This window comes from Odocoileus virginianus, chromosome 11 (genome assembly GCF_023699985.2).
Source record: "Odocoileus virginianus isolate 20LAN1187 ecotype Illinois chromosome 11, Ovbor_1.2, whole genome shotgun sequence".
Taxonomy (NCBI): domain Eukaryota; kingdom Metazoa; phylum Chordata; class Mammalia; order Artiodactyla; family Cervidae; genus Odocoileus; species Odocoileus virginianus.
Genome location: NC_069684.1, coordinates 34,063,209 through 34,124,156, shown reverse-complemented (window position 1 = coordinate 34,124,156; position 60,948 = coordinate 34,063,209). Strand labels below are relative to the sequence as shown.

At 40.1% G+C, this 60,948-nt stretch overlaps 2 long non-coding RNA genes across 2 annotated transcripts; one reads left to right on the top strand and one right to left on the bottom strand.

Annotated features, from left to right (window-relative positions):
- The first annotated feature begins 4,123 nt into the window (after window positions 1–4,123).
- On the top strand, window positions 4,124–16,398 carry LOC139037478 (uncharacterized). The gene is made up of 2 exons (XR_011490331.1): window positions 4,124–4,245; window positions 15,589–16,398. It is a non-coding gene; the product is annotated as an uncharacterized lncRNA (long non-coding RNA).
- Window positions 8,342–15,876, bottom strand: LOC139037479 (uncharacterized). Its single transcript, XR_011490332.1, has 2 exons — window positions 15,648–15,876; window positions 8,342–10,263 (listed from the first exon to the last, which is right to left on the bottom strand). It is a non-coding gene; the product is annotated as an uncharacterized lncRNA (long non-coding RNA).
- Window positions 16,399–60,948: the final 44,550 nt, after the last annotated feature.

Below are 60,948 nucleotides of genomic sequence, written 5' to 3'. Positions count from 1 at the left end.
TGATTGATAATTTTTTAAATTGGGTACAATATATAGGCTTTGTTTGTACTTTTGCCCAGGCCCCACAAAGGTTAGGGCAGGCCTACCCTCCACAACATGCCACTCCAGACTCCTTTTATATTTATGTTCTACCATCCTTAGCATGTCACTTTTGGCTTTGTGGATTCTTACCTCCTGGTTCAAGGTGGCTGCTCCAGCTCCAGTTTCATGGCCATATTCCAAGGAGGAAGATGAAAACAAAGAGGAAGAGGATAAGGCAGTTGTGTATCACAAAAACAAAGTATTTAGATTGCAAAGATAACTGTGGTTTCAGGCAGTGAATTTTAAATCATTAAAACTTGGTTCAAACATCTTTATTAATCAAAATAGGAATGATTATTATCAACACATTTTTGCCAAAGAGAAATAAGTTTGCTTATTCCTGTGGTGTAAAGATCCATGCTTCGGGATTCAACGAACTGTTGGAAAGCATTTTCTCCATCCTGCTGGTTGTGAAGGGTTTTCCCTGAAAAAAGTTGTTGAGATGCTTGAAGAAGTGGTAGTCAGTTAGTGAGAAGTAAGGTGAATATGGAGGATGAGGCAAAACTTCGTAGTCTAATTTGTTCAACTTTTAAAGTGATGATTGTGCAATGTGCAGTCAGGTGTTCTCATGGAGAAGAATCGGGCCCTTTTTGTTGACCGTTGCTGCCTGCAGGCATTACAGTTTTTGGTACATCTAATTGGTTTGTGAATTAGAATCAAGAGACATCACTTTGCTGATAAAGGTCCATCTGGTCAAAGCTGTGGTTTTTCCAGTAGTCATGTATGGATGTGAGAGTTGGACCATAAAGAAGACTGAGCACCGAAGAATTGATGCTTTTGAACTGTGGTGCTGGAGAAGACTCTTGAGAGTCCCTTGAACAGCAAGGAGATCAAACTAGTCAATTCTAAAGGAAATAAGTCCTGAATATTCATTGGAAGAACTGATGCTGAAGCTGAAGCTCCAATACTTTAGCCACCGGATGCCAAGAGCTGACTCATTGGAAAAGACACTGATGCTGGGAAAGATTGAAGGCTGGAGGAGAAGGGGACAACAGAGTATGAGATGATTGGATGGCCTCATGCACTCAATGGACATGAATTTGAGCAAGCTTCAGAAGGTGCTGAAGGACAAGGAAGCCTGGTGTGCTGCAGTCCATGGGGTCACAAAGAGTCAGACATGACTGAGCAACTGAACAACAGCAACAAAAACAACAACATTGATTTGCTGAGCATACTTCTCAGATGTAATGGTTTCGCTGGGATTTAGAAAGCTATAATGGATCAGACAGACAGCAAACCACCAAATAGTGACCATGACCTTTCCTGGTGCAAGTTTGGCTTTGGGAAGTGCTTTGGAGCTTCTTCTCTGTCCAGCCACTGAGCTGGTCATCACTGGTTTTCATATAAAATCCACTTTTCATCACACATCACAATCCAATTGATAAATGGTTCGTTGTTGTTGTGTAGAATAAGAGAAGAAAACACTTCAAAATGATATTTTTAAAAAATTTGTGGTCAGCTCATGAGGCACCCACTTTTTCACCTTTCCAGTTTGCTTCAAATGGGGAACAGCCCTAGAATGGTCAACACTGAGTTCTTTGACAAAGACTGGTGTGGGGAAAGGTAAAGGCAAAAGGAGAAGGGGAATGCAAAGGATGAGATAAGGTTAGATAGCATCACTGACTCAATGGACATGAATTTGAGCAAACTCCGAGAGGTAGTGAATGACAAGGAAGCCTGGCATGCTGCAGTTCATGGGGTCTCAAAGAGTCAGACATGACTTAGTGGCTGAATAACAACAGCAATTTGAGATAAGGAGATAATGATTATTAAATAGGCAAGTAACAGTGTCTGCCACATGCAAGGGCCAAGAGCAATAACTCCTAGGGATGCCTGGTCCCAGGATTCATGAGTCATGTGAAGTGCCTAATCACACCTGAGTGACTGTCCACACCAGATGCTACTGACCGGTCAAGGTTCTGATGGACCTGAATGTGGAACCTGGGGTAGAGCTGAGATCACAGACAAGGGTCCATCGGGGAGCCCAGTGTGGAGCAGATATGGAAGGAAGGAGCACATGGACCAATGCACAAGTTTTCCAAATTTGTTCTAGAAGGCCACCTGGCAACTCATCTCAAAAGCTTTGAGAAAATGGGAACTTGCACTTTTTGAGGAGGCTGATTATAGCTCAGCTCAGATTATAGCTCCACCCAGGTTCTGGAGTTATTCTGAGCCCAGGTGACTCAGACTGTTTGCCTATTTCTCGAACTCCCTCAGGACAACCTCTGGACATGAGTTTGAGCAAACTCTGGGAATTAATGGAGGACAGGGGAGCCTGGCATGCTGCAGTCCATGGGGTTGCAAAGAGTCAGACACGACTTAGCGAATGAACAACAGGACCACCTGTGCCTTTGTGCCTCCATCAGCCAGAGCTGGTTTGAGTGGCAGACTCAGATCTTCCATGTGAAGGGCCTCAGGGGGCAGCATTTTGGCAGACAGTGAGATGAAGAGACACAGCAAAGTTACCAGACAGGATTTGCGTAGCAGGATGCTAGCATTTGCAGATTATTTTTTATTTAGGTTGCTGGAATGGTAGTGGGGGATTAATGGTAAATTTCAAACACAATCACCGAATCTCAACATATTAAAAACGTTTATTTGAACTTTATCACATTTAAGGAAAGATATTTTCTTTAGAGTTAGTCATGTCCTACTCTTTGGGACCTCATGGACTGTAGCCCACCAGACTCCTCTGTCCAGGGAATTTCCCAGGCAAGAATACTGGAGTGGGTTGCCATTCCCTTCTCCAGGGGGATCTTCCCAACCCAGGGATCGAACCCAGGTCTCCTGCATTAACAGGCAGATTCTTTATGGTTTCAGTCACCAGAGAATGCCACACAAGAAGTTAAGTTTCAACTGAGAGTCCCAGGGGTTGAACCTGGAGCCTCATGCTTAATTTATGCTAAATGATTTCCTTTAGGAAAAGTATAATTGATCAGCAAATTTTAAAGCAATATATTTTGTGACAAATGTAGATTCAAAGTTAAGTATGTATTGATGGCATGAAAAAAAGAACTGATTTTATGGATTATTTGGAAATTTTTGCATTTTTAAAACTGGATTTTAATAACTGAGGTTTTTATTTATAGATAAATCACACTATTTTTGCTTCTAAATGACAAATGGGAAGGTTCCAGACTGCCAGTTGAGAGCATCCCTCAGCAAAAGCACGACCTGGGTGTGCATAATCTTTATTCCTAACAAATGACAAGCAAGATTGGACGTCATTGTCCTATATTTTTAGCTTTTAATTTTGGAAGATTTTAATTTGGCTCTGATGAAAACAACTAAGAAAGCTGGGAAACCATATTATAGCCAGTCTGTGGAAATTTTATCATTCTGGTGTTGCAGCAGTAAAGAACACACCTGCCAGTGCAGGGGACACAAGAGAGGTAGGTTCACTCCCTGAGTCTGGAAGAGCCTCTAGAGAAGGGCATACAGGCTACCCACTCCTGTATTCTTGCCTGGAAAACTGCATGGACAGAAGAGGCTGGCAGACCACAGTCCACGGGGTCGCAAAGAGTCAGACTCAACTGAGCACATACACGCGCACGCACACACACATCTTGCCATTTAGCCTTTATTTTTCACCATCAGTGTTCCTTGAGCTTTCTTTAATCTGAGAAGCATTATGGATAGAAATTTAAAAACGGGGACTTCCTTGATGGTCCAGTGGCTAGGAGCTTCCACTGTGGAGGCACGTGTTCTATCCTTGCTCGGGGAACTAAGATCCTGCATACCATGTGGCACAGGCCAAAAAATAAAGTAGAATAAAATCTGCTCTAAAAAAAGAAATTTAAAAAGGAAAATGATTTCTGTGTACCAGACTGAGGGCCCAAGGTGTTGATACCACTCAGGGCTCAGAGAAAACCAACCAAAGGTTAAGTTTAGTCATTGTTTTACTTTTAAAAATAGAAATGGAAGCATGTCACTTTGTTGTCTTTAAGGATGTAAACCTTTGGGTCCACCATGACAAACTTCACTTCCTCCCGAATCTCTTGCTGGTATCGCAGATCCTCAAACTCAGGGCCCATCTTTCCAGCCCACTGACTGCTCCTCTGTCTAACTCTGCTCAGATGTCCTGTAATTTCTGTGACCAGAGAAGACACTCAGCCGTGCTGTCCCTCGGCCAAGATGAACTAAGCCTGCGCCCCCAGAGAGCTGGTAAGACAGCAGCTGTAGAAACATACAGTTCTGGGTTTCAACATGCAAACGACCACATTTCCTTGACCCCGGGTGTCCTCGGAAACATTCCCCACCAATGAGTACAAATTTTGCTCTTGGAATGTGGTAAATTGAGAAATTCAACACAAACACCCCAATCTGACAGCCTTCCTTCTGGCCTTTCATGGAATTGTTTATGGAGCTAGATTTTCGCAAATGCATTCCTTTAGGTTCAAGGTTTTAGACATTTTTTTTTCTTTTTTCCCTTAAGCCCAGAAACTAAATTTTTTCCTAAGAGGAAGCTGGTCGTGATTCTCTTGCTTTACGGAACGAGCAAGTGGACTGGGTTAGGTTTCAATTACCCTGTAATCATCCTGCCATCCTGGTGGCTGACGAACTTCCTTTTATGGAATTGCTTCTTCCCCTTCAGGGCAACCTGATGGGACTGAAAACCCTAGCTCAGGCCTCCTACTGAGGGTATGAAGGGATGTGCTCCCAGGACTCCCAGAACCACGACCGGAACTGCATCATTTCCATTCCAAACCAGGGGCCCACACCACACATCCCTTCTAAGGGCCAGTGTGGCCCTTCTAATGCATCCCCTTTTGCTTAAACTCAATTCTAACCAGTGCTACTGCTGTGTGCGCGCTCGGTCATGTCTGGCTTTTAACCACCCTATGGACTGTAGCCTGCCAGGCTCCTCTCCTTGGGATTCTTCAGGCAAGAATACGGGAATGGGTTGCCATGCCCTCCCCCAGGGGATCTTCCTGACCTGGGGATCAAATCTATGTCTCTTATGCCTCCTTCATTGGCAGGTGGGTTCTTTACCAGCTGAGCCACTTCTACCAAGTGACCCCATTATAAACCACAGGAGCCATCCCTGTCTGCTCCAGTCAGAATTCTGGGCAGAAATTAGCTTTAGCTCAAATATTGATATATATTGGAGTAGGAAATGGCAACCCACTCCAGTACTGTTGCCCGAAAAATCCCATGGACAGAGGAACCTGGTGGACTACAGTCCTTAGGGTCGAAAAAAGTCAGACACAACTGATTGACTGAGCGTGCATTGATATATATTCTCTATCAGAAAGCCTGTGGACCTGTTAGGTACTGATGAGATGTTCTCAAACCTCCTCGAAGTCTGTCCCAGAGATGCATCCTCACACAGCCACAGTTGTTTTTACTAAAGTATTTTAATTATTTTCTTTTCCATGAAAATCTTCAAAGGATTAATACAATCTTCTTACAATGGGATTATGGGCCTCACACCAAACTCTGCATGAAACATTCATTTTAAGGAGCCTTCATCCAAAGTCCTGGGGTCAGTGCTGGGAAACAAAGTATCCAGAACATTGGGCATCTGGAACCAGAGCTAGAGTTCACAGAAACCCAGCCACCAGCTTCAATTTCTCTTACCCAGTGAGGACATGACCTGAAACTGAGTTTGGTTCAAGAAACAAGAGGGTCCAATGTTGATAAGCACTTTCTTGAATACCACCATGATTGCTGGAGGAAGCTCTTCTTCAATGAGGATAATGAGCCCAGGGTATGAAAAGTTCAAGGACACAGAAAAAAACATGGACTGCATTGATGGGCCCCTTTGTGTCCACAGCTTTCCCTGATTACACAGTTGGTAAAGAATCCGCCTGCAATGCAGGAGACCCTGTTTTGATTCTTGGGTTGGGAAGATCCCCTGGAGAAGGGAAAGACTACCCACTCCAGTATTCTGGCCTGGAGAAGTCCATGGACTGTACAGTCCATAGGGTTGCAAAGAGCTAGACCTGATTCAGCGGCTTTCACTTTCACTTTGGGTCCATGGAGGCGTCCACTTTGGTCCCTGGGAAGATACTCTGAGTTGTATCTCAGAATACAGTATGTCCCCTACATACGAACTTTCAAATTTTGAACTTCCAAAGGTATCAACATGCGTTCCGTCAGTGTCAGGTGTGACTGACATTGCAGCTTGTCCTCCATCTCTTACTGCTGATGCTCCTTCAGCTCTGCCATCTCCCACCTCCTATCCCTCCCCAGACCGTAACTCTTCTTGCCTCTTCACTCGATGGCAGCCCCTGTGTGCCAGCTGTTGGACTATACTATTATACTTTTCAAGATACTGTACTTTTGTATGTTTCCTTTGTATGTAAATGTTTCCTTTATTTTTTGTGCTTTTTATATATTATTTGTGTGAAAAGTATTATAAACCTATTACAGTATAGTACCATATAGCTGCTGCTTGCTCCTTGGAAGGAAAGCTATGACAAACCTAGACCGTATATTAAAAAGCAAAGACATCACTTTGCCAACAAAGGTCCATACAGTCAAAGCTATGATTTTTCCAGTAGTCATGTATGGCTATGAGAGTTGGACCATAAAGAAGGCTGAGTGCCAAAGAAATGATGCTTTTGAATTGTGGTGTTGGAGAAGACTTTTGAGAGTCTCTTGGACAGCAAGGAAATCAAGCCAGTCCATCCCAAAAGAAATCAGTCCTGAATATTCATTGGAAGGACTGATGCTGAAGCTGAAGCTCCAATACTTTGGCCATCTGATGCAAAGAATGGACTCAGTGGAAAAGACCCTGATGCAGGGAAAGATTGAAGACAGGAAGAAGAGGGGATGACAGAGGACAAGATGGTTGGATGGCATCACTGACTCAATGGACGTGGGTTTGAGCAAACTCCAGGAGGTAGTGAAGGATAGGGAAGGCTGGCATGCTTCAGGCAACAACTATATAGCTGATAGTGTTAGTTGAGTATCTAAGCTAATTTGTTGGACCTACAAAAGTACTCCCAAAATGGAGCTCATTCATATGTTAGGGTCTTACTGTAAATCTGCTTCCACCCTTGGGAAGGAAAGGCTGCCCCACTTCCTATGAGCTTCAATAGCTTTTGTTAAAAAAATAGGGACTTTAACCTAATCTTAAAGAGAAGGCATTTGTGTGGGCTCTTCCCACTAGATGCTAATCCAACCAACATACTAAGATGGTATAAAAAATGAAATTGGCATCATGATTCTTACAATATTCAGCCAGTTGAAAGAAGAACCAGTGAACTAACTACTGCCAAGACAGAAACAGATGAGCCCATGGTATGAGGCCAAGGGTGGTTGAAAGAATTATACCTGTAGAATTTACCCAGTTCCCTAGAGGAGACCATTCATGATCAGTGATGACTCAAAGGAAGCTGACCTAGGGTAGGGTAGCCCACTGACTGCTTCCTGGCTTTCCCAACCATATCAGTCTGGAATGTGGGACAGCTCTGGATCTCAGAGGGAGTAAAAAACCTAAGGAACCTCAGGTCATTTTGCCAAAACAAAAGAACAATAAGAACAAAATCCAGAACCCTCTCAAGCTTCTAGATCTCACTACCATGATCACAGGAGGACGGGATCAACCAGATTCCAAATGTGGGGACTTTATTTTTCCCCCAAAACTTTTAACTGTTTGTTTTGTATTGGGGTAGAACTAATGAACAATGTTGTGGTAGCTTCAGGGAAACAGTGAAGGGACTCAGCCATACGTATACATATATCCATTCTCCCCTGAACCCTCCTCCCATCCAGGCTGCCATGTAATACTGAGCAGAGTTCCATGTGCTATATAATAGGTCCTTGCTGGTTATCCATTTTATTTATTTATTTTTAATTTTGAAGCTTCAGTATATTTTTAATCAGTTAATTATATTCAGTTTTGTTCAGTTCAGTTACTCAGTCGTGTTGACTCTTTGCAACCCCATGGACAGCAGCACACCAGGCTTCCCTGTCCATCACCAACTCCCAGAGCTTGCTCAAACTCATGTCCACCAAGTCGATGATGCCATCCAACCATCTCATCCTCTGTTGCCCCCTTCTCTTCCTACCTTCAATCTTTCCCGGCATCAAGGACTTTAATTAGATTGGCCATTGTTTTACTGTAATATCATTCATTTTTTTTTATGATGCAGTCTTTTTTTTTTAACACCAAAAACATTTTGTGTTGGGGTATAGCTGATTAATAATGTTGTGGTAGTTTCAAGTGAACAGCAGAACCATACATATACATGTATCCATTCTCCCCCCAAAACCCTCTCCCACTCCCACTGGCACATAACACTGAGCAGAGTTCCATGTGCTATATAGTACATTTTTGTTGGTTATCCATTTTAAATATAGTAGTGTGTACATGACCTTCCCAAAGTCCCAAACTATTCCCTCCCCCCAGCAACCTTACTTTGCTTCTCTAAGCCTGTGAATCTCTTTCTGTGTTGTAAGTTCATTTGTATCAATTCCTTTTTAGATTCTACATATAAGGAATATCATATGATATTTTTCCTTCTCTGACTTACTTCATTCAGTGTGACAATCTCTAGTTCCATTCATGTTGTTGGAAATGGCATTATTTCATTCATTTGATGGCTAAGTAATATTCCATTGTATATCTGTACCACCTCTTCTTTGTCCATTCCTCTGTCGATGGACATTTAGGTTGCTTCCATGTCTTGGCCATTGTAAACAGTGCTGCAATGCACAGTGGGTTGTGTGTATCCTTTTGGATCATGTTTTTTCTTCAGATGCATGCCCAGGAGTGGGATTGTAGGATCACAAGGTAGCTCTATTTTTAGTTTTTCAAGAAGCCTCCGTAAAATGTGGGGACTTTCTACAGGACAGACAACCCACGTTCTCCAACAAACAAACATGGGGAAAAAGGAGGAAGGGGTTATTTCAGCTTGAAAGAAGCATAAGAGATCTAACAGTCAAATGCAATATGTGGATATTGTTTGGATTCAATTTTGAACAAATAAACTGTAAAACCCTGAGGGTTTTACAATTGAGGCCCTGGGGGAAATTTGAAGTCAGCTGGGTATCAGGTGATTGCAGCAGTTTGTACTGTGTCATGCTGGCCAAGCTGGAGCTATATTTCTGTAGATCCCTTTCTTGAAGTAGTTCTGGGTTAGTAGAAGCCAAAAGAGGAATTCTCACCAGACTTGGGAGACAGAGACTCTCCAAGGTTGTGATGACACCAGCAGGACAGAGGCACAGAGGAATCAGAGGATTCCAGCTTGTCTTCCTCTGTCCCCACCCAACACTTCTCCCAGTCCACCAACTCTGCTGGCCTATGGTGGTCCTGATCCCATCCCCAGATGCTTGGCTGTGGTTCACTCTTACCCAAGCAGTTACTATTTTACAATTCATTTCAGTCGCTCAGTCATGTCTGACTCTCTGTGACCCCATGGACTGCATCACGCCAGGCCTCCCTGTCCATCACCAACTCCCAGAGTTTACGCAAACTCATGTCCATTGAGTTGGTGATGCCATCCAGCCATTGCATCCTCTGTCATCCTCTTCTCCTCCTGCCTTCAATCTTTCCCAGCATCAGGGTCTTTTCCAGTGAGTCAGCTCTTCGCATCAGGTGGCCAAAGTATTGGAGTTTCAGCTTCAGCATCAGTCCCTCCAAAGAATGTTCAGGACTGATTTCCTTTAAGAGGACTGGTTTGATCTCCTTGCAGTCCAAGGGACCCTCAAGAGTCTTGCCAACACCACAGTTCAAAAGCGTCAATTCTTTGGTACTCAGCTTTCTTTATGGTCCAACTCTCACATCCATACATGACTACTGGAAAAACCATAGCTTTGACTAGACAGACCTTTGTTGGCAAAGTAATGTCTCTGCTTTTTAATATGCTGTCTAGGTTTGTCATAGCTTTTCTTCCAAGGAACAAGTGTCTTTTAATTTCATGGCTGCAGTCACCATTTGCAGTGATTTTGGAGCCCAAAAACATGAAGTCTGTCACTGTTTGCACTGTCTCTCATCTGTTTGCCACGAAGTGATGGGACCAGATGCCATGATCTTAGTTTTCTGAATGTTGAGTTTTAAGCCAGGTTTTTCACTCTCCTCTTTCACTTTCATCAAGAGGCTCTTTAGTTCTTCGCTTTCTGCCATAAGGGTGGTGTCATCTGCATATCTGAGGTTATTGATATTTCTCCCGGCAATCTTGATTCCAGCTTGTGCTTCATCCAGCCCAGCGTTTCTCATGAGGTACTCTGCATCTAAGTTAAATAAACAGGGTAACAATATACAGCCTTGATGTACTCCTTTCCCTATTTGGAACCAGTCTGTTGTTCCATGTCCAGTTCTAACTTGCTTTCTGACCTGCATACAGATTTCTCAAGAGGTAGGTCAAGTGGTCTGGTATTCCCATGTCTAAGAATTTTCCAGAGTTTGTTGTGGTCCACACAGTCAAAGTCTTTGGCATAGTCAGTAAAGCAGAAGTAGATGTTTTTCTGGAACTCTCTTGCTATTTACTATTTTACAGGTATTCTGTTGTGTTGGGTTGATAATGATGTTGCCCTCAGAAAGACTGAGCACAGAAGAACTGATGCTTTTGAATTGTGATGCTGGAGAAGACTCTTGAGAGTCCCCTGGACAGCAAGGAGATCAAACCAGTCAATCCTAAAGGAAATCGACCCTGAATATTCATTGGAAGGACTGATGCTGAAAACTGAAGCTCCAATACTTTGGCCACCTGATGCAAAGAGCCAACTCACTGGAAAACATCCTGTTGCTGGGAAAGATTGAAGGCAGGAGGAGAAGGGGGTGGCAGAGGACAAGATGGTTGGTTAGCGTCACTGACACAATGGATATGAATTTAAGCAAACTCTAAGAGACAGGGAAGCCAAGCATGATGTAGTCCGTGGGGGTCACAAAGAATCGGACACAATTTAGGGACTAAACAAACACCACAGAAAAAAGAAAAAGTCTTCTTCTGCCCCAGGCACATACTGAAGTGTTAATGGGTAAAATTATGTCCTGTGTGCAGGATGATGAAACAGCACTGAGAAACAGTGATGATTAATAAGCTGGATGGGGGACCTGAATATTCATTGGAAGGACTGATGCTGAAGCTGAAGCTCCAATACTTTGGCCACCTGATGCAAAGAACTGACTCATTGGAAAAGACCCTAATGCTGGGAAAGATTGAAGGCAGGAGGAGAAGGGGACAACAGAAGATGAGATGGCTGGATGTCATCACCTTCTCAATGGATGTGAATTTGAGCAAGCTTGGGGAGTTGGTGACAGACAGGGAAGTCTAGCATGCTGCAGTCCTTGTGGTCGCAGAGTCAGACATGACTGAGCAACTGAACTGAATTGACTGGGCTTTGCTTTATTCACCGTGTGTCTAGTTTGTTTGAAAGTGCTCATGATACAATTTGGGGTGGAAGGGGGAGTTAAGGAAATGGAAAAGACCCTGAAAACCCTCCCAAAGACCCCCCTTCCCAGACTATGAAAGTATAAAATGGGGTGGTGGGCAGGGTGGGGTAAGAGCTGGCCAATTCTTCAATTCTTCTTAAGGATTAAAAAGAAAGAAAAAAACTAAGAGGGGCAGGAATCTGAGGAACATACTCACATCCCAGAAAAGCAAAGAAAACCACTTAAGTCTTCCTATTCCTTTTAAACTGTGAGTAATACATTTTAACATGTGTGAGCTGGTCTGGCTGTTCTTACAAAGTTTAAGAAATCTGTGGCCTTGGAATTCTGAGACGTGTGTCAGATATTGAATCTTTTTTAATGGTGATCAGAGGACTGTGTTTCAGACATCAGTATGTACTTTTTCAAAGGTACATTCTATATTGAATTCTTAAATATTTGAGATATAGAATTTTTTTTTTTTAGGGAAAAAATGTAAAAATCCGCATCATCTTAGGCATTGTTTTGGTTAGAAGGGAAGATGACAGGACTGCAGCCAACCAAAGCAGAAAGGCGGAGGATGGCAAGGGGCCTGCGGTTTTGTTCACAAACGCTCTTCTCCAAGGCTGAACTTCTTGGAAAGGGGTTTATTTTGTTTCACGCTGACCCAGCTCCACTTCTAGGTCAATTTAGGATCTCAGTTGGTGGCCACGGCTTTTGAGGTTTTTGAGCCAAGCTCCTTCTTTAAAAAAAGGGGGAAGGGGATATTATTTAAGTATGAGGATGTTATATGGACAATATTAAACAGAAGAAAATAGATTTTTTTTTCTTGGAAAACTAAATTCTCAGTATTTGTAAAGTGCATCAAGTCAGTGAACTCAGACACAATGTGCATCTGACAGAAACAACGTCAAGAGGGAAAATACTGCACAATGTTTTTAAAGTGATAAAAGCCATTCCTGGAGCCTCAGCTCAGGATATGAGAGCAGAGAGAGGAAGCTGGAAAGTCAGACAAAACAGGGTGCCCCAGGCAAGACAGAGGGAGCAGGATGCAGACTCAGAGACACAGACAAGGAGATAGTCAAGATGCAAAATGCCAACCCCAGAGGAGGCACCTGCTCTGTCCTCGAGGCTGGCATGAGGCTCCTGTAATCTGTCCCACGATCAAGTGATAAAAACATGAGTGGGGAGCCGAGGCACAGAGTCTTCTAAAAGGTTCAGTTCCTGGTGGGAAGGAGATCAGAATTCACCACCCCAAAATCTTCCTCTTTGGCGTAAGAATTATTTTGAGTTGAAAGCAATTGAGAATCAGCAACTGCAGGAGAAGCTCTCTGCTCTCCCCCTAACTGCCTAACAGCAGGGCACACATTCGCAAGTGTGAAAGTGTCCTCTGCCCCCACTCCCACTCCCAAAATCCCACGGTGCCACCCCACCCCTGTACCAGAAGAGGAGAGAACTCTGACCGAGATGAAGAGTGCCACCAAGACAGGGTGGCATAAATACCTGACTGGGTGCTGCCCCAGCAGTCCAGTGCCTAAGACTGTGCTCCCAGTGCAGGAGGCATGAGTTTGATACCTGGTCAGGGAACCCCACATGCTGAAACTAAGACCTGGGGTGTGTGTGTGCGTGTGCACATGCGTGTGCATGGGCTCAGTCATATCCGACTCTGCAAGCCCATGGACTGTAGCTGCCAGGCTCCTTTGTCCATGGGATTTTCCAGGCAAGAATACTGGAGTAGGTTGCCATTTCCTCCTCCAGGGGATCTTCCCAACCCAGGGATCGAACCAGAATCTTTTGTGCCTCCTGAATTGGCGGGAGGATTCTTTACCAGCTGCGCCACCTAGAAAGACCTGGTACAGCCAAATAAATAAATCAATATTTAAACAAACATCAATACCTTAAACAAAGGTATAAGAACCTTTATCTTCCATTAGTTCCCCATATGCTTTCTACTTTCTTTCCCAGGATTTATCATCTCTTGAAGCCCAACCTCTCCTTCCTTGGTTAAAAATTATATCTTTTATGATATCCCCAATTCTACTGATTCTTTGAGTTCCACTTTGTTCCTGTGAACTCTCATCTATGTAAATGTTTTTTAAACTTGCATATTCCGCCCCCCTTAAACTATCTTTTTTCATTTAATTCTAAGTCCCTCAGCACAGAACCTAAGAAGGTGGAGGAAACATTTTTTTTCTTCTCCGACACCTGCATGCAAGGACTAATCAAAATTAAAAAACAAATCAGAGCCTTCTGCTTAATTCCCAGCCCCCATGAAAAAAACTCACTGAAGGCAGTTAAAATTGTGAGGCCACCATGACCTGGCAAAAGCATTTATTTCTATAATAAATCACTGGCCCAGACCCTTCCCAGGTTCAAACAGAAAGCCAAATATCAGGTTGACCTGTTCAGATTTTGACACAGCTAGCAATGGTAGTGCAGGTTTCTACCATTACTGTGTACAATATTTTTTAAAGAGTTTTATTAAGACATAAGGGCTTCCCAGGTGGTGCTGGTAAAGAACCCACCTCCCAACGCAGGAGATGTAAGAAACTTGGGTTCAGTCCCTTGGTTGGGAAGATCCCCTGGAGGAGGAAATGACAACCCACTCCAGTATTTTTGTCTGGAGAATCCCATGGACAGAGGAGACTGGTGGGCTATAGACCATAGGGTCACAAAGAGTTGGACACGACTGAAATGACTTAGAACACACATTTTAAGGCATAAAGTAAAACAGACAAAAGATAAAAGACACATTAGAAAGTATACAATTAGGGACTTCCCAGATGATTCAGTAGCTAAGACTCCATGCTCCCAATACAGGGGGCTCAGGTTCCATCCCTGATCAGGGAACTAGATCCCACATGCCTCAACTAAAGATACCACATACCTCAACAAAGACTGAAGAGCCAAGATCCCACAGGCTGCAACTAAGACCCCAAACAGCCAAACTAAAAATTTTTGTAAATGTGTGCAATTAGAAAAGCTTTGCGTGTTCATACATCTATGAAACCATCATTCTAATCAAAATAGTGAGCAGTACCATTACTTTCCTAAAGTCTCCTCACTCCATTTTGATGTTATAGTATTTTTAGGTACTGAATTATGTTTGTGAATGTAACATCATTGCATTTTAGACTTTTTTTTGGCAATTAGCTTAGCCTTTTGGCTCTTCAACACTTCTCCTCTGAGCCCCTCCTGATGGCCACCCAATCTGGACATCTTTACTCCAAGCTCTCTCAATCCTCATCACCACTTATCACCTGCACCTCCCCACCAAGTCCTCTTGCCGCCATCTTAAGATAAATTCCCCCACCTCAGGGACAGTGGTTAGGGTCTGTGATCTGTGAGCTCACGGGGCTCCAGTGGCTCCTGGGGAGGGGTGTAGATGTGAAGGAGGTGCAAAGCCTGGACAAACCAGACTCCAAGAGATGGAATGCTTATGGAGGTTCAGGTTTCATCTCCAGTTACACCATCTAATGAATTTGAAAAGCTTTAAATAGAATTCTGATGTTATTTTTAAAATGGCATTTCATATTACTTGAAATAAATACTAAAATTACAGCATTGTTGTTTTCCTGTGACATTGACAAAAGCATATCTCACTGGACTGAGTCACCAGATTACCCTAAATAAGATAATTTTTATCTTTGAGGTGTTTGAACTGTGAGGTGCTCATATAATCCATGCATGAGAATCGTTTATATTAGATTGGACATTTATATTAGAACTTTCTGTAGTCGTCCTGGTCTTACTTCTATTTTAAAAATCCCTAAGATGTACCACTTCTCAAGGCAGATGCAATGTAAAATTAAATTTTCAACTGAAGTATGTTATAGCTCGAGTTATTCTGAAGATTTTTTGTTTGTTTGTTTGCTTTATTAATTAATTTTAATGGAAGCAGATATTAAATCTTGATTAATTAAAGAAGTTTTAATTGAATCTTCTTCTTGAAATGTTAGACTTAAATTTAAGGAGTACCTTTAGACTTTCAAATTCTTAGTGTTAACTGAGTTGTATTTTTCTGACTTTCTTAATTAGCTTTAGGAAAGTTGAACTGAGCAATACTGAGGTATTGAAAACCTATTTAAATGACAAAATTATCTGAATAACAAACAATGGTGCTAACTCGAATTTTAACAAGTGAACAAAACCTTAAAGGATATATTTATCTGCCTTTTCCCTTTCAGAGATATGATCTCATAATTGCATGGAATTACACCTGAGATATCAGATGTCCTGTGCTTACCTTCTACGTGCTCTGCTTGAGGGAAGCTAAGATCCTTCATTCTTTTCAGACAACTGGTTCTTCAAAGACGCTGACAAACCAGACAGTCCAGAACTGCACACTCTAGAGCTAATTCCACGAGCAGCTGAGACCAGGATAAATGGATTCTTGGATACAGATAGGGAAGTAGAGAGAGGAATGGAGAGGCTGCTGAACCAGGAGCACTTGTACAAAGTAAACATGAATTCTGATGTGATGATAGATAACACAGTACTTTAAAGGTGCAACCAAGGAAACGGAAGCTAAAAGCTTGCAAGTGGCCCTTCCTGACCTCCTTCACATGTCTCCCCTTTCCTTTCCTTTTTTTTTTCTTCCCTTTTTCCTTCCCTTAGCATCTTGTCCCTTTCTCTATAATTAAGTCTGTAAATCATGAAGGTCGATAGAGCAAAGGAGGTGTGTGTGAGGAGAGGTGGCCCACAGAGGGGACTCAGAGCTCAGGATTCTATGCATATTCTAGATCCAGATGGGGTGTCAGAGCCGATAGAGGGAGGAAATCCACATGGAGGAGGAGGGGTGGAGACATTCTATACAGGGCGTGGATCAAGTAAGTAAGTATACTTAGAAAAATAGGATCTAGATTTCTCACTGTAAGAGAAAGGAATTGCAAATATGGAAAGAGAGGAAAATGAGAAAGAGCCCTGTGATATTGGGTTGAAATTGAAGGTGTTGGTGTGAACTCAAGGGTGTCAATAAAAATACACATAGAAATGAATGTGTGTGTGTTGACATATTCATGTATTTTCTAGCTCTGTCTACCAAGTGCAGCAATAGCTCTGTCTATGATGCAGCAATAGCTCCATAGCCATGAGCACACCTAGTGCCGAGGTTTTGGTTTCTAAGTACCATTCTCCACTAAGAGCTCCTTGGAGAAGCAGCTGGTTCTAGGGCTAGGACAGGGTATGTAGAAGTTGAACCTAGAATATCTGTCTGTGTCAGAAGAAAATATGGAAATGCTCAAAGGATGACAGGGAAATGTCATAAAGACACAGAAGACAGCTTAAGGGGCTCAAATATAACACAAGTTGAGCATAAATAGAATTGTAACAGATTACAACCCATTGAGGTCTTCCCAGGTTTCACTAGGGGTGAAGAATCTACCTGCCAATGCAGGAGATGCAAGAGACTCAGGTATGATCCCTGGGCAACCCACTCCAGTATTCTTGCCTGGAAAACCACATGGACAGAGGAGCCCGGTAGGCTACAGTCCACGGGGCCATAGAAGGTCAGACACGACTGAGTGACTGAGCACATACATAATCCATTGAATAAAACAGAAAATCATGAATCCATACTGAAATAAGGACTTTATGAGAAATGGGATGTTTTTCAGTTCCTCCCTCAAAATACATATTGAGACATCCTTAGTGGTCCAGTGGCTGGGACTCCAAGCTCCCAGCAAGGGGGTGCAGGGGCCTGGATTCCATCCCTGGTTCCATCCCTGGTCAGAGAACTGGATTCACAAGCTGCAACTGGGAGTTTTCATGCTGCAGCTTCAAAGTAGGGCCTGGCACAGCCAAATAAATAAATAAATATAATTTTTAAAAATACATATTAATCGCAGAGAGCAAAAGAGTGACTTCATGGTGAAGAAGCCTAGCAAATACCATTTTATCTAATGATGGAACAATTCAAAATCCTGCACCACACGTGATGATGCCATAAAAACACAACCTCACCTCTGAGATGTTTCTGCTAAAGATGCACAGTTTAAATCTAACCATGAGGAAATATCAGGCTTTCTGGGTGGTGCTGTGGTAAAGAATCCTCCTGCTAATGCAAGCAATGTTAAGAGATATGGGTTCAATCCCTGGGTCGTGAAGATCCCCTGAAGAAGGGAATGACAACCCACTCCAGTATTCATGCCTGAAAAAATCCTGTGGGCAGAAGAGCCTGGCGGATTACAATCCCTGGGGTTGCAAAGAGTCAGACACAGCTGAGCACAAACACACAGATGAATGAGGAAACATCAGACAAATGAAAATGGAGGAACACTCTACAAAACAACTGTCCCATTCTCTTCAAAAATAACAAGGTCAAAAAGGTCAAGGAAACAGTGAGGAAGGGTATATGACACAATTAGTACATGACCATGAACTGGATCCTTTCACCATAAAGGCCATTCTTGGGACAACTGACCAAACTCAAGTGGTGTCTGAGGGTACGGTGATGCTGGTGAGTCACAGCTAATTTCCTGATGCTATGGTTGCATGGCAGTTATGGAGGAGGATGTCCTTGTTTGTAGAAATACCCGCTGACGTATTTGGTTTTGATGGGTCATCAGATTGGCAACTTACTCTTAAATAGCTCAGGAAAAAAGTTTTTTTCTACTGTATTTGCAACTTTTTCAGTAGATCTGTATGGTTAGTAAAAATATATCAAAAATATAAATAAATAAGGCATCATATTATTTTCTCTTAAATATATGTCTTAAAGGAGGTCATTTACCACCTCAAAGAAGTCAGTCTAGAAGGAAACAGACAGTAAGAGAGAGACCTTCCCTGGTCTGGATGAATCATTCCTTCTTTTTGCCTTTCCCAACCAAAACCCTAGAACAGAAACTATGCTTGGGAATTTTTGCATGGCCCTCAACTTGACCCATCGCTGTTGTTGTTCAGTCACTAAGTTGTGTCCGACTCTTCGTGACCCCATGAACTGCAGCACTCCAGGCGTCCCTGTCCTTCACTATCTCCTGGAGTTTGCCCATCAAAGTATTTATCAAACAGTAATTGTTACTGCCCATTTTCTTATAAATTCTATGAGACTGAGCACATTGTCTGACTTGGTCACTACTATATGTCCAGTTGTAGTTTTTAGTTGCTAAGTCATGTCCAACTCTCTTCAACTCCATGGACTACAGCACACCAGGCAACTCTGTTCTCTACTATCTACTGGAGTTTGCTCAAATTTACGCCCACTGAGTCAGTGATGCTACCTAACCATCTCATCCTCTGCCACCCTCTTTTCCTTTTGCCTTCAATCTTTCCTAGCATCAGGGTCTTTTCTAATGAGTTGGCTTTTTGCATCTGGTGGCCAGATTATTGGAGCTTCAGCAATAGTGAGTGCATGCCTAGAGATTAGGACAATTCCAGGTTGTTTAGGAAAAACACACTGTTTCCCCCTACTCTGTTTTCCCCTACTCTCAATTCTTCACTTCTGACACCAGATGTGCGTGGGTTTTCCCACACCAGACAATAGTCCAGCCCTCCTGCAGACACCAACTGCATGTTCTATGATTCAACTCAGCTCTATTCTGTCCCAAAGGGCAAAGACTCAGTCCCAAAAGACATCCCCCACTCCAGACGCCAGCTGCAAATCCAGGTTGCCATCTGTGCTCCTGACTGGCTGGTTATGAATCAGGATTCCTACACACCCCTTCTTGGATTCGAGCAGATGCGAGAATGAGCCACAGATCTTAAGAAAACACTAATATTTACTGGTTTGTTATACAAAAAACCATAATGCATACAAGTGAAGAAGTATACAAGGTCCCAAGGGTCCCCAGCCCAGGAGCCTACTGTGCCCATGGAGTTGGGGTGCGTGTGTCACCGTTCTGGTCTGGGGATGTGTTCACCAACAGGAAGCTCTCTGAACCCTGTACTTTGGGGCTTTTTATGGAGACTTCATCATGGCAGCACGATGGATCCTTAAGTCATTTTCCAGCTCCTTTCTCTTCTCCAGAGAATGGGAGGCGAGGCTGAAAATGCCAAGCTTCTAATCATGGCTTGGTCTACTGGTGACTGACCCCTATACTGGAGCCATCCAGGAGCCACCACTTAAGAACAAAAGGTGCTTCTCTCACTCAGAAAATTACAAAGGTTTTTAGGAGCTCTGTGTCAAGAACCAAAGTCAAAGATAAAATGATAGAACCTGGGGCAGAAACACACACACACACACACACACACACACACGTACACGGTAATTCCTGAGTAAGCATTTGCTGAATGAACAAAAAAATAGTTCACCCTGACCCGAAAGAAGTCTTTCCCTGTAGTTATGGAACTCTTTTTTTTTTTTTTTTTGAAGTTAAGTGTGTAGTCGCTCAGTCATGTCTGACTCTTTGTGACGCTATGGATTATAGCCCATCAGACTCCTCTGTCCATGGGGTTCTCCAGGCAATAATACTGGAGTTAGTAACCATTCCTTTCTCCAGGGGATGTTCCAACCCAGGAATTGAACTCAGTTCTCCTGCAGCTGCAGGCAGATTCTTTAACTCAGATTCTCTGAGCCACCAAGGAAATTTTTTTTTAACTTTTATTTATTTGGGGGGACAGGTGTACCATGCCACACTGCATGTCAGATCTTAGTTCTCAGACCAGGGATCAAATCCATGTCCTGTGCACTGGAAGTGAGGAGTCTTAAACACTGGACCACCAGGGAAGTCCCTATGGAATTCTTTCAGTCAAATAATTAAAAAATAAAGACCAAGGGACACTACTGAATTGGTTCTGCTGGAGCCCTTTGCCCTCCATCACGGAACCATCCTGAGATTTTGCAAAAAGACTCTTGTGTTTGGCCAAGGAGCCTGGAGAGGCCTGGCGTGAGTCACTGCCATAGATCACCATGACCTTGTTCTGTGAAGGGCTCGCAGTAGGGAAACCTAAAAAGGAAGAAAGTCAGAGAGCTGCCAAGGGCTTCTGAGCAAGGGGTCTCAGATTACAGCACGGTCACCCAAGTTTCAGGCTCTCAGTAATGAGGTTATTGAGTGATGCGGATCTTTGTAGAAGGATGCCAGGCCTGAAGCACTTGGAAGGACTTACTTTAAAGACAACTGTTCTATGTGACTCAAGGACGCTGCAGCCCAACCCCTTCAAAGTCTACACACTTCCCACAAAGCAAATCTCCCTGGATTTTCTCCTTTCGAATCTGGGCAACCTTGAGGGCCCGTGGCAGAGCTGACTTCTTTGGTTCAGCGTTTCCACTAGGAAGAGTTTGTGTAAAAAAGAAACCAGTATTCCTTCCACAATGGGAACAATTGTTCCCAGTTACCACATCCCCTTAAATGTTTACCTTTTTTGTTTCACAATCTCACAGGAAATGAGAGGGTCAAGGGTGTTTGAGTCCCCTCTTCCCTTCTGCTCAAGACTTAAGGAGATCACTGTTTTCGCAGTTGCTCAAAAAGGAAATGGTAACAGGTAAGAAATGAACACTTCACCCAAGTCCCCGGATGACAACTATGAGTTTCAACCTAATTCCCCAGCAACTGCGTGAAATGTTTCACTGGAATGACAGAGGGATGAACCTTGGTTGAACTTTTCCTGCTTTTGATGTGCTTCTGGGACATTAGCAAATGGGGCTGAACAATTTAACCATTTCTGTTGATCCATTGTATGCCATTGCAGGATGAAAAGCTGACCAGAGAGATGAGGTTCCTTACTCACCAAATGCACATGGGGTGGTGATACAATGCTGTTAAGAATTGGAAAGGAGGCCTGGGGACTTCACAACACTCCCCTCTTCTGTTTCAGACTCATTCCTCATGATCAGACTGCTACTAGTTTGGTTTGTTGGTGAAGTCAGTACTTGGCGTGAAGATCCATCCCTAGGATGGTCCGGCTGGTATAGAAATGGGAATGCATCTCTACCACAGAAAAGTAGGGGAAAACCTCTGTGGGCTAGAGTCTCTTAATACACCAGTTCAAGGACTTCCCTGGTGGCCAGTGGCTAAGACTCTGAGTTCCCAGCGCAGGGAGCCTAGGTTTGATCTCTGGTCAGGGAACTAGATCCCACATGCTGCAACTAAGAGTTCACATGTTGCAACTAGAGATCCCACATGCTGCAACTAAGACAAGGAGCAGCTAAATAAACAAATACATATTTTTTTTTTTTAAATATGTGAGTTCAAGTTATAGAGTTGAATACCTTTAAGGACATTTGTAGCTTTTTCATTGCCTTGAAAAACAGCACAAAATTATTTCCAAAACTTAGAAATTTATAATTCAGTTGTAAACATGATCATCATAACTAAACAGAATCAAAGGTTTTCAATACAAAAAGAGCTCTATCTCTGAACTTATAAACTTGTGTGCAAACCTCTTTGCCACTAACTAGCTGCGTGATCTCAGGGTTAACTGCTTAATCATTCTGTGCCTCACCTGTTAAATGGGGGAAGTGACAATATCTGTTTCATAGACTTCCATGAGGGTGAAAAGAGTTAATACAAATAGAGTAGCACCTGGTACACAGTAAACACTCAGTAAACGCCCACACTCGTCATGGTTGTGTTGCTCCAGCACTTTCAGAAAGTATTTTGTGTTTGGGAAAGAAACTGAATGTTAAAAAAGAGAGAAGAGAAGCAACAAAAAAATTTTAAAGCCACCAAAACCCTAAAATGGGCAAATCCTCACAGAGACCAAAATGTGCACTTTCAAGTTTGAAATAATTTTTTTTAATGAAGATTAAAGTCTGACCTGCATTTTCAGGTCACAAGGAGGAGTCCACTGTGGCTTTTCTAGTGGTACTTTCAAGACTCTTCCCATTGTCAGTGATGCAAACTGCATTCAAACTAGCTTAGTAAGAGGATGTCTGGGCAGCCCCAGGTAAGCACACTGCAGAAGGCAAGGATGGAGTTTGTCTTAAGAGGCAGACAGGATCCTTGGCTTCTGATGCCCCATGAATGTCCCCTCACTCTCACCTACCGAGCCATCAGTCAGACCACCTGGCTTTGAAGCTGCTTAAATCTTATCTCTCTACTGATCCTCTCTCTCCATGTAGCTGGAGCTCTGGTTGCCAGCAGCTTCCAGTCCCATATCCTAGTAACTCCAAAAGCGTGGAGGAAAATTGATTTTCTCTCTCAGATCCACCCAGCTTGGAAAATCTTGAGGAGGAAGTAAGGTTGATGGACTTTGGGTCACCTGCTCCTACATGCATAGCTGCTCAGCCTCTCAGTTGCGTCCAGCTCCGTTTCAGCTCCACGGACTGTAGCCTCCCAGGCTCCACTGTCCATGGGATTTCCCAGGCAAAAATACTGAAGCAGGCTGCAGTTTCCTACTCCTGGGGATCTTCCCCACCCAGGGATTGAACCCATGTCTCCTGTGTTTCCTGCATTGGCAGGCAGATTCCTTACCACTAGTGCCACCTGAGAAGCCCATCTAACCCTACACCAAGTCTTAAAACCTGGCTCTGAGAGAGAAGAGGATGGGAAGAGGACAGAGACTGATCAGAATAATGAGAGAAAAGGAGAGGAAGGAAAGCATCAGGTGTCCACAGTGACCTCAACGACTCTTGGAGGACCAGTCCCACTTTTATAAGTGCTTTATGAGTCAGAGTCGGAGAAGGCAATGGCAACCCACTCCAGTACTCTTGCCTGGAAAATCCCATGGGTGGAAGAGCCTGGTAGGCTGCAGTCCGTGGGTCGGACACGACTGAATGACTTCACTTTCACTTTTCACTTTCATGCATTGGAGAAGAAAATGGCAACCTACTCCAGCGTTCTTGTCTGGAGAATCCCAGGGACAGAGGAACCTAGTGGGCTGCCGTCTATGGGGTCACACAGAGTCGGACACGACTGAAATTACTTAGCAGCAGCAGCAGCAGCAGCGTGAGTCAGAGCGCCTTTGAATTAAAATGATCTTAAATAATAAGTTCATTTGTATAACTTTTTAGACTCCACAAATAAGTAATATATGATATTATCTTCCTCTGTCTTGACTTACTTTACTTCATATGATAATCTAAACCCATCCATGTTACTGCAAATGACATTATTTCATTCTTTTTTATGCCCAAGTAATATTACATCATATGTATATATACCACATCTTCTTTATTCATTCATCTGTTGATGGACACTTAGGTTTTTTCCACAGACACAGAAAATAATCTTGGTTACCAAAGGGGAAAGAGGAAGGAGGGGTAAATTAGGAGTTTGGGATTAATATATATACACTACTATATATAAAATAGATAAACAGCAAAGACCTACTCTATAGCACAGGGGACTATATTTAAAATCTTATAATAACATTAACTTATGGAGCTGGAGAAGACTCTTGAGAGTCCCTTAGACAGCAAGGAGATCAAACCAGTCCATCCTAAAGGAAATCAGCTCTGAATATTCATTGGAAGAACTGGCGCTGAAGCTGAAGTTCCAATACTTTGGCCACCTGATGTGAGGAGCCAACCCGTTGGAAAAGACCCTGATGCTGGGAAAGATTGAAGGCAAAAGGAGAGGGGGGTGGCAGAGGATGAGATGATTGGTTAGCACCACTGACACAACGTACATGAGTCTGAGCAAACTCTGGGAGATAGTGAAGGACAGGGGAGCCTGGCGTGCTGCGGTCCACAGAGTTGCAGAGTCAGACGCGAGTTAGCAACTGAACAACAACTATAACTTATCATGGGAAAGAATCTGATAAAGAATAGGTATATATGTATAACTGGATCACTTTGCTATACACCTGAAACTAACACAATATTGTAAGTCAACCATACTTCAATTTTAAAAAAATTTAAGGATTTTATAGCAAGAAATCATGTTCATGATCAACAGCCTGTATTAGGCTGTCCTGGGGACAGACTTGTTCATGACCATCCATCCCTTCATCATTCTCAAGAGGCCCACTGGATGTAAAGTTTTGTTTATCCAACAACCAAGGGTGCTGCCCTCCTACCAGGCCCAGGGCAGGCACTGGGTGTAAAAGACAAGCTGCCAAGTCGCGGTGGAGGGAGGAGAGTCTCAAAAGACAGAGACCCGCAGAGAGGGGACAGCTGGCCTGGTCCTCAAGGAATGACTTCATTACTGAGCTAGAAATTGATGAAAACAAGCATTTCAAAATCCACTTCAAACCCTTGGATTTCAGTGACTTTGTAAAATTTCCACTATCTAACGCAGTTGTAAAGTTGGGTTAAATGTGTTTTTTTGGTCTAGCTCCATCCTCTGACTTCCTCACACTTTCAAGTTTGTTTCTAGTCCCTCAGGTCTGTCTGGAAGTTCTAAGAAAGATCTTTTTTATACATTTTGCTCAACGATTCAGAGGAACGGTTTGTTAGGATTTGTCATGAACTGACACAGGCCCACCTCCAGGTCTCTGGGGAACCGTATGAGGCATTTTCCAGAGTTATTTCCAGAATAAACAAGGCTGGAAGGAAAGGCCGGCCTCGCTTCACCACGGCCGCAGCTTCACGTCTCCACTCAGGGCTAGGGGAAAGAACTCCTTGACCTTCTGTAAATATTTCAACACAGTCAGTTCTCTGAGGAATTCGGATTTGTTTTTTTTTTTTTTTCTTTTAGTCCACTCTGAAACATCCATGAAAAAGTCACCTTTTTTTTTTTTTTCTACTGCTATGAGCTCTTTAGTGATGTTGAAAATTTCCACCGTGATATTTTTACAGCTATTAACAAAGGAATTCAACAGCCAAAAGTCTCGAGCAGAACACTCACAAAAGAAGTATGAAAGTCATTGTTATCCCGAGTGGCAATGGGAAGAGCTCAGAAACATTCTATGTGACTGAGAAATATTTCCGGCCACTGGTGCCACCTGCTAAGTTAGAAACACCCAACACCCTGAACCTGAAACTTAAAAAATGAAAACACAGTGATGGTAAGAAGACAGAATGTTACCTACATATTATAAGTATTTATACTACAGTCTGTCATTGATGTGTATACCAGGGGAAATATGGTGGCCTGTGTTCCAAAAGGGATTCCTAGGACTTCCACAGGCCCCGTCCCTGTCTGCACACATGAGGGGGAAAAAAATCTTTAAACTCACTATTATGGGAAAGGGACTCCAAAGGTATTTTGAGACTAGCTGTGTTGCCAAAAGTGGGAGCTTGAACTTATCTTTCCCTTAGTCGCTCCTCTGTTTCAGGAACACTTAATGAACCCAGAGTTGTTCAAACAGAAAACCCAGGTGTAGATGGTGCTAATCTCCTGGGGTCAGGAAGGCTATGGGACAGGGAGGGGACAATGATAAACTGGAGAGGACAGGTCTGCCTCCAAAGACAGCTCTGTTTACCTCCAGACAACTGGTGCCGATGCACTGGTATCATGGTCCCTTCTCATGTTTTAAGAGAAAGCCAAAGTCTCCAAATTTTAAATATTGAAAACTAATTAAGGACTTCCTTGGTGGCTCAGCGATAAAGAATTCGCCTGCCCAAGCAGGAGACATGAGTTCAACCCCTGCAATGTGTGCACTACCAGGAAGGACCCTGAGTCAGAATGATTGGCCAGAGACAGCCCGGAAACTAATCCCATCACCAAAAAACCAGGGCCTGTGAGCCACTTGGCAGAGCAGTTCTCCTGGATTCCCTTACCCTACTGTTCTCCGTCCGGGCACTCTTTTCTAATAAAGTCTCTTTCTTTGTCAGCATGTGTGTCCCCTCGGACAATTCATTTCTGAGTGTTAGACAAGAACCCACTCTTGGGCTCTGGAAGGGGTCCCCCTTCCTGCAACAATATGAAATATATTTGGTCTTTGCCCCCTGTTTCTGCCACTAAGATCCTAAAACCCTTGTACTTTCCTGAGCCATGGGAGTGTCTTTTGCCATTCATTAACAAAAGGTGTGAGCTCCTTTTGATGGCACTTGAGTTTTTGTTAAAAGGGACTCTGGGTGGGGGCCCTAGATTGCCTCTGATGGAGCTGGTCACCAGAGGACCAAATGGTGTGTGCATAGTGGGGAAAGGAGGGAGGTGAAGATTAAACTCTATAAAAACTCTTGAACAACAAGTTTTGATGGTGAGAGTCTTAGTTGGTGAATACAGGGGAAAACTGTGAGAGTTGTGTGCACAGAGAAGGCAGTAGCAGCTCCCAGCAACCACCCCTCACTCACTATTCCCTCAGGTCTTGCCTTGGGCATCTCTTCCATTCATCATTCCTGAGTTTGTCCCTTATAATAAACTGATAAGCATAGGAAAAATGCCTTCTTGGGTTCTAGCAAACAATCAAAATTTAGGAGGGAGTGGTGGTGAGACAGGAAGGGAGCAGGTACAGTTTTAAGAAAAATGACGCTGCTGTTGAGATGACATAAACTGGTTAGAACTAACTAGGTCCAAGATCAAACCAGTCAATCCTAAAGGAAATCAACCCTGAATATTCACTGAAGGTCTGATGCTGAAACTGAAGCTCCAATACTTTGGCCAGATGATGCAAAGAGCTGACTCACTGGAAAAGACCCTGATGCTGGGAAAGATTGAGGGCAGGAGAAAAGGGGCCACAGAGGATGAGATGGTTGGATGGCATCATAGACTCAATGGACATGAATTTGAGTGAACTCTGGGAGATGGTGAAGGACAGGGAAGCCTGATGTGCTGCAGTCCATGGAATGGCAGAGTCAGACCTGATTTAGTGATTGAACACATGCATAGGTCCAAGATGGTGCCTGAGTCAACTACTTGGCCTGGGGCGGCAAAGAGTCAGACATGACTTAGTGACTGAGCACGTATGCTCAGTATGTGCCCATTGTCATATATCACCAAGCTAAATAACACACCCACAGGCACCATGACAGGCCAACCATAAAAGGTCAAAAAGTGGGTGGTGGCCTAATTCTTTGGAATCCCCATCCCTTTCCCAGAATAGTTGGAATAATCCTCCTACTCATTAGCCTATGAAATTACCCACTCCTATAAAAACTGAACACTGTACCTTGGTGTCTCTCACCTTCTGAGATGGCCCACACTCTGTCTGTGGAGTGTGCATCTCCCTGAATAAACCTGCTTTCACTTTACTATGGTTTGCTCTTGAATTCTTTCCAAGAATTCAAAACCAAGAACCCACTTTCAGCAACCAATCCCAGGGCTAGCCTAAGCCCTGAGACATGACTGATCTCTCATGCCCCACTTTCTCTCCTGCAACTGTGGGGTCAGTTGGTCAGAAGTACCGGTGGCCCAGGACTGGCACTTGGCTTCTAATGTGGGAACCATCCTGTAACACTGAGCCCTTAAGTTGTGGGGTCTGCATTAACTTCAGGCAGTTAGTGTCTGAACTGAATTGAATTGCAGGGCTCGCAGTTGGTGTTGGAGAGTTAAAGAAAGTATGATTGACACCAGGACACTCTAGAGCACCCAAATCTCGAGACTTGGGCCTCATGATTTATGAGTCAATATATCTGGCATCCAGTTTTAAGTTCCCTGGTATCATCTTCTGTTACATCAAAATTTTGACAAAATTTCTTTGAAAGGAATAGCCCAGTCTTTGCAGGAAGGGTGTGAAAAGTGATGGAGGTGCCCAGAAGGAATGTTAACAGGTGAAGCCTGGAATCATAGCCTGATGGCTGACTCAAACGGATTTATTTGTACACAAGTTACAATCTTGTGGAGAGGAATGTGGTGACAAACAGGTCAAACAGAACTTCCTGCGGTCAGGCACGTAACATTACCAAACTCAGGTTTGGCTGCTTGTGGCTTAAAAGTCAATATTTGAGAGGCAAGTATTGGTTGGTAAGGAAATGACAGTTGCTCAGTCTTGTCGGACTCTGTCATCCCATAGACTGTAGCCTGCCAGTCTCCTCTGTCCATGGAATTCTCCAAGCAAGAATACTCAAGTGGGTAGCCATTCCCTTCTCCAGGGGACCTTTCCAATCCAGGGATCAAACCCAGGTCTCCTGCATTACAGGCAGATACTTTACCATCTCAGCTACCAGGGAAGCTTTTGGAAATTTTCCTTTATTTAGAAAAATAACATGGGGAGAAGGTAGACTTGTGTCCAAAAACCAACTCTGAAGATTCTGTTCAACTATGAGCTTTTTTAAGGAAGAATCATTTGGGGAGAGGCTCAGAATTTCGCATCTTCCTCTATGTGTGGACTTTCCCCTGATTATTTAGTGGTGAGGTAACAGTGCGGTGCTTCAGGGATCTTGTGCTCAGCCTGAAGTTACCATCCTCCACCTGGATGGGGGCCTTAGTTCTTACTGAAGAACTCAAAGACACTGTTACGTCTATTCCTTTAGGAGAAACAAGGACCCTGCCCCCTGTTTAAATTTTATTTAATTTTTAAAATATTTAAATAATAAAACACTGTGTTCCATAAACATAAGGATAGTTTAACATCAGAAAATCCACCAATGTAATTCACTATAATTCTGGTATAGTAGAGAAAATAATACTATCATTTTAATAGATACAGAGAAAGCATTTGATAATGTTCAACAATTTTATTATTTAAAAATGATTTACTGGTAAGGTTGTATACTAAGGACATAAAACAAATATTATGCCTAATAAAGAATTTGAAATCCAACAAGTCAATGTCAAGCAATTGTAAAATATATAAATACACACACACACACACACACACACACATATTTGCAATCTCACTGTGGTTGGCAGAATTCTAAGATGCAATCTCCCACCTAAATTCCAGGCTCCTGGTACATACATACCTTCTTCCAGTTATTCAATCAAATACTGGGTATTGCCAGGGAGAGGGTTTGCAGATGCAATTAAGGTACCAAACTAGCTGGCCTCAAAATAGGGAAAATATTCAGGTAGGCCTGACCTAATCACATGAGCTCTTTAAAAGTAGGGTTTTCTCTGACTGGTCACAGAAAAGGAAGTCAGAGATTTGAAGCACGGAGGGTTCACCTCTGTGAACCAGCACCATTGCTGGTTTGAAGATGGGGTGAGTTCCATGGCAAGGAACGTGCACAACTTGTAAGTATTGAGAATAGCTCACAGTTGACAGCAAGGAAGCAGCACTTCAGTCCTACAACCCCAAGGAGTTGGAAAAAAAAACTGCCAACAAGAAACAGCTTATGTCTGTAAGCAGATGTTTCTGCTGAGCTTCCAAACAAGAACTAAATCCAGTCCATATCTTGATTTTAGCCTTGTAATACCCTGTGCAGGAAACTCAGCCACACCATGCCAGACTTATGACTTACAGACCCTTGAGTTAATAAATAGGTGCTGTTTTACACTGCTAGATACACAGTGATAGAAAAATAAATACTCTCTCCACCCAAAATTTTTCTAGACCACTTATGCATGCAGTGAATGTGCATGTTTTCCTTTTACAAAATGAAATCTTATTGTGTGTACTATTTTACAACCAGCAAAATGTTCAGTTTGCCAATTCTACCTAATCAAACACCTTGTTGAAATTTTCATTGGAATAACATTAAATCTATAAGTCACTTGGGGAGAATTGATATGTTTAACAGGTTATGGAAATAAGTCAGACAGAAGAAGACAAATATGGTATGATATCACTTCTATGTGGAATCTTAAAAAAACAAACTTGTGGATACAGAGAGTAGAATGATGGTTACCAGGGATTGGAGGAGTGGGGAAGATGTTGTTTCAAAAGTACGAACTTTCAGTTAGAAAATGAATAAGATCCGGCCATCTAATGTACAGCATTGCAATGACAGATAACAATGCTGACTATATACTTGAAAGTTGCTAAGAGACTAGATCTTAAATGTGCTCACCACAAAAAAGAAAAAACAACTATATGACATGATGGAGATGTTGGCTAACACTTTGGTGGTAACCTCCAAATTGCAGTATATACGTGCATCAAATCAACATGTTAAGTTACTCTACATTCTATGTCAATTATAAAGCTCAATAAAGCTGGGGGAGAAAAACAGGGAGGTTATGTCTCCATAAGCATGCTATAATTCTTCATTTGTTTAAGTCTTTAATATCTGCTAGGCAAATTTTATAACATTCTCTACAAAAGTCTTGCTCATTTTTATTATGTTTATTCCCAAGTACTACTGCAAATGGTATTGTTTTATTACCTGGTTGTCACTGTTGTTGGTGGTGTGGCAACATTGTAGGAATGATCTTTGGATTTTGATTATGTAGCCACATTTCTAAAATCCTTTATTAATGTATCTGCATATTCCTTAGGATTTTCTGAGAAGACAGTCAAATATATCTAGAATGATTTATTTCTTCTTTTAAAAATCTAATTGATCTATTGTGTTTAATTTCTGCTAGATAGCAAAGTGACCAAGTTACACAAATATATATTATTTTTATACTCTTTTCTATTATGATTTGTCACAGGATATTGAATATTGTTCCCTGTGCTATACAGTAGGACTTTGTTGTCCATCCAGAATGGTTTCTGTTTTACTTCTGCCTTTTCAATTCTATAATGTTTCTTTCCTTTATTGTCTTATTGCACTGACTAGACTTGGTGTCTTTCAGTTGTTCCAAATCTTAAAAAGAATGTTTTTAGTGTTTTACCACTAAGTTTGAGTTTTGCTGTAGTTTTGCTTGCTTGTTTTAAATAAACTATCTTTATTCAATTAAGAATATTCTTTTCTACTCAGTTTGTTTTTTTTTAATTACAGATGAATATTAAATTTTACAATTTGTTTTCTTCATTGATTGGGGCAATCACATCACTTTTTCCCCTTAATCAACTGATGGGAAAAATTACAATAGATTTTCCAGAATAAACTCTTTCTCATATAATCCTTGATTGTATTTGCTAATACTTGCTTTTAACAGCTATATTCATCAGTGAAATTGATTAGAAATTCTCCTTTCTTGTACCATTTTTTTTTCTTTTCCATCCTATTTTCTTTAAATCATATTTAAATCTATTTACTTAGTGATTTTGGTAGTATATTCTTAAATTGTAACTAACTTTTTTTAATTAATTAATTTTTTGTTGAAGAATAATTGGTTTACAGAACTTTGCTGTTTGCTGTCAAACCTCAACATGAATCAGCCATAGGTACAAAATTAACCTCTCCCTTTTAAACCTCCCTCCCATCTCCCACCCCATCCCACCCTTCTGGGTTGATACAGAGCTCCTGTGAGTTTCCTGAGCCATACAGCAAATTCCCATTGGCTATCTATTTTACATATGGTAATTAAGTTTCCACATTACTCTTTCCATATATCTCACCCTTTCCTCCCCTCTCCCCATGTCCATAAGTCTATTCTCTATGTCTGTTTCTCCATTTCTGCCCTGTAAATAAATTCTTCAGTACCATTTTTATAGATTCCATATACATATGCATTAGGATACAATATTTATCTTTCTTTTTCTGACTCACTTCACTCTGTGTAATCGGTTCTGGGTTTATTCACCTCATCAGAACCAACTTAAATGCATTTATTTTTATGGCTGAGTAATATTCCATTGTGTATATGTACCACAACTTCTCTATCCATTCATCTGTTGATAGGTATCTAAGTTGCTTCCATGTTCCAGCTATTGTAAATACTGCTGCAATGAACAATGGGATACATGTGTCTTTTTCGATTTTAGTTTTCTCAGGGTATATGCCTAGGGGTGGGATTCCTGGGTCATATGGTGGTTTTATTTCTAGTTTTTTAAGGAATCTCCATGCAGTCTTCCATAGTGGCAGTATCAACTATATTCCCACCAACAGTGCAAGAGTGTTCCCCTTTCTCCACACCCTCTCCAGCATTTATTGTTTGTAGACTTTTTGATGGTGGCCATTCTGACTGGTATGAGGTGATATCTCATTGTAGTTTTGACTTGCATTTCTCTAGTAATGAGTGATGTTGAGCATCTTTTCATGTGTTTGTTAGCTATCTGTATGCTTTCTTTGGAGAAATGTCTAATTAGGTCTTTTCCCCACTTTTTGATTGGGTTATTTTTCTGGCATTGAGTTGTATGAGCTATTTGTATATTTTGGAAATTAATCCTGTGTCAGGTGTTTCATTTGCTATTATTTTGTCCCATTCTGAGGGTTGTCTTTTCACCTTGCTTATAGATTCCTTTGCTGTGCAAAAGCTTTTATGTTTAATCAGGTTCCACTTGTTTACTTTTGTTTTTATTTCCATTACTCTAGGAGGTGGGTCAGTTTAATTTATGTCAGCGAGTGTTCTACCTATGTTTTCCTCTAAGAGTTTTATAGTTTGGGGTCTTACATTTACATCTTCAATCCACTTTGAATTCATTTTTGTGTGTGGTGTTGGGAAGTGTTCTAATTTCATTCTTTTACATGTAGCTGTCCAGTTTTCCCAGCACCATTTTTTGAAGAGGCTGTCTTTGCCCCATTGTATATTCTTGTCTTCTTTGTCAAAATTAAGGTACCCATAGGTGCATGGGTTTATTTCTGTGCTTTCTATCTTGTTCCATTGGTCTATATTTCTGTTTTTGTGCCAGTACCGTACTGTCTTGATGATTGCAGCTTGGTAATATAATCTGAAGTCAGGAAGGCTGATTCCTCCAGCTCCATTCTTCTCTCTCAAGGCTGCTTTGGCCATTTGGGGTCTTTTGTGTTTCCATATGAATTGTGAAATTTTTTGTTCTAGTGATAAACACCACTGGAAATTTTATAGGGATCACATTGAATCTGTAGATTGGTGGTATAGTCATTTTCACAATATTGATTCTTCCTATGCAGGAACATGGAATATCTCTTCATGTTTATGTCTCTCTGTTTATATCATCTTTGATTTCTTTCATTGGTGTCATAATTTTCTGTGTACAGTTCTTTTGTTTCCTCAAGTAAGTTTATTTCTAGATATTTAATTCTTTTTGTTGCAATGGTGAATGGGATTGATTCCTTAATTTCTATTTCTGATTTGTCATTGTTAGTACATAGAAATGAAAGTGATTTCTGTGTATTGATTTTGTGTCCTGTAATTTTGCTAAATTCACTGATTAGCTCTAGTAATTTTCAGATACTACCTTTAGGGCTTTCTATGTACAGTATCATGTCATCTGCAAACAGTGAGAGCTTTACTTCTTCTTTTCTCATCTGGATTCCTTTTATTTCTATTTCTTCTCTGATTGCTGTAGCTAAGACTTTCAGAACTATGTTGAATAATACTGGTGAAAGTGGACACCCTTGTCTTATTCCTGATCTTAGGGGGAAAGCTTTCAGTTTCTTACCATTGAGAATAATGTTTGCTGTAGGCTTATCATATAAGACTTTTCCTATGTTGAGGTAGGTTCCTTCTATGCCCATTTTTTTAAGAGTTTTAATCATAAATGAATACTGAATTTTGTCAAAAGTTTTTCTGCATCTATTGAGATTATCATATGGTTTTCATCTTTCAATTTGTTATTATGGTGTATCACATTGATTGATTTGTGTATATTGAAGAATTCTTGCATTGTTGGAATAAACCCAACTTGATCATAGTCCATGAACTTTTTGATGTGTTGCTGAATTCTGTTCACTGGAATTTTCTTGAGGATTTTTGCATTTATGTTCATCAGTGATATTGGCCTGCAGTTTCCTTTTTTTGTGTTGTCTTTGTTTCTGGTTTTGGTATCAGGGTGATGGTGGCCTTGCAGAATGAGTTTGGAAGTGCTCCTTCCTCTGCAATTTTTTGAAAGAGTTTTAGAAGAATAGGCACCAGCTCCTCTCTCAATGTTTGATAGATTTCTCCTGTGAAGCCATCTGATCCTGGACTTTTGTTTTTTGGGAGATTTTTTATCACAGCTTCAATTTCAATGCTTGTAATTGGGTTGTTCATAATTTCTATTTCTTCCTGGTTAAGTCTTGGAAGGTTGAACTTTTCTAAGGACCTGCCCATTTCTTCCAGGTTATACATTTTTTGCCATATAGTTGTTCATAATGGTTTCTTATAATCCTTTGTATTTCTGCATTGTCTGTTGTAACCTCTCCTTTTTCATTTCTAATTTTTTTGACTTGATTCTTCTCTCTTTTTGCCTTGATGAGTCTGGCTAAAGGTTTGTTAATTTTGTTTATCTTCTCAAAGAACCAACTGTTAGCTTTATTCATCTTTACTATTGTTTCTTTCATTTCTTTTTCATTTATTTCTACTTGAATCTTTATGATTTCTTTCCTTCTACTAATTTTGGGGTTTTTTTGTTCTTCTGTTTCCAGTTGTTTTAGGTATAAAATTAGGTTGTCTATTTTCTTGTTTCTTGAGGTAGGATTGTATTGCTTCCTTCTTAGAACTGCTTTTGCTGCATCCCATAGGTTTTGAGTTGTCGTGTTTTCATTGTCATTTGTTTCTAGAAATTTTTTTATTTCCCTTTTGATTTCTTCAGTAACCTTCTGGTTATTTAGAAATGTGTTGTTTAATTTCCATGTGTTGTGTTTCTTACAGTTTTTTTTCTTGTAATTGATATCTAGTTTCATAGTGTTGTGGTCAGAGAAGATGCTTGATATGATTTCGATTTTCTTAAATTTACTGAGGTCTGATTTGTGACCCAAGATGTAGTCTATCCTGGAGAATGTTCCATGTGCACTTGAGAAGAAGGTATATTCTTCTGCATTTGGATGGAATGTCCTGAAGATATCAATGAGATCCATCTCATCTAATGTATCATTTAAGACTTGTGTTTCCTTATTAATTTTCTGTTTTAATGATCTCTCCGTTGGTGTGAGTGGGGTGTTAAAGTCTCCTATTATTATTGAGTTACTGTTGATTTCTCCTTCTATGTCTGTTAGTGTTTGTCTTATGTATTGAGGTGCTCCTATGTTGGGTGCATAGATATTCACAATTGTTATCTTCCTCTTGTATTGATCCCTTGATCATTATGTAGTGTCCTTCCTTATCTCTTGTAATATTTATTTTAAGGTCTATTTGGTCTGATATGAGGATTACTACTCCAGGTTTCTTTTGCTTCCCATTTGCATAGAATATATTTTTCCATCCTCTCACTTTCAGTCTGTATGTGTCTTTAGGTCTGAAGTGGGTTTCTTATAGACAGCATATATATGGGTCTTCTTTTTTGTATCCATTCAGCCAGTCTGTGTCTTTTGGTTGGAGCATGTAATCCATTTATATTTATAGTAATTATTGATATATATGTTCCTATTGCCATTATCTTAATTGTTTGGGGTTAATTTTGTGGATCTTTTTTCTTCTCTTGTATTTCTTGATTGTATAAGTCCCTTTAACATTTGTTGTAAAGCTGGCTTGGTGGTACTGAATTCTCTTAAATTTTACTTGTCTGAAAAGTTTTTTATTTCTCCATCAGTTTTGAATGAGATCCTTGCCAGGTACAGTAATCTTGGTTATAGATCTTTCCCTTTCAGTACTTTAAATATATCCTGCCATTCCCTTCTGGCCAGGAGAGTTTCTCCTGAAAGATCAGCTGTTAAGCATATGGCATTTCCCTTGTATGTTACTTGTTGCTTCTCCCTTGCTCTTTTAATATTCTTTCTTTGTGTGTAGTCTTTGTTAGTTTGGTTAGTATGTGTCTTGGCATGTTTCTCCTTGGGTTTATCCTGTATGGGACTCTTTGTGCCTCTTGGACTTGGCAGACTATTTCCTTTTCCATGCTGGGGAAATTTTCAACTATAGTCTCTTCAAAAATTTTCTCATACCCTTTCTTTTTCTCTTCTTCTGGGACCCCTATAATTCGAATGTTGGTGCATTTGATAATGTTCCAGAGGTCTCTGAGACTATCCTCAGTTCTTTTCCTTTTTTTTACACTATTCTGCTCTTCAGAAGTTATTTCCACCATTTTATCTTCCAGCTAACTGATTTGCTCTTCTCTTTCAGATATTCTGTTATTGATTCCTTCTAGAGTATTTTTAATTTCTGTAATTGTGCTGTTTGTGTTTATTCTTTAATTCTCCTAGGTCTTTGTTAACTGATTCTTGCATTTTCTCCATTTTTTTTAAGGTTTTTGATCATCTTAACTATCATTATTCTGAATTCTTTTTCAGGTAGTTTGCCTATTTCCTCTTCATGTATTTGGACTTTTGTGTTTCTAGTTTGTTCCTTCATTTGTGTAGTATTTCTCTGCCTTTTCATTATTTTTTTTCAACTTATTGCATTTGAGGTCTCCTTTTCCCAGGCTTCAGGGTTGAATTCTTTGTTCCTTTTGGTTTCTGCCCTCCTAAGCTTGGTCCAGTGGTTTGTGTAAGCTTTGTATCAGGTGGGATTTGTGCTGGGTTTTTGTTTGTTTGCTTGCTTTTCCTCTGATGGGCAAAGCTGAATGAGGTGGTAATCCTGTCTGCTGATGATTGGGTTTGTATTTTTGTTTTGTTTGTTGTTTAGGTGAGGCATCCTGCGCAGGGTGCTACTGGCGGTTGGGTGATGGCGGGAGTTGTACTCAGGGGGTTTCCTTTGTGAGAGTTCTCACTATTTGATACTCTCTAGAGTTAGTTCTCTGGTAATCTGGGTCTTGGAGTCAGTGCTCCCCCTCCAAAGGCTGTGTTTGATCTATTCTCCATTGCTTTTCACAGACCTCTGTCAGGGACTCATGGTCTCTCCACAAGGATTTGGCTAGCCTTTGGTGATTCGCTAGGACACACACTATTCTAAACCAGGGGGTGTCAAATTTCCTTTTTCTCCTTTGTGTTTAGTCTAGTTTGACTTGCTCACAGAGTGCCCCACATAGAGAACTTTAATCTGGCACTTAAGACCTGAGTTCCTGGAGAGAAATGACTGTGGCAACTACACCTCAGTTCTCCCAGCTGTGGGAAGAAGCTCCACCAAGGACACTCTTCTTGTGCCATTTTTGTCTGGTTTTGCTATCACGACTCTACAAATCTATTCGAATTTCAATAAATCAGTTAAGGCATGTTCACTTCATCTCTCTTAGAAGAGTTTGTGCAAAGTTGGAATTATTTCTTCTGTGAACGTCTGGTAAAAGTTATCAGCAGAATCACCTGGACTTGACATTCTCTCAAAGGAAAATTTTGTTTTGTGTTTCAGTTTCTTTAAAGAGTTTAGAACCAGTCAGGTTTACTTTTTCTTCCTGAGTCACTGTTGTTAAGTTATATTTTTCTAGGAATTTATCAATTTGTGATCCTAAAGATGTTTTTAATGTTCTCTGCCATTTTAAGCTCTGTGTATCTTTATTTATCTGCTCTATCTGTATTTATGTGCCCCAGTTCAGTCTTAGTACTGTTGCTTTGCACCTTCTGTCTTCCCACCTTGATCAATTTTATTGGGGTGTGTGTTTGGCGCATGGCATACACAGTATTTATAAAGAATAATAAATGATTCTCCTATAGCAGCACACCTGTAGTTTTCATGTGCTTATTATAGTTATATACATATGGTTAGCTATATTATACACAATATGGCTAAAGTATTATTATATTTTGTACCAGCCATTAAATGTCTTATTTTAAGCTATACTGCTGTTTGAGTGGAAGATGTAAGGTAGGTACTATCTGTGTCTCACTGGTTACGGTTAGAGATCAATACCCTAAGCTCCAAGGGTCTGTATCAATGATGTAGAGCTCACAGACCAATTCTTGCCATTACACAGGACAAGATCTAATTTTTAGATGAAAGATTAGAAGAAAAATTTTCATTTTATTGCATAGCAACTTTGCCCAGATCTTTACAACACAGCTCCATTTTCACAAGGGCAACTGATGACTGAATCAAGAAGATAATCTAGGCTTCCCAGTGGCTCAGTGGTAAAGAATCTTCCTGCCAATGCAGCAGACGTGAGTTCGACCCCTGGTCTGGGAAGATCCCACATGCCATGAGGCAACTGGGCCCATGTGCCATAGCTATTAAGCCTGTGCTCTAGAACCTGGGAGGGGCAACTACTGAGTCCATGTCCCATAGCTACTGAAGCTCACACAGCTTCTAGAGCCTGTGCACCAGAACAACAGAAGCCTCTGCAATGAGAAACCTGCTTGCCACAATTAGAGATAAGTTCATGCAGCAACACAGACCCAGCAGAGCCAAAAAATTAATTAATTAAAATTTTAAAAAAGAAGATAATCTAAATTTTGAAAGTCTACATATATTCCATGAGGTTCAAAGTCTTCTCTTATTTAAATGGAGGAAAATATCCCCCCACCTCCAAGTTTTCATTTTTCTTGACTTGACCTCATGCAAAAAATGTTATCACCACTGGACCAGATAATTCATTTATTAATCAATCATGTCCTAGAAATGAAATTAAGAAGATAGACTACATGGTCTGAGGGTCTTGGTTCAGGGAAAAAGAAAAGATATCCATTTTAAATAGAAAGGGTGATTTTTTTAAATCTGACATGAGGGCCAGGAAGACAAGTAATTAGCTAAACATGTTTATTCACTCACTCACCATGTATTCATGTAATATAAATAATGACAATATAATGTGTCTGTCTCCAGTATCCCTCCAGAGGACTCAAAGCAATCTATTTGACTTGGTTACTATGATTTATACATTTTGTCTCTCGAATATAATCGACATCTTATCTACTTCTTCTTCCTAAAAAGAGTTTAGATTATATTTCTTTAAATATATGTACCATACACTTAAGGTCCTCCCTGGTGTTTCAGTGGTAAAGAATCCACCTCCAGTGAAAGAGATTGGGGTTTGATCCCTGGGTAAGGAAGTTCCCCTGAAGAAGGAAGTGGTTATACACTGCGGTATTCTTGCCTGGGAAATTCCACGGACAGAGAAGCCTGGCAGGCTACAGTCGCTGGGGTTGCAAAGAGTTGGGTATGACTGAAACGACTAACACTTTCACACTTTCACCCTGTACTTATCCACATGGTACTCACCTACTAATTGTCCAGTCACACAGACTGCCCTTGCAACTGGTCCCTTTCAGCTTGAAACTTCAAGGTATCAAGGCCACATTGCTTCCCTGTGCTGCTCCTTTATTTGGTAATCATAACAAATGCTTAGCACATTAGGGTCCTAGATAAACATTGAAGTAACCACAGATTCTATCCTTGATAACCACCAACTTCAAAAAATCAACTTCAAAAATCAGCTGCCTTTGTACCTCAAAATAGGCAATACAAACCATAATTATTTGCTGCTATGACATCTACCTAGGGCTTCCCTGGTGGCTCAGTGGTAAAGAATCTCTTGCCAAGCAGGAAACTTGGGTTTGAATACTGGTCTGGAATGATCCTCTGGAAAAGGAAGTGGCAACCCACTCCAATATTTTTTTTTTTTTTTTTTTACAAATCCACACTTTTTCTTTCAGCCATCTTGGACCCTGTGGAGGCCTGCTGGGAACGGGACTTCTAAAACACTCCAATATTCTTGACTGGAAAATTCCATGGACAGAGGAGCCTAGTGGGCTACAGTCCATGGGGTAACAAAGAGCTAGACCCCACTTAGCTACTGAACAACAGCAATAGCAATGACATCTATCTGCAGCACATGCGTCTTAACTGCACATCAAGCTGTGAATTCAGGCCAGTCAAGGAGTGTTGGGAAAGGCAGATCAACTGGACACAGGGAGTTGGGGGGGTCACTGTGCTCTTGAGGGCCTCAGGCATTGTCCTAGGCTCATTCCTACTGACTTTCTCCTCCCTTAGTGAAAGGACTTCTACCCCCTCCCTTTCGTTTAATAGGAATTATCTTTACCTAATATGTTCTTACTTCTCAGTCTGTGGGTTTCATTATTTTGCAGCCAGTTTCAAACTCTGGGGCGGGGGGGCAGGGAAGGAAACATCCCCACTGCAAGATAGCCATGGTAGAACAAGGGTAGAGAGGGTGATACCAAGAAATGACAGGAGTGACAGCTAGGACCACAAAGAGTACTGCCTGCATCTGTCTGCATTGAGTGCTGTCTACAAGACATCTGCAGACACAGATCCATGTGGCAAAGAGGAGGTTCCATGAGCTTTTAGGAACTCATTATAATGGCCCCTCACAATTATGTTTGAATGGATGACACTTGAGGACATTGAGCTAAGGGAGATAAACTAGCTACAAAAAGACAAACACTGTACGATTTCACTTCTAGGAGGTACTTGAGTGATCCAGTTCATAGAGACAGAAAGTAGAATGGTGGTTGCCGGGAGTGGGGGAGGGGAAATGAGGAGCTGTTTAAGGGCATATAGTTTCAGTTTTGCAAGATGAATAGGGTTCTGGAGATGTAAATGCAACTTTACTGAGGTAATTGTTGTCGCTGTTCAGTCACTAAGTTGTGTCCGACTCAGTGTGACCCCATGGACTGCAGCATGCCCGGCTTCCCTGTTCTTCACTATCTCCCAGAGTTTGCTCAGGTTCCTGTCCATTGAGTCAGTGATGCTATCTAACCATCTCATGCTCTGCCAGCCCCTTCTTCTTTTGCCTTCAATCTTTCCTAGCATCAGGGTCTTTTCCAATGAGTCAGCTTTTGGCATCAGGTGGCCAGAGTTCTGGAGCTTCAGCTTCAACATCAGTCCTTGAGCTTCACCATCAGAATTGTGGTGCTAGAGAAGACACTTGAGAGTCCCTTAGACTGCAAGGAGATCAAACCAGTCAAAAAATCAACTATGAATTTTATTGAGATAGAATTTATACAAAATAAAATAGATATACTTTAAATGTACAATTTGATGACTTTTGACAAATATATATTAATAATATATCCATGTAACTACAATCACAATGAAGATATAGAACTCTATCAGGAGATTTCACTTGCAGTGCAGTGGTTAAGACTTCACCTTCTAATGCAGGAGATACAGATTTGATACTTGACCAGGGAGCTAAGGTCTCACTTGCCTCTCTGCCAAAAAACCGAAATGTAAAACAGAAGCAATATTGTAACAAACCCAATAAAGACTTTAAAAATGGTCCATATCAAAAAAACTCATTAAAAAAAAGGTATAGAGCATTTATATCACTTCAGACTTCTCTTGTGTTCTACCCCAGTGAATCTGGAGCAAACACACTTGACTCAAGGCAATCAGAGATCTGCTTTCTAGGCTCAAGTTGTCCTTCCTAAAGTGTCACATGAATAGAATGATACAGTAGATACTCTTTGTACCTGGCTTCCTTTACCTAGCACATTTTTTTTAGAAAGTCATTTATGTGAATCATTAATTTGTTTCTTTGTATTGAGTAATAATGTTTGCACGGATATATCACAATTTATTTATCCAGTCACCCGTGGATGGACAGTCTGGTTGTTTCTAGTTCTTTGGCAATTATTATGAATAAGATGCTATAAACATTTGTGCACAAGTCTTTCTATAGACTTACATTTAATTTATCTTGGATGAGTAACTAGGAGTGGAATTGAATCATATACATAAACTTATAAGAAACTGCCAAGCTGCTTTCCAAAGTGATTGGACCAGCAATATGTGACAGCTCCAATTTTTCCACTGTCTCATCAATGCTGATATTACCATACTCTCAAATTTTAGCCATTCCAATGAGTGTGTGTAGTTTTTCTTCGTGTTTCCCTGATGCCTAGTGATGTTGAGCATTTCACCCGCTTTTTGTATTGTAAATACCGTCTCCAAGTCTGTGACTTACTTTTTAATTTTCTTAACAGTATTGTGGCAAGAGAAAAAGCTTTAAAGTTGATGGAGTTCATTTTTAAAAATTTTATTTTATTTTCTTTAATTTTTTTAATTGAAAGATAATTGCCTTACAGAATTTTGTGGTTTTCTGTCATACATCAACAGGAAACAGCCATAGGTACACCCATGTCCCCTTCCTCCTGGACCTCCTCCCATCTCCCTCCCCCTCCCACACCCTTCAGCCTTCGCAGAGCCCCTGTTTGAGCTCCCTGAGTCATCAGTGCCCATTGGCTATCTATTTCACACATGGTATTGTAAATTTCTGTGTTACTCTCTCCATCCATCTCACCTTCTCCCTCCTCTCCTCCCGCTGTGTCCATAGGTCTGTTCTCTATGTCTGTTTCGATGGAGTTCATTTTAAAATTATTTTATGGTTCATGTTTTTGTGTCTTAGTTAAGGAATTTTTGCCTATCCCAAGAGTTCAAAGGTTTTTCTCTATATATTCATCTACAAGTTTTGTGCTAAGAGACATGATCCATTTCAATCATATCTCTTAACTGTGTGCAGGATGTAAGGTAAACATCAAGGCTCCTATTTTCCATGCTGATATCTGGTTTTTCCTGAACAATTTGTTGAAAAGACTCTCTTTTCTCCCAAATGAGTTATCTTGCCCACTTTGTCAAAAGTCAGTTGATTAAATATATGTGGGTTTATTTTTAGTACTCTATACTATTCCGTTGACCTATGTGTCTGTCTTTATACCAGTACCACAGTCTGATTATTGTAGCTAAATATTATATCCTAAAATCAAATAATGTGAGTCTTCCAACTTTGCTCCTTGCTTTCAAAATCTTTTTGGCTTTTCTAGATTCTTTCCATTTCCAAATAAATTTTAGAATCAGCTTGCCAATTTCCACAAAAAGTCTTCTGGAATTTTAGCTAGGATTGCAACAAATCTATAAATCAATTTGGAGACAATCGACATCTTTTTTTTTTAAATTGAGTCTTCCCACCCATGCACATGGTCTACCTATTTATTTATATCTTTTAGAATTTCTCATAGCAAAAGATTATCCCTGGATGCTTCATGATTTTACTAGCTATTACAAATAGCTTCTAAATAGCTATTGTAAACAGTAACATTTGAATTTTCAATTGTATATTGTTAATATATAGAAATCCAGTTGATTTTTCTAAATATATTGGCCTTGAATCCTGTAACCTTTGTCATCATGCTCAGTCAGTTAGTCATATCTGACTCTTTGCAACCCCATGGACTGTAACCTGCCAGACTTCTCTATCCATGGGATTTTCCAGGCAAGAATACTGGAGTGGGTAGCTGTTTCCTACTTCAAGGAATCTTCTGACCCATGGATCAAACCCAAGTCTCTTGCATTGGCAAGCGGATTCTTTACCACTGTGCCACCTGGGAAGCTCTCCTAACACCTTACTAACCTCAATTACATCTAATAACATTTTTTTGGTAGATTTCTTGGGATTTCCTACATAAAAAATTTTATTGTTCATGAATAAAGCTAATTTTACATCTTTCTAATATGTATACTTTTAAATTCCTTTTCTTGCTTTATTGCACAGATCAGGATCTCTAGTAGAGTACTGAATAGGAAAGGTTGGAGTGGACAGCCCTGTCCTTTTCCCAATCTCTGGGAAAAAGCATTCTGTGTTTCATCATGAAGGATATAGCTAGCACTAGGTTTGTTTTTTTTTAAAATAGATATCCTTTATTACATTGATGCAATTCCTTTCTATTCCCCATTTTCCATCAGCTATGAATAGGTACTAAGTTTTGTACAAAGATTTTTTGGCAATGTATGACATTCATTTGGGGAATGCATCCGTGGAGATATCACATAGAAAAGAGTTAACATGGCAGTCCTGAAACTGCTGTACTTTGAAAGGTTTGTTTGTAAGATTGCCCTTTGACTGTCAGCTGGGACATAGGTTTTGGGAGGTTTCCCACCATTCCCAGAACTGAGGAGTGGTTCACTGTGCCTAAACTGTTTTTATAAGCAATGTGGTTTATGTCGAACACCTCCTTTTGTTCTAGAAGTCTGGAATTTTTGTATGTGCCAAGAAGAATGCCTAGCTTGTGGCTAGCCCCCAAGAAAAACCCTGGGCAGAGTCTCCCCTGAGCTTCTCCAGTAAAGAGTATTTTATTGCGTGTTGTGACAACACACTGCTTTAGGAATTAAGCACATGAGTATGACTATATGCTGAACCCTGACTTCTCAAGAATTATTGAAACTGAAGGTAGTTTGGGGACCACCAACAGAGCATAGTTTTGTCCTTTATTCTATGAGTCATATTTGTTGATTTTGAAAAATTAAACCAACCTTGAATTTCTGGAATTTTGATATATATCCTCCTTATGTATTATCTTCTCTGCCTCTCTCTTCCTCTCAAGATATATTTATATATATTGAAAGAGAGATTGTTAATGTATTATTAATGGGGAATATTGGCCTATGGTTTTCCTTATTGATAATAATTTTGTCTGGTTTAAGTATCAGTGTAATCCTAGCCTTGTAAATGAGTTGGAAATGCTACCTCTCTTGTTTTCTAAAAATTTGTGTAGGATAGGAATTATTTCTTTCTTAAATATTTGATAGAATTTTCCAATGAAGTCATCTGGAAAGAGCATCGTTTTTTGTCAGGGTTTTTAAATCACAAATTTAATTTCTTTAATAGATGCAAGATTTTTCTATTCTTGAATCAATTTCAATAACTTGTATCTTTCAAAGAATGTGCTTCATTTTAGTTTTTAAATGTACTGGCATCAATTGTTCAAAATATTCCCTGATAGTCCTTTTATTATCTGTAGGATCCATGGTGATACCATTCCTGATATTGGTAATTTGTGTTCCCCCTCTTTTTTTATCTTTTTTTTTAAATTGGGGTATAGCTGCTTTACAATGTTGTGCAACAAAGTGAATTAGCTATATGTATACATATATCCCCTCTGTCTTGGCTCTTCCTACTGATCATTCTTTCTAGCGGTTTATCAATTTAATTAATCTTTTCAAAGAACCAGCTATTAGCCTCATTGATTTTTCTCTATTGTTTTTACCATTTTCTATTTCATTGAACTTCTACTCTTCTCTTTACTTATGCTTATGTTTGGTTTAATTTGCTCTTTTTTCTAGTCTCTTATGGTAGAAGCTTAGATATTTAATTTTAGACATTTTTTTCTGATATATGTATTAAATGCTATAAGCACCTCTCTAAGCAGTGCTTCAGTTCCATGACACAAATTTTGATATATTGCATTTTAACTTTATTTAGTTCACAATGTATTCTAATTCCTGCTATGATTTCTTCTGTGACTTATGGTTATTTAGAAATGTTTGTAATTAAGAAATATTAGACTGAGTAATATTCCATTGTATACATGCATCACAACTTCTTTATTCATTCGTCAATAGACATCTAGGTTGCTTTCATATCTGAGCTATTGCAAATAGTGCTACAACAAACATTGGGGTATATATATCTCAATCATGTTCCTCTCAGGATATATGCCCAAGAGTGGAATTGTTGGATCATATGGTAGTTCTATTCTTAGTTTTTTAGGCATTCTCCATACTGTTCTCTACAATACCTGTTATCAGTTCCAGCCATGAAAAAGAACATGAGCTGGATGAACCTAGAGCCTATTATACAGAGTGAAGTAAGTCAGAAAGAGAAAAACAAATAACATATATTCACACACACACACACACACACACACACACACACATATATATATAGAATCTAGAAAGATGGTTCTGATGAACCTATTTGCAGGGCAGGAATAGAGATCCAGACATGAGAACAGACTTGTGGACACAGTAGGGCAAGGAAAGGATGGGATAAATTCAGAGAGTGTCATTGAAACGTATGCATTACCACATGTGAAATAGATAGCCAGTAGGAATTTGCTGAATGACACAGGGAGCTCAACCCAGGGCTCTGTGACAACCTAGAGGGGTTGGATAGGGTGGAGGCAGGAGGGAGGTTCAAGAGGGAGTGGACACATGTATACTTATGGCTGATTCATGTTGATGTATGGCAGAGACCAACATAATATTGTAAAGCAATTATCCTCCAATTAAAAATAAATTAATTAAAAAAAGAAATACTAGAAATTTTATCTTCCTAATATCTAGAGATTCTTCAGAGATTTTCTGTCTTATGTTATTATTGTTTGATTACTTAATTTTAGCTAAGTTCCAGAGGCAGGGAATTGGTAAAAGTTGGTATGATACCTTGGCTATTAAACTATTTAATTTACTTAGTCAACAGATTTTTTTTTTTCATGGCTGCTGCAAAGGTAAATTTCAGACCCATATTCTGAATTAATGAAATCTTAATGTGAATGCTGACACTTAACATTTAACATTATATGCTTTAAGCTAAAATATTAATGATTTTTAACAACCATTACACTTAAACACTCAGGTTCTTGTGCTTTTTAAAACTTTTGAATTTTAGCTATTTGGATCATTAAATTTCCAACAAACAAAAAAATCTCTAAATAGGTGGAATATAAAGGTTTTTAGAGCAGCAAAACTACTCTATGTGCTTTGGTTGATACTTACCCTTATATACATTTGTCCAACGCCAAGAGTGAACTCTAATGTAAAATATGGACTTTGGGTGACTATGATGGGTCAATAACGGGTTCACTGATTGTAACAAAGGTACCACTCCAGAGGGGGATGCTAATGGTGGTAGCGGCTGTGCATGGTGGGGGTGGGGAGGGTGGGGGCATATGACCTTTCTCTACTTCCTGCTCAGTTTTGCTGTGAACTTAAAACTGCGGTAACAAATCAAGTCTATTTTTAAAAAGTAATAAGATCTGGTGACACTCCAAATGCTAGATTAATGTTCCATACTATTTTTGCATCTTTTTTTATGTTACTAAATCATTTCAGTTTCTCTAATCCCATATGGTTTCCAATGTGACTTAAAAAATTCCCCCTTAAACTTCAATAAGCTTTGCCAAGAGTGACAGCAAAATTACTTAGATTAAGCCCATAATATTTCAGAAATGAAGCATTTTAAGAGCTCAATCAAGTCCCCAGGATGTGAATCAGCTATTAAATTAACATCTTAAGGAAAAAGTCCCCCCTTCCCTCGTCACTCACTACTTTCCCTACTCAGAGTATAAAATCAGCATTTCATGTGTTGTCCAGCTGTCTCTCCTAGGAGTTCACTGGAGCTTGGTAAATAATATCAGAACTGAGTCATTTATGGTTGAATGACACAGAATGAAGAATAAATGCCTTGCAACGAGTTCCTGTTGCCTAATATGGACTGAGAAATTGACACTTTAACTAAAGTGCCCCACCTGTGACCAAGTGAACCTTTCCCTACAAGGGTGTTGATCTGATTTCCTGATCAAAAAGGAATCCAAAAATACTTTAGATGATCTGTCTGGACCTGAAAGCAGGCCTATTTTCTTTGCTCAAGGGCCTTGTCAACACGAGTCTACTGGGTTTATTCCTTGACTAACTGAAGGTATTTTGCCTTTTTTTTGTTGTTGAAGACTTTCAGTTAAAGCTACTCTTTCATCCTAACAAAAGGTCATATGGCCCAGTGGTCCTACAGGTGAATAGAATTTATTGCATGGGAAGCAGAAACAAGATAACTGAAAACAGAGAACTCATATTTAGAACTTGCAGGGGGGAAATGGCAGTGGTATTTTAATAGGTTTTTTGTGTTTCTTTCCCAAAACAACTATCCATTCTGCTGTGACTTATAAACTCCCAAACAGCAATATTTCAGATAATTTACATCACTAGTCTCTAGGCCTCCTTACCCACTAACAAGGAAATTTCTTCAAGAAGTAGGACAAATGAGGGTAGGATGACAGCTTTCAGATAACTGAACTAAACTTTAAAAAGTCACAAGGAAAGGCAGTCCTTTTCCTAGGAAATGACAACAGATTAGTAAACCAGATGACTCATAAACTGCTTTCAAATTGCAAAACTGATAATGAATCACTGAAGAAAAACTTAAAATCTCTGCAAATCTGAGTTCCCTTAAAAATTAACAAACTCAGCCTCTGCTGTTCATTAACATATGCTCATTCACCGACCTGAAATAACCTTTGGGTGATCTTTAAATAGATCAGTTTCTGCAAAACAGTGCTTGGAAATACATGTTTGAAAACCTGATTTGGGTTCTAGATTTCTTTTGAATGACTCATAAGAGTCTGGATGATAAAAAGAATTATGTTTAGAAAAAGGTATTAAAACAGGCATTGGATAAAAGAATATTGGAAATTTCTTTTAGCAGAAATCTGTGTGTTTCTGAATCTTTCTTCAGAAGGCAGTTCCCCTGAACTAAGATGCTAGTTGAAGAGCAACATGGTAAAGAGGAAGTGACCTTGACTGTCACAGCTACCGATTAACAGGAGGAAGTATTAAAAGTAGAGATGGACAAGGTGGTTCATTAAGTAAAAAGCCATTAAGAATAGATACATGTATATGTATAACTGAATCACTTTACTGAAACTAATCACCTGAAACTAACACAACATTGGTAATCACCTATTCGTCAATGTAAACTAAAAAGGTCTTTAAAAAATTAGGCATGGGAGGGATTCTCAAGACATCAGAATTTCTATCACACTGTTTAAGAATCTACACTATCACAGGATATTGAAGAATCTACAGTATGCTCTTTCAGAACTGGAAACTAACGGATGACCCAAGAAGGCTCCCAAGACGTGGTGAATAATGTCCACATGGAGATGATTTTAATTATTAACTTCAGAGTAACCTTAGACTTTTGTCCAACTACAGGACCAAATGAGGAAGGACAGTAGTAGCAAAGATGGCATATTATTTAATTGCCAGAAAAGTTTGAAGGCAGATAAAAATAATATTGAGTGCTGGGAACTTTTTTCATGTTTACGTAAGGACAGTTTTACTACCAGTAGTTAGGAAACTGAAATATAAATAAACAATAAAAATTTATCTAGACCATGTAAACATTATGGGTTTTACAATTTGACCTGAATATCTCCTAAGATTTGCTTGCTGGATATCCAAGAGATAACCTCTTTGGATTTTAAACCCCCCAAAGGGAAGGGTGGATAAGAAAGGATCCTGAAACCAAATGGTCCTCAGCTCCAAAGTCTATATGCCAAGAGGATTTTAAATTCTCTTTACTTTAGGGTAGAGGTAAGGTAGATGTAAATATTTTTCAATCAACCTAAAGGTTAGTCTGTTTTTTCTCATGGGACAATTGCAGAGCATTTACACCCTGAAAACCCAGGTTTCAGCCCCTAATCTGCCACTTACTAGTAGAAGGCTCAGAAAGTTATGCAACCTCTCTGGGCCTCAGTTTCCATCTCTATAATGGGAGCAATAGGAACTTCCCTGGCAGTCTAGTGATTAGGACTCCAAGCCTCCACTGCCAGGGGCCCAGATTCAATTCCTGGTTGGGAAATTAAGATCCCTCAAGCTGAGCAGCCCAGCCAAAAAAGAAAAAAAAAAAAAAGTGAAGGCAATTAAAACATCTCACATCCCTGAATAGTGTAAAATATGTGAAAATCCCATGTGGGCATACCATGAATGTTGAGCCGATGTGAATCTTAAAGCATACATATAGTTTTTTCTCTTAATAATCATGATTTTTAAAAATCTTTTAAAATTTTTAAGAGAAAAAACTATACTTTCAAAGTCATTACCAAAGATATTAGTTTCAAAGATTGTATCTGTAAGACAGCATTTATTGTTGTTTAGTCACTAAGTCGTGTCTGACTCTTTTGGGAGCTATGGACTGTAGCCTGCCCGGCTCTTCTGTCCATGGGATTTCCCAAGCAAGAATATCAGAGTGGGTTGCCATTTTCTTCTCCGGGACAGGTTCCTGACACAGTGATCAAACCCGCTTCTCCTGAGTCTCTTGCATTCGCAGGTGGATTCTTTACTACTGAAACACCAGGGAAGCCCAAAGACAGCATTGTACAGCCATAAAAGATTCTAAATACTCATCTGCAAACCCTTGTAATTACCTTAGCAACTGTGATGGGTAAATAAATAGGTTTTATTATATGGAGAGAGCAGAAACTGTGTCTCTGTGTTGATCACAGTCTTCTGACTGTAGTAAATACAAGTACACATGGAGACAAGTGTTTACAAGGAACTCGAAGGGTTTCTGATGTTTTCCAGCCTCCCCCACTTCAGCTCACTCCCCTGTGGAAAATGTCGCTTTTACTGACCACGGGTGAGCTGCCAGCCCCTTTTGATTTATGGCCTTTTCCTGTGAACTGCCTCTCTCAGCGCTAAAAGCAGGATGTTATGTTCATATTTGTTTTACCTCTCCACTCTCACCAGGAGTTTAAATCTACTTAGATTAAGAAACCAAAATCTCTACTATGCTGTTTGATATTTTGTTGAAGTTCAATGTGTCAACCTACTCACCACCTAAGGACCCTTTGCCCTTCTCCTCACCTACAGGGATGGTGTGGAAATCACTGGATCTCAGAGAGAAACACCAAATCAGCTCGTGTTTGGGGAGCGGATGTGTCTCCCTATGAGTCATTGGGGGCTCTCATGAGAGTGTGGCATTCAAACATTTAGATTACCTTCAAAAAAAAAAAAAATATATATATATATCATTAAATCTCTCCCAAGATTTAAAAAGTGAAGTAAATGGAGTGACTTCATATTTGAATGAAAGAGGCAGTTCATTGGGTGGAGTTAATAAGGGCAGAGGTGAGTCATGGAGTCCCGGGTTGTGAATATAATTACAGCCCATTTAGAAATGAGCACGTATATACATGACCTTTATTCTCCACTAAAGCTGCACAAACGTTCATTTCAACCCGACATAGACAACCCATGGAAATACATCCAAAAGACAGGAGCCAGACATCTGATATGTTCCCAGAGATTAGACGGTTCTGAGCAGATGAGGAGTTGAGAAACACCACGCTCCCATTAATCACACACCTAGAGGGCGCGAGGGACCCAACCGCCAGCAAGCTGCTCTCCGCAATTCAGGCAGTGTGAGTGGATGATAACTCCCCACGTTGAGATGACATCTCTCAGCTTCCCTTATTCGTGATGTCACCATTTTCCAGCTTCACATTGACTCAGCCCTTTGGAGAAATCGTTACCTCTTCTTTCTCTTCAATAACTCCTGCTATTTGGAGGTTTTTTCATGGTGCATAGACCCCTGAGTTGTGTTAATTTTCTTCTTTGACATCTCATCTCCACCCATCTCTCCCATTATGTTCTGTCCTCACTGATCCTCTCTCTTCACCTCTGATATTATTTTGATAAGGTTCCCCATTTGGCTTTGTTTCACTCTTGACTTTATCCTTTACATGGCTGCCAGCTTAGCATCCCCAAAATGCTCTTGGCAAATGTCACGGCTCAGCTCAGAGATTACTAGTACCCTCCATTGTCTGCAAACTCCTTGACCTGATTTTCAAAGACAAAATCCAGCCCACATCTACTTGGCCAGATTTTTCTCCTGAAACTCATTCGCTCCAGGATAACTGAAGGCTGCCTCTCCATAACATACCCACTGAGTTTCAGGCCTGGCTCTTGGCCTGTAAAGTCTCCTCTGTACCCTTCCCAGAGCACCCTCTCTGAGCAGCCTTACCCAACCATCACTTGTCTTCTTTATCCTTTCAGCTTGAGCGCACTGTCGGCCACACACTCAGACACCAGCTCTTCCACAAAGCAGCCCTGATCCTCTGAGCCAGAGGGACTGTCCCCACCCCTAACTGCTCATGACCGCTTGTGACATACACATATCACCAACCGCCTGATCTGAGAGTTATTTCCCTGTTAGATTATAAGCTCATTGGCGATAGGGCCCACGCCTTACTCATCTTTTTATGCCCTGCAGTGCCAAGGCAGTATATGATTGAAAAACTATCTGTTGAAGGAGTAAACACAGCAGATAAGGGGCCCTGCCAGAGCAACAGACATCTTGACCCCAATTCATAGAACTCCTTGGTGCCCTCCATAGAGCCAAGGCCACACTGGTTATCCTTTGACTTTGAGAAAGAGCCACCATTTCACAGAAACAGTCTAGACAAAATCAGTTGGAAACAGTAGAGGTAATTTCTTAGATTCTTTGGACAGATAATCTTGCTTTGAAAGGTAGCAAAACAGAAAAGTTTAAAGTTTTCTTTATTATTTTTGTAATAATAATACTATAATTTACATATAATAAATTTATTTATAATAAATGATTATCAAAATAAATTATAATTTATTATAAATTAAAATGATTGATAACAAAATATTATAATTTTATAATAAATTATTATTAAATTTATAATAAGTTATGCTATTTATTGTTTTCTATAGTAAAAAGTTTTCTGAATTAAAAAAGAAAGGAGGAAAAGAAGGAAGGAAGAAAAGGAAGGAGAGAGAGAGAGAAAGAAAGGAAGCAGGAAAGCAGGAGGATAAACCAGAGTTCATCTCATTATTCATCAGAAGTTGTGGCCAATTATATGAGATTTCACAATTTTGTTTGAGAAATTAATGTGTAATAAAGAAAATAAATATCACACATCAGCACATACATGTTAGAGGTCAACCGCTAGTGTTTGAACACGCTGCTCAAAAATATAAGTTATCTTAGCAGTATGGAGGCTCTTTAAAAAACTAAAACTAGAACTACCATACAATCCAGCAATCCCCCCTCCTGGGCATACATCTGGAGAAAATACTAATTTTAAAAGATACATGTGCTCCAATGATCATTGCAGCACCCCAGTGATCGTTTACAATAGCCAAGACATAGAAGCAACCTAAGTATCTTTTGACAGATGAATGGGTAAAGAAGATGTGATACATATATACAATGGAATGTTACCCAGCCATAAAAAAGAATGAAATAATGGTCATTTGCAGCAATATGGATGGACCTAGATATTATCATACTAAGTTAAGTAAGTCAGACAAAGACAAATATATGATATCACTTGATGTGAAATTAAAAAAGAAATTATACAAATGAACTTAACTTAGGAAAGAGAAACAGACTTATAGGCTTAGAAAACAAACTTATGGTTACCAAAAGGGAATGGTGGGGGAGAGAGATAAATTAGGAGTTTGGGATTAACATATACACACTACTATATATAAAATAGATAATTGACAAGGGAACTCTGCTCAATATTCTGTATTAACCTATATGGGAAAAGAATCTGAAAAATAATTGATGTATATATAACTGAATCACTTTGCTGTACACCTAAAACTAACACAGCATTATAAATCAGTTATACTCCAATATAGAAGTCTTTTAAACTTTTAAAAATACAAGCTATCCTAGTCAGATATAACAATGGAGTATTAATAAGGGAGAAGGTGTCACATGTACTGAGTACCATATCCTAGCACCAGGAAGTGACATACTTCAACTCACATGCTCTCTTTTTCCTTCATCCTCCTAAAATGTCCATCCCTTTATAAGTAACATTGCAAAATCTCTGGTCAAATACATCAAAATGTCCTGAAATTAAATGTCATCTCCCCCTTACCACTCATCTCTTTCCAAGTTCACACCAGTCTTCTCCCAGTCGCCCACAGTTTTTCCTGTCCATGAACATTTTGGTGCTAAAACACCATGTGTTTCTTGTAATAACGACACTAATTGGTCCCCACCACAGTTCTATGTCATGTGGATTTCAAAGACACTCAGAGTTACTTTATGACCATCAGATTATTAATGTGTTATTAATTGACATGGTAATTCCATAAAGTAATTAACAATGATGCTCTCCACTGAGCAAACTAAAGCTTGGAGAGATTACATCATCATCCCTAGGATACTACAAGGTCAAAATAAGACCATAACTGGAAAACAGCGTCTTTTAATTCAGTGCTATACTTGGAAGATGATGCTTCCTTATCTTTGCTCATGGTGTGCTCTGAAAGATACAACAGGAAACCAGGAGCAGGACATTTTTAAAAAATAATGCTATTTTCTAAAAATAGCATCACACATTTAATCCCTAAGTATTCGGTTATCTGAAAAATTACTATGCTGTTTTTTCTTGTCTGGGGAGACCTGACCTGTCTCCAGAACTTGGAGATTCTTTTTCTTCTTCAGAGGAGTTTGTGTGCTTCCTTCTCTGGCTCAATAGAGCTTAACAGCTCTCTCTACTTCGGGTGCTAAGAAACAATTCAAATCATGTCACTTCTTAGCTCAAACACCTCCAGTGGCATCTTCCATCACTACGAGTGAAAGCCAAAGTCTTTGCTGTGAGGCATTTTATGATGTGGCCCCAGATCCATCTCTAGCCCCATTCCCAACTACTATCCCCATAAGTCAGTATGTTCCAGCTATGCCCTTATGTTCCTCGGGCAAAATCCTGCCCCAGGGCTTTAGCATATATTCTTCCCTTTGTCTGGAATGTTCTTCCCCAGACGTCCATATGACTCACATACTACAAATATCTTGACTCAAACGTCACCTCTTCCATGATGCCTTCCCTGACCACTTGATATATCATTTCAACTGCCTCCGTGCCTCCACCCTGGAACGCTTAAGATCCTGTCCTTGCCTATTTTTTTTCCCCCAGCACTTAACACTATCCACCACATTGTACTGATTTCTCTTATGTGTTGTCATGACCCAGTACATCCGACCAGTGAGCACAGTGGAATAGAAACACACATCTCTTTGTGGGGGTCACTATGTGCAAATGTGACTAATGCTATCATAAATTGTGCTCTATCCCTTTTATACTACTCTTAAGCGCTATTACAAAGTCACTTGTGGTTGGAACTACTTTAAAACTCAGAATACTATTAGTTTCCGGTGAATAATTCCAAGAAACATGGTGCTTGGGGGAGAATTAAAATGTTTTCAGAGTAGCACAAAAAGCTGCCTGCTTTGGATCCAGGGGGAAAAGGCTATGCTGCTGAAGTCATTTTCCTGTTTAGGAAACCACAGTATGCAGCTCAGTAGATATTTGGAGATTTACTGTACTCTGATTCATTCAGAATGAGATTCCACATGATAATATGTTTCTTTAAAGTGTTTTAGAAGAAAGTCATTTCCATTTCAGCTCATATTTTTTTGTTTAAAGAAACGTACTATTTCCAAGTTTAGTAGTTACTGTATTCTACCAAAAAGATTTTTATAAGTTACTCAAAAAGATTTTTAAAAGAGAAGGATCTTGAGAGTAGAGTGATGAGGTGATGGCTGGGGTGTGGGATGGAGAAGAGGTTTAAATTCAACTATTCAACTAAATTCAGCATCCATTGAGTGCTTTCCATGGTGTGTCCCCAAGCAAATTATTTAGCCACACTTTTGCCTTATTTTTTGCATCTATAAGAGTTGAAGTGGGGATTTCCCTGGCGTTCAGTGGTTGAAACTTTGCCTTCCAATGCAGGAGGGTATGGATTCATTCCCTGGTTGGGGAGCTAATATCCCACATGCCTCAGAGACAAGAAACAAAAACATCAAACATAAGCAATATTGTAACAAATTCAATAAAGACTTTAAAAAATGGTCCACATTTTAAAAAATCTTTTAAAAAAAGTGTTGAAGGGGTCTGTCACTTATACAGATGCTGACTGTGTATACCCCTCTGCCCCATGAAATTAAGGTGGGTACAGCACTTGACTGCCAGTTTAGCCCTAACTCTGCTCCTATCTTCATCTTAGCAGCTGCCTCCAGAGACGAGATTTGGCACCAGTGGACTAAATCCTTCCCAGTGCCATCTTCTGTTTGGCAGTACAGCTCTGGGCCCTGTGTCGGTTTCCATTTTGTTCTTACTTGTTCCCTGTTCCTGCTGATCCCAGTCCAAAACCCTCAGCTTTCATGACAGCTACAAAAACCAACGCACAGTGTTACCCATCAGAACTATTGGATTTGAAGATCACTGCATATCTCATGAGATTTGGAGGAAGCAAATGAGATGATGATTGAGAGTCTTCATGGAAAATTCTCTCCAGTGGCATCCTCATATATCTTGAGTGCCCTAAAATACATACCAAACCACCCTCTGTTTTCTTCATGCCTGTGTTTCCAAATGCCTAACACAGTAACTTACAAATAATACATGTTCACTGAACCAGGTTTTTGTTAGATGAATTTTTCAACATTGAATATCTGAAGGGATATTTATCTGTCTATATAAAGAGAGCCTAATCATCTTTCAACACTGAGCTTTTTGAAAGAAAAGCACTATGCATTTATGCAAAAGGCAGTGTGATAAAGTTGAATTATTTAAAATAATTTAAAATGCATAAACCATGGCCATTGCAACACCAGAGGAGTCTGAAGCACCAGATGAAAAAAGGCTAACTTCACAGCCACAAGAAACCTTCACTTTTTATCCCTGTATTCCAAACATTGATTACCAATAAAATGTGGTATGTAAACAATGGAACTCTACAGGCAATAACAGCGATAAATATTACAACATGGATATATTTCAAAAACCCTGTGCTGAGTGAAAGAGGCTTTACACAAAAGAGTTCAATTAGATGTTTCCATTTTTATGAAGTTCCATAACAGGCCAAACCAATAGACAGTGGAAAAAAATTAGAATAGCAATTGTCACGAGGCTGAAGCAGGAGGTAATTGGATAAGAGTCAGAGGATATTGTGAGGTTATGGTAAATGTTCTACATTTTGCTAGGGACTTGCATTAAATAAGTGCATGCATTGTCAAAACTTACCCAGTGGTACACTTAGGATTAATGCATTTTATTGTATGTGGAGTCTTACCTTAAAAGTCAAGGTTATTAAAGACAAAGACTGGTGAACTGTCATAATTGGGGGAGTCTAAGGAGACACAGCAACTAAATGCAATGTGGGTTGCTAAATGCAGTTTGCACCAGCACAGGGCTTTAGTGGGGAAATGGATGAAATTCAAATAAGATCTGTAGATTCATGAATAATATTATATTAATGTTTTATTATCTGGCTTCAATCGTTGTATTATGTTTTACAAGACATGCTAACATTAGGGGAAGCTGGTAAAGGGTATTTGAGGTCTCTCTGTATTATTTTTGAAACATTTTTCCAAGTCTAACATTATTTCAAAATGAAAAGTTGAAAAAAATAAGACAGCTTGATGGATAAATAGGTAGTTACATGACAAATAAATATATAATATTAAAATGCTAATTGCAGAATCTAAGTGATAAGTACAAATGTGTTCAGTTTGTACAGTTTTCTCAACTTTTCTGTAAATTTGAAACTTGTAAAAATAAAGCAATGGAAACATTCAATTTTTAACAAACTGAATTTAACTTTGATTAAAATTTAAATGTATCTGGTCTTAACTGAACATAAAGACCTTTGTCATAGTAAATTTGACCTGAGTAAAGTGGAATAAACTGACTTGCTGATCAAGACGACACAGAGAAGCAATCTGATCTCAGGACTTCCCTGAAAGTCCAGTGATTAAGAATCTGCCTTGAAATGGTGAGATAGCATCACCAATTCAATGGGCATGAATTTGAGCTAACTCCAGGAGATCATGAAGGACAGAGAAGCCTAGCGCACTGCAGTCCATTGGGTCACCAAGAGTCAGACACGACTTAGCAACTGAACAACAACAGCAGGGAACTAAGATCTCACATACTGCAGGACAACAAAGCCCATGCGCCACTAACTAGAAAAGCCTGTGCGCTACAGTGAAGATCCAGCACAGTCAAAAACAACAAAAGCAAACAAACAAAGAAATCTAATCTCAACAACAAAGAATCGAGTAAACAAGAGCAAGAGGAGAACATCCAAAATCCTGTACGTAAAAAGGGGGGAATCATTGCCTATATTTTTAGGTTCATGAAAAGGATTGCCTATATTTTTAGGTTCACAGAATCCTCTGGTTCTAGATGTCACTTTAGAGACACAACCTCATCAAGAAGCTCATGCTGCATGTCCTAGTCAAGGTCTATCCTGTGAGTTGAGATCGACTTTATCAAGCTGCCGATTAGAAGAGGGAGGAGGTTGTAGCACCGGCCAAGTCAGGGCTGGTGTAAGTTGGTACAGTTGCCCTATTTAATATTATTTAATTGCTAAATAAACTGATTCAGTGAATCAGCCCCACAGTAAAATGATGTAACAAGCAATAAATCTGTACTGGTAACCTTTGGTGTTCTGTATGAATGTACATACTGTAACCCACATATTTATCACTGAACTCGGGAAATGGTGGAGTTGTAATGAGATACACACGTGTTCCTTGGAGACTGAGAATCAGGGAAGAACATGATCTTCATGCTCTAAAGATTCACAGATCAGGAAATGTCCTAGAGATAATTCAGAAAGCTTCTGTCTGGTTCCACGTACAGAACAGGAAACGCAAATGTCCGATTTGGCCCTATGAGGGTAATTTCAAAACCTAGTCCTCCTGGGAATTCAGAAAGGAATCAGACTCAGAAGGTGGAGACTTCATCGGTGTGAAACATATCTCGTCCTACAAGTGAATTGTGAGCACTTGAAAACTTTGTAATACACAAATCCATTTCAAAGCTGGAATGGAACTGAAACATACTTTCCCAGGTTGTCTTTGAACACGTGTGGTAGAACCAACACACCATATGTGCAGAGAAGGAAATTTAATCCATGATCATGACACTTTGAGATGCAGTATTGGTGAGAATTTTCCTAAACCCTCCTCCTCTTTTAGGGTGCAAATGGAAATCTTTCTTACATCTGATTTCATATGTAAAAGAGATGTTCAGTGTTTCCAATTGAATTCTAGGTAGTTAATAATTCTGACTAATAATTTTAAAAAACAATAATAGCTAATACTCATTAAATGCCAAGTGCCCTATACTCAGGGTTTAGATGTATTAATCCATTTAATAATAATAATTTCTTCCCCAAGTGCTAGCAGGACCCCAGTAGGACACAGAGCTGACCTATCGTTTATTGGCAATTCTAGCAGATAGAGTGATGACCGTGAGCATAGTCTTTGAGACTCCTCCACAGCTTGCTTGCTTTTTTTCTCTTCTTGTACACACTGAAGGTTTGCCAAGGGCTGAATCGAAAATGAATCCAGCTGCATTTATTTAAAAACTGCCAAGTAGGGCCACTCCTCCAGGCAGTACTGTGCTACTCATTTATAAACCAACATGGCTCACTCAGACTATATGTCTCCCTCTGATCTTCAAAAAACATGCATTTATAGAGAAAAGCCATTTTGTGACAAAGCTATATTCAAACCTAGAAAAGAATATGAGACATAAGAAGAATAGTGATATGCAGATTCACTCCGATTCTGCAATATGAACCTGACACGCTATTAATAATAATTTTTAAAAAGCAATTAAAGAATATTCCTTTCTAATGGGTATTCTGTTCATATAATTTTTAAAAAAACTAAAAGGAGGGGTGGTGAAATTTAATCCTTTTCCGATCATCTTTTTCAAAAGCCAATGAACTCTAATTTTTTTTCTGAATCAGGACATCTAATAAGCATATTAGTTGGAATTAACATAAACACACTTTGTTGTTGTTTAGTTGCTAAGTCTGACCCTTTGTAACCCCATGGACTGTAGCCCATCCAGCTCCTCTGTCCATGGGATTCTCTAGGCAAGAATACTGGAGTAGGTTGCCATTTACTTCTCCAGGGGGTCTTCCCAGATCAGGGATAGAACCCAGGTTTCCTGCATTCCAGGCAGATTCTTTACTGCTGAGCCACTTGGGAAGCCTAAGTCAACTATATTCCAATATAATATTAAAAAAAATTTTAAGCACATTTGATTCACTCTATCTGACACATGATTTTTCATTGTGTCTCTCTTATTAAACGAGTCTGTTTGGAAAGATGGATTGGTGTTAGTTCTGTTCCTACAGCTGGACCACACTTTGAGGATTACTAACATGCCATTTGAAGCACAGACTTGTGCAGGTACTTCGTCTATAAGAAAATGACCCGGTTCTCCCAAGTGATAAAGTGAGTGTCTCCCTTCCCCACTCTACCACCCAACCAGCTCTGTTCCCAATGGTAGAGTGAACCGCCTCGTGGATTCAGGAAAAAGATGCCTGTTTAATAGAGCTTAAGATATCCACTTGCCATTTGGGCATTTTAAACTCCCTGACTCTGTCTCCAGTTGTAGAATTTAAAACTGAACTTTTCGAGCTTTGCTGGTGGCTCAGTGGTGAAGAGTCCGCCTGCCAATGCAGGAGACACGGGTTCCATTCCCGGTCCGGGAAGATCCCGCATACCTCAGAGCAACCAAGCCCGGTGCTGTTTTTGGTTTCCTCAAGCTCTCTCTTGCTCTCTCCACTGCTGTTTCTTTTGTCTACAATTAAGCTCCCGCAAGAGAAGCATTGACATAAATACACTATTGTATGCAAAATAGAGAGCTAGTAGGACCCTGCGGTGTAGCTCAGGGAGTTCAGCATCATGCTCTGTGATAACCTACGGGGTGGGGTGGGAGGGGGTAAAGAGAAAGGCTCAGAGGGAGGGGACACGTGTATCCATATAGAGGATACTTTATTGTACTGCAGAAACACAACATTGTAAAGCAGTTATACTCTAATAAAAAATAATGAAAAACATTCATTCATTTTACAAAAGCCTCCATCACATGGCACCTGAAGAAAAACATTTTAGGATGTCCCTAAATCACTGCGTTCTCCATTCTTCTGGTGCTCATTTCAGCTCCAACCTACTTCTTGAGTCTGTCTGCTTCTTTTATCTTCATTGCCAGGATGCTGGTCCAAGTTATCATTAGTTCTGGACTACTATAAACTAAGTAAGTAAGTGAAAGTTGCTCAGTTGTGTCTGACTCTTTTCAACCCCATGGCACTGTGTGTAAAATAGATAACCAGTGGGAAGTTGCAATATAACACAGGGAATTCAGCTCAGTACTCCGTGACAACCTTGAGGGGTGGGATGGGGGTGAAGTGGGAGGGAGGCTCAAGGTGGAGATATATGTATAACTTATAGCTGATTCACATTGTTGTATGGCAGATACCAACCAACATTGTAAAGCAATTATCCTCCAATTAAAAATAAATAAAAATTTTAAAAAAAAACCAACAACAACAGCATGGACTCCATTAATGCTGCTTGGCCCTCTCCACCCACTTTCTGAGTTGCCTGGAATATTCTTCTCTCTGCCTCCATCCCCAACTATTTCACTCCTATTCATCCTTCAGGTTTTAGCTCAAGCCTCCCCAGGGATCCTTCCTTGACCTCAGATGAGGTCATATTCCATGCAGGGCACCTTGTTTCTTCCTGCTGAAGTGCTGACTCAGTTTGTAATGATTGATCCACTTACT